The sequence below is a fragment of the Tinamus guttatus genome, unplaced genomic scaffold (assembly GCF_059628265.1).
Source record: "Tinamus guttatus ecotype Peru unplaced genomic scaffold, ASM5962826v1 Tinamus_guttatus_pri_ptg000783l, whole genome shotgun sequence".
NCBI classification, from domain to species: domain Eukaryota; kingdom Metazoa; phylum Chordata; class Aves; order Tinamiformes; family Tinamidae; genus Tinamus; species Tinamus guttatus.
In genome coordinates, this window is record NW_028289317.1 from 39,345 (window position 1) to 109,437 (window position 70,093).

Sequence of the window (70,093 nt, forward strand, 5' to 3'; positions counted from 1 at the left end):
TATGGCCCCTGCTGCCGGCTGCACGGGCACAGCTGGGGCTGTGCCCGGCCCCTTGGCGCTGCTCCGCGCTGCCTTTGGGGAGCAGCCGCGCGGGAGCCTGGCCCAGGTGTGCGGGTGCTCTGGCGGGCCGCGGCGCCAGGGCAGAGCTGCACAGGGCGCAGGAGCGCCCAAGGCCTGGGAACCTGCTGCCTCAGCCCCTCTGCCGGCCTCTGGGCTGCGCTGGCCACGCCAAGCCTCTGCCAGGGCACCAAAGAGCCCGCGCAGCCGCCAAAGAGCCTCTGCTCCACGGGAGCCCCCGAGCCGCTCCTCGGCCCTGCTGATGCCTCCTTTTCCCTTGCAGACCAAGCTCCCCTTCACCCAGGCTGCTACCAGGAAACGCTGGGCATGAGGACTCCAGCCCTGGACTCTTTTCTGGATTTTTTTCTATGTAGCGTCACAGTAGTTTTTGGTTGTTGTTGATATTGTTTATATTGTTTTTGATATTGTTGTTGTTACTGTTATTGATATTGTTGTCGTTATTATTGTTTTTGTTATTCTTTCTTGCTCTTGTTTAAATATATATTCCTGTATCATTGCTCATATGTTGCCAGTTTTTTCCAAGTGAGCTCAGGCACAAAAAACCATCCCCACCGCAGGTGTGTGTGTGGAGCCCTGTGTGCACCAGGGGCATGGGAGCAACAGCAAAAAATTCCTTCCTGGAATTCCATTCGCATGTGGCCCTGGGGAAGAAGCCCCAGCCCCACTGTGGGGCAGTTCTCAACTCTCCGGGTGGCGCACACAACGTGTCCCCGCAGGGCCCAAGCCACAGGCAAAGGGAAGCTGTCGCGCCCCAGGGACACGGGGCCTGGAGATGCAGGGCCGAACTCCACAAGCCCCTGGGGGACACAGGGCCCTGCAGGGCTGGGACACGCTCAGGGACCGCGTGACGGGGGGCAGTGTCCCTGGAGGCAGCTGGTGCAGAAAGGGGCTGCTGCCAGGAAGGGCCCCGTGCTGGGGACTACGATGGAGGCTGCTCTGTCCCTCTGCCGTCTGCAGGGCCATCTGCCAGCTGCTCATGGTGACAACTCGGTGCCACAAGAGAAGAGGCCTTACGGCCTGACAAAACCCCACCACTGCCCTTCCAACATCACTGCCGTCCTGGGTGCCCACGGAGCCCTCCCAAGTCACACAGTCACACAGGGGTTGACGTTGGAAGGGACCTCTCGAGATCATCAGTCCAACCCCCTCCTGCACAAGCAGGGACTCCTACAGCGCGTTGCACAGGATCACACCCAGGAGGCTTTGGAAGAGCTCCAAAGAAGGAGCCTGCACAACCTCGCTGGACACCCGCTTCCAGTGCTCCGTCACCCTAACTGTCAAAAAGCCCTTCCTCATATGCACATTGAAAGTTTGTAGCAATTTGCATCCATTGTAACTGTGTTGCAATCTACACCCTTTAGCTCTTGGGCTATTGCTGGGCACCACCGAGAAGAGTTTGGCCCTGTCCTTTTTACATCCTCCCCTCAGCTGTTTGTACCTCTTGATAAGTTCCCCTCTCACTCTTGTTTTTTCCAGGATAAACAGGCCCAAATCGCTTACTCTTTCCTCATAAGATAGACGCTCCAGTTCCTTCATCATCTTTGTGGCACTAAGCTGGTCGCTCTCTGCAAGTTCCACATCCCTCTTGTCCTGGGCAGCCCACAATATTTCTGCACACAAGAGTCCAGGTGTGGCCTGAGCAGAGCTGAGGAGAGGGGCACGATCAGCCCCCTCCACCTGCTGCCAACACTCCTCCTCGTGAAGGCCAGCATCCCTCTGGCCATCCTTGACACAAGGGCGCATTGCTGCCTCCTGCTTGACCTGTTGTCAAGCAGACCTCCCAAACTCCCCTCCACAGAGCTGCTTAAGAGAGTTTGCTTGAGAAGTCATTTCTGGAGCCAGGATTTCACCAAAGCACATATAGAGATGGTAGTCCTTCATTCATGCTGCCCTTCATTCTTGTTGCTGCATGCTTCATTCATGCACTCAGGAAGCTGCATGCTTCATTCACACATTTCTTTGTTCATGCTGCACACGTGTACTGGGAAGGGGGATTTATATGTAAATGACTGACAGAACAAAGCCTTCACTCTCTATGAGGAGGGCAGCCTCACAACACCTGCTTGCTCTGCTTCATTCCCTCCCAACCATTACACCACACTTCTCACACCTTGCTACCAGCATGGTCACCCTGCTCAATCACCTCCCACAAAAGACAGGCCTCACAGCTAAAATCACTAGCCACTGCATGCTTAGCGAAGCCTCCAAACATTGCCCCTGCTTCCTTTCATCCCTTCCCAGCACGGGCACCACAGCTACATTTCCCTTTGCAGCCTTTCCCTACTAAAAAGCTGTCCCCAACACCCACACATTCCACATAAAATCTCTGTCAACAATACACTTTTGTCTTCAGGAGTAGAGTAATCCACCTGCTCTACTCAAATACCTCCCTCCAACAATACACATGGAATGGGCAAGCAAAAAGGCACACACAGACACTGATGCAGCAAGAACATATGCTGGAGTTTGCATGCACTTTTCAAGGACTGCTCAACTAAGGACCTGGAAAGTCTTGCAGAGGCACCCACTGGCAGTGCACAATGCCACTCACTCATGCTGCAGGGAGCAGAGAATCTTACGCAACTTGTCTGCAGATTCTGGAAGGATCACCTTATGAGGATGACCATATCATGGGCGTGTCTTCTTCCACCTAATAGTATAAATGACAGGGCCTAGCACTGATAAGTGGAACAGGGATCGGGAATGACACCTGACCAACACTTATGGCTGGACCGTGAGAATCCCTCCCTTACCCTTAACCCGGTACCCTGCACTAAAGGAAACTGCTTGCAAGGATGAGAATCCTCTGAACATTCAGGAAGAAATGTCCTAGCATTTACCACGTACAAGTAGTGCTTCCCTCATGTATGATGCTAGCAATTCTGTGTACGAGATTTGGGAAGGCCTCAGGGCATCCTGAAAATGTGTCAAATTAGATTCTTATACCAAGGACAATTAAAAATCAACCTGCTATTAATCCCTAAGTGTAGGACCTTCCTCCACCTGACCTGCACACGTGTCCCACGGGATGCCCAAAGGGGAATAAGCCCCAGCCGCACCGCGGGGCAGCTCTCAACTCTCCGGGTGCCGCACACAACGTGTCCCCGCAGGGCCCAAGCCACAGCCAAAGGGAAGCTGTCGCACCCCAGGGACACGGGGCCTGGAGATACAGGGCTAAACTCCACAAGCCCCTGGGGGACACAGGGCCCTGCAGGGCTGGACACACTCAGGGACCATGTCACGGGGGGCAGTGTCCCCGGAGGCAGCTGGTGCAGAAATGGGCTGCTGCCAGGAAGGGCCCCGTGCTGGGGACCACGATGGAGGCTGCTCTGTTCCTCAGCCCCTTGGGGAACAGGGACTATGGCAGGTCCTAGTGCTCTTGTGATTTCCAGATCATCACTGTAGGCACCATCTGCTTCTCCAGCACAGCAGAAGACCTTATGCCGAAGCTGTTCGATGTCCTGACTTCCAGGAGACACAGAGTTTGCTCAGGTTAAGTGCTTGGTAGGATTCTGTTGTTTCCTTTCCCCGCTGATGCAGTTAGAGGAGTAGTGAGGACACCTGCAGAACATCTCTCAAGGAGTCAGTGACCAGCAGAGCACACGGTGGCAAGTGTGGCATGTGAATCCACCCACTGAGGCAGGTTCCATCCGGGACATGCAGGCATTTCCTGTTCTGTCAGGAATATCAAGCTGCTTCTTGGGCAGTAGCTACTCAAGGGCTGCACAGCGGACATAAGGAGACAGTTTGAGTAGATTTAAGAGCTCCTCAAGGGACAGTGTGGGGCATCCTGCCTTGGCCTCCTAAAGGAAAGAGTCAAAATTCTTCAGGCTTTCTTGGTCAGTGCAAGGAGAAAAAAAAAAAAAAAAAAAAAAAAAAAAAACTGTAGAACTTGTCATGTTACAGAGAACTCCTAGAAAATAATATTTGCATTTCATGGACTATCAGGAGTTTTCTAAGGGGTAGCGCATACAACGTAGGAAGACGCAGCGAAGAAAAATAAGTAAATAAATAAATAAAAGAACAAAACATTTGCAAACTCCAAGGTCATAAGATAGTTTGCAATAACCATCTTACACTGGACAAATACCAACGCAGGAGCTCAGGTATCAGTTTCACTCTGAAACACTGAAGTTCCACATTGCCTGCATGAAGGATATATTCTAGCTTTAAACACTCCAGGATGGCTGATTGGAAAGGACCTTCAGAGACCTTGTTCATCCTCACGCTCTGACAGCAGATAGTTAGGGTCCGGCGGCTGGAAGATATTGCGCTGTACGGAAAGATAGGGCCCCTAATAGCCAATAGCGTTTAGTTTATGACATAAGCAGATGGATGTGACGTTGTAAACCTTAGCTACATACCGTGTATGTAGCTATGTACCGTGTAACTATCAATAAACGCCATTTGCCGTCCACCACATTGGTGTCAGCGAGCTGATGGCCCGAGCGGCCTGGGGGTGGTCGCCGTGCCGTCCCTGAACCAGGTCGCCGCGCCGCTTTGAACGGCAACAAGTGGTGCCGAAACCCGGGAATCATCGCCTGGACGGGTGAACGGCGGCCGGAGCGGCAGGACCAGCCCAGCGGGGAGGACGCTACCAGAGCAACAAGGAGGATGGAAGTCCTTGTGAAGGTCGTATCGCAATTACATAAATATTGGGGGATTGATTGTAAGCCAAAAGATTTTGCTCTCGCTGTTGCCAGGCTTTTAAAAATTAAGGTTATAGACCAGCCGGTGGATATTCTCCGCCGTGAAGTGGGGTACAAATGTACCAAGGCGTTAGCCGAGGAGATGATGTCTTCGGGTTGTGGGAAAAACCTTAAGGCTTGGGGGAAAGTTGTACAGGTGTTGCAGAAAGCTATGAAAGAGCAGGAGACCTGGGTGGCGGTAAAGCACTGTTTGTTGGCCACCCCGAAAATGGGAGTCGGGGCAGCCGCACAGACTTTGCACCCCCCAGATGATGGTGATTCTGCTGATCCTAAAGATCTGCAAGAGGGCGATACGTCCCCTCCATCCCCGAACCCTGTCCCGCTTACAGAGGAGCAAAAACAGCCGAAATCTGTTTGGGGCGAGCTAGCCGAGGAAGCCAGAAATATCGAAAAGAAGTCAGACCTTGGAGACACCTGGGTCAGGCCACCACCCTATGCCCCCCAAAATGGCGCTGAGCCCCAAGGGGAAGGTCAGGGTGAGGATGCTCCCAGCGGGAACAGATGGGAACCGTTAGATAAACAAGAGGGGGAGGAAAACAAGGAGGAGAAAGGTGGTTCGGGTGACTGGACAGGTGAGGGAGGCCCGAGTGAGGCGCTGAGAACCGATCAGAGCGGCCATTTCACAAAACGCCTCTGTGAGTAGGAGGCGGGGCGAGCCAAGGAGGGGGGAACAGCCCGCCCGCAACGGAAGTAGGCGGGACGGAAGTAGGCGGGGCCGGAGCCCAACGAAAAACTACGGGAGCCCGGAAGTGACCAGTCAGTCGAGTTCCGACTCCGGATCAGACACTAGTGAGGACGAGTGGGTCACAACTGATTCAAACTTAAGGAAGGAGGAAATGAAGGTAAACAGAACTAAGAGCCAAAATATTCCCATCCGAATTAAAGAAAAACCGCGAAGGGGAGAAACCCCTCTCACGGACTGGAGGGAAATAAAGATCGCATGTGCCGACTGGGCCCCATCGGCCGCGCTAGCGTTCCCGGTCCGGGTGACGGAGGGGGGACAGAGGGTCCACTCGCCGATAAAATCTAAGGACGTACAAGCGATTGTTAAAGCAATTGCAGATAAAGGGACTAATTCTGCCATGGTCTCGACCCTCATAGATGGTATCTTCGGGGGGGACGATATGCTCCCGTTTGATATAAAGCAAACTTGTAGGCTGATCTTTGATGGAGCAGGGATGATCGTTTTCAAACAAGAATGGGAAGACAACTGTACGAGGTATTTAGCCCAGGTAACTGGGGCAGATCATCCATTACACGGCTCCAACCTGCAGCGGTTAATGGGTGCAGATCCAACAATGATCACCCCCCAGGCACAGGCCCATGGCCTGCGGGCCCATGTAGTTATGACAACTACTCGTGCGGCCAGAGAAGCTATTCGCACAGCCTGTAGAGTTGTTGCCAGACCATCGCCATGGTCCTCAATAAAGCAAAGTGAAAGTGAGAGCTTTACACAATTTGTAGATCGTCTCCAGGCAGCGGTCGACTCTTCGTCCCTGCCCGCGGAGGCAAAAGGCCCGGTCGTAGCGGAATGTTTACGCCAACAATGCAATTCGGCAACCAAAGAAATCCTGCGATCATTGCCGGCGGGGTCAAGTATCGCAGACATGATTAAGCATGTTGCAAAGGAAGAGCATCTGACCCCAATTCAGGTGGCTGTTCACACCGCAATAGCCAACGTAATGGCAGGTTCTAAATGTGGCCAGGCCGGCCACGTTGCAGTAAACTGCCCTTGGCTGGGGGACTCGCTGGCAGCGCTCCCCCCATGCCAAGATCGACCCAAAGGTCACTGCCAGGAAAGATGGCAGAGTCAAGTGGTGTCCGCTTAAGTCTATTAAACCAGACCTTCAAAATAAAACTAATGAAAATTGTGAGTTTCTGTTCACAGGACCGGATCATCGGACGCCCTGGTGACAGGCGTCCCACCCGAGCCTGTGAGTTCCACGCCGACCGAATCCAGAAAACAACAAAACAGCCTTCGCAAGAGGGGGCCGCGATGCCTTTGCGTTATCTTAATTTTGGAGCTTGTCACTATAGGACAAATAGAGTCACATCAGCCCTTTAAATGGGTACTTGAACAGATCGAACAATCTCGAGTAATTAGTACAAAAGTAACTACAGGGTCACCAATTTTCAGTGCCACGCTTTGCCAACCAACACCCATTGAACCCTGTTCCAAACGCAGCTGGTACAAAAATTGGTTCACCGGTTCGCCGTGGTTAACCACCCTGATACCCACCTTGATAGGGCCGATCACAGTGATCATGATGACACTAATCTTTGGACCCTGTATATGGAATAAGCTCATCCTATTTGTCAAGAGTCGGCTAGAAAAGATTAACATCATGTTAGTAGAACACCGACAACTGCTTTAAGAATATATCCACTCAGTGTTATCCCCACGTTATCCCAAGGTACACCCTATTCCTACACCCCGGTATTACCTGTCATCCCCTACCTTCTACATGCCTTCTTCTTTGTGCCTTATGTTTTTATGTCAAGTTTATGATACATAATTTTAAGATTGTTATAAACTATAAGAATAGAATAATATAATAATAAGAATAAGTAAGAGTAATATAATAATAAGAGTAAGTAATAAGGTAATAATGACAGTAAGAGTAAGATAATAATAAGTGATCACAATAAGATAATAACAAGATAGTAATAAGAATAAGATAATAATGAGAATAAGTAATTAGAATAAGATAAGAATATGTAAGAATAAGATAGTCATATTTTAGCTAGTTTTGTTATGCATAGGGAGGGGGGAAATGTTGCAGATTACTACACTGTTACAGATAGTTAGGGTCCGGCGCCCGGAAGATATCGCGCTGTACGGAAAGGTAGAGCCCCTAATAGCCAATAGTGTTAGTTTATGATGTAAGCAGACGGATGTGACGTTGTAAACCTTAGCTATGTAACACCTTGCTACCCATCAATAAACGCCATTTGCCGTCCACCACATTGGTGTCAGCGAGCTGATGGCCCGAGCGGCCTGGGGGTGGTCGCCGTGCCGTTCCTGAACCAGGTCGCCACGCCGCTTGAGCGGCAACACCTTAGGCCAAGTCCTCCTTATGTACAGTCAAGCGTGCTTCAGAAATGGGAGAGGTACATCACCCCAAGGTCTCTGCGCTAGTCGCTGCACCCTTAACACCTTCTATCACTCCCTCTCCAGAAACCCTTCACACCCCTAGAGGATATGAAGAGGAAACGGGCTAAGGGTGACCTCAGGCTGCCAAATCACAGGCTGACCAGATACAGGGACTTCTTCACTAACTTGATGTTATGATGTTATGATGAAGCAGTCCTGTGCCACATGCTGATCACTGAGGGATGCCACTAATAGCCAGCTGCCGCTTGGCAGCACTGTACTGCTGATCACTGTTGTCAGTGAGCCTGATGCTCCAACCACCTCCCTTATGGTCCACACCAGTTTGACTAGGAGACTTCAAGAAACCTTTTCAATGCCCTTGCTAAAGTGAGGGTTCACAAAATCCCCTGCTTTGTCCTTTTGCACACAGGCATTCCTCTTGAGGCAGGAGGCAACCAGGTTGCTCTGGGAAGAGCTAACTTTACTCTTGTATCAGGTTGGTAGGTGGTTTCACCAGGAAAATCTCCTGGCTCCTGTCCCAGTGCTGCTCAGCTACAAAAATTATTATTACTTTGCCCTTAAACTCTCTTGAAATTCCTTTTGCTGCTGCTTGTCCTTGTTGTCTCTTGTCCTTTCCTGCCCTTGGCCCCAATCAGACTTTCACCAAGGACAGTGACACCTTCACCTCTAAGCGCAGCCTTGCTGGGGTCTCCAGGCACCACGCGGGCAGGCCTGCTCCGTGGTAGGAGAGGGGTTTGCAGAGAGTGGGGCTGCCTTGGGGACCCTCAGCAACAGGCAGCAGAGCAGGGGCACATTGCAGGCACCTGGTGGTGACAAGAAGGCAAGAGCATCCCTCCTCCCTGGAGGCAGACGCCTTCTGAGGGCAAGGGCACACTGGAGATGTGGGGGACCCTGCACCCTTCCACAAGGCTTCACACACGGTCTGTTTTTCTCCTGCTTTGGAGGTTTTCCCCACAGATTAATTTTTACCAGTATTCTTACACTTCGCCAATTCTTCCCACATTTTTCCCACATTTTCCTCTACTTTGATAATTTTCCCATGCTTTCACTTTTTTCCTTCTCTTTCACAAACATTCCCTCCCATGTTTGTGACCATTTTCCCACACTTGTGAAGATTTTCCTACCCTTTTGTCTTTTCCCCAACCTCTCCTTCTATTCCCATGCTTTCTCAATATTACCGAGCTCTGTGTTCTTTTTGCACTTTCCTTTTTTTTCCCATCACTTCACTCTTTTTCCACTTTTGTAACCATTCCCACACTTTTGACTATATTCCTACACTATCGTTCCTTACCCATGTTTTTCCCTATTTTCCAAGATCTGGGCACTTCTCCAATGCTTTTGCACTTTTTCCCACCATTTCAATCTTTTTCCAATGCTTATATTTGCCTTCTATTATTTTCCAACTCTTGCGCTCATTTGCTGCACTTTTCCCTATGCTTCTAGTAATTTTCCCATGCCTTCCCTTCTTCCCCTTCCTTTAAGTGTTCTCCTACACTTGCTGTATTCTTCCCACTCATTTCCACTTGTACAACCTCGTTAAAAACCCTGTACATATCAATAAAACTTATAATGATTTCCTACATATTAAGACGATAGCTAATGTCTCTTAGCTAGGCAGGGCAACTAGATGGGGACAAGAACGATTTCTTTACATATTGATTGCAATTAATAAATGGTATTAACTCCCTTCTCCACTCTTGCCACTCAATGCTGCACCCACAGGGCAGCAATTTCGGGGGTGGTAAATGCGTGTGGGCAGAAACAAGCCCATGTGGGGAACCTAAGCACAAGAGTCCCAAGTGTTTTGTCTTTTCCTGGAGGCTGGTTGGAGGTTGGCGTCACATGGAGCTGAGGGGATGTAAAACGTGGCTGTTCCCATGTGCTGACATGATGGTCAAGCAGGTGGCCACGCTGGTGAGGAGAGCCTCAAAGTGGGAGCAAATCGGGGAGGAGGAGGACTCCAAAAAGAGAGAGGAAGTGATGGCCTGGGATGGCAAGGAATAGCCACGGGGTGATGTGGGAAAGAGAAGCTCAGGGAGGGAGCAGTGGGATGCAGGGAGCTCTGCCTTGGGGTGAACCAAGAGGCAATCGAGAGCACAGGGGCGAGGACGGGGGTGGCCTCGTGGTGGGTGTCTGCTATGGAGCGCCTGACGAGGGGCAGCCTCTGCAAGGCCCGGGGAGCGCAGAGCTGTGGAGAGGACAACTCGTCCTGCGCCCCAGGGACCTGCTCAGGAGAGGGGAGAGGAGGAAACGACGCGGTGCCTGGTGTCCCCATGGCGACTCCCAGGGCTTTGTGATGGGGGTGGCATCACACCCACAGGCCACTGTGATGGGGCAGTCCTCAAGGTGACCGTGTCCCTGCTGGGGTCTTCACTCTGAGGAGAGCGGCGCAACCAGCAGGGAGCAACTCCCCTTGGTGCCCGTGCGAGAGGTCCTCAGAGAGGTTCCTAGAGATGGAGAAGGAGCAGCAGGTGAACGCCTGCACCTCATCCATGGAAGGGAACTCTAGTGCGCAAGAGTGCACGAGTGAGGTGAGTGGTGGGGCTGGAGGGAGAGCTGGGAGGCAGGGACAGGACCCGCATGGAGAGCACAGGGGTGGTGGGGAAGGAGCCCTGAGTCAAGATAGCCGGGCAGGAGCTCCTCCAGCGAGGGGATGTGCATTCCTGGGCACGGAAAAAGCACCCTGACCTGCACTCTCCACCTGTACTTGATGCTGGTGATGTTGCCCCTCAAACACTGTGTTCAATTCTGGGCCCATCACTAGAAAAAGTAAAAATAAAAGCCATGGAGGCACTGGAGTGTGCCCAGAGAGGGGCACCAAAGCTGGTGAAGGCTTTGAAGCACAGACCCTATGAGGAGTGGCCGAGGGAGCTGGGGTTATTTAGTGTGGAAAAGAGGAGCCTCAGGGGAGGCCTTATTGCTCTGCACAACAACCTGAGAGGTGGTTGTAGTGAGGCAGGGTTGATCTATTCTCCTAAATAACAACCAATAAGACAAGAGGAAATGGCTTCAGGTTGCACCAGGAGAGGTTCGGGTTAAATATTAGGAAAACTTTCCAGGTGGAAAGAGTGATGAAGCATTGGAAGAGGCTGCCCAGGGAAGTGGTAGAATCACTGTCCCTGGCAGCCTTCAAGAAATGTGCAGATAAGGCACTTTAGAGCAATGGTTTAGCAGGCATGGGGTTGAGGGGTTTACAGTGGGACTGAATGGTTCTGGAGATCTTTCCCAAACATAGTGATTCTATGATTCTTTGATCTGGACGCTCCAAGGCCCGCATGAACCCAATGAGCCTTGTACTGAGGGCAGAAAACAGGTCCAGGCCACGCACAGCCGCATTGTGCTCCGCCAGGAGGTTCCCTTCGACACGAGGCTGGGGTTTCCCGTCATTTGGAGCTGCTTGTACCAACACAAGTGTCCCCATCACGGGCCTCCTTCTCCCCACAGGTGGGCCAGCAGGAGCTGCCCGCAGCAGTGCAGCGCAGCGGGAGCCCGGCTTCGTCCCACCAAAGGGACCGGCTGTCACCGCTGCCCGGCCCTCAGGGCTCACACACCTGTGAACACGGCATCGCACAGGTACAGAGCTGAGCGGCGGTGGAGGCCGAGCCTCTGCCTGACTCCCCATGGGGCCGAGAAGCAGGCGGGACGTGCTGGGAGACACCAGGAGGTCTCTGTGCCCCGCAGGCCGAGCGCTGCTCTGCACGGCAGCCTGCACGCACCCGCCTCGGGCTCTCCGAGGAGCTGCCTTTGCCCAAGGCTTGCCCATAGGCACGAGCCCTCTCCCCAGGCAGCCTTTGGGAGCAGGGCAGCAGCCACCTGCATGGCAGAGCCATCGTCAAGGGGGTCAGAGGCTGCAGGAGGTTTCCCGATGGGAAGGATGGAGGGAGGGACCAAGGATGGCAGTAAGGACTGCCTTTGTGGTGGCCTTCATTGCAGGTTGTGGAGGAGAAGGCCAGCGATGTTCCCTCCACGGTGCAAGAGCCGCAGCCCTCCACCAGCCTTGCAAGGCCTCAGGAAACGCCATCGCCCTCTCCACGGGAGCCAGCACAGCCTGGTGCTGACGGTGCTCGGATGGAGCTCGCTGTACCTGTGCCCCCACATGCACTGGCACGCGTCATCCATCAAGACGCCCAGGCAAGATCATGGCAGCTCCAGAGCATAGAGTGGCGCCCCAGCACATCATCCTCTGCACCTCAGACAGGGCCCGATCCCTACAGTCATCGGGGACAATTCCAGTGCAGCATTCCTAGCTGGCCGAGCTGGCCTAGCGGACTAAGCTGCCCAAGTGGGCCAGTGAGAGTACGGACATCACGGACACGGCAGCAGCCCTTGGAGATCACGTGCCACCTCCAAGGAAGGCCAGTGCACGTGCATGAGGACAACACTGCGCGCTACCTGGCTGTGCTCAGCATCAGAACAGAGTCGCTGGAGGAGCTGGAGAGGAGCTGCCTGCAGCGCACTGGACAGAGCTTGGCCCAGCTCCGAGAAGGAGCTTTTCCAATGAGGGAGCAGAACCTGAGAGAGAGGCAGGACGAGCAGGAGGAGGGCCGTGGCAACCGTTTCTCCCTGACGCTGGCAGGATCACTCAATGCCAAACCCAAGGAGGTGAGTGCCAGGGAGTGCTGGGCCATGGGGGAGCCCTCCCAGTGCTGTGGCCAGCAGCGGTGCCGCGTCGTGCGGGACAGCCGGCTTGTCAAAGCACTGGCGGAGCCTCACGATGCCTTTCCTCCCTTCACAAACCTCCCTCTCTCCTTCTAGCTCCTCGCCAGAAACTCCTTCTATGACCTCTGGAGACCAGAGATCACGCGAGTGGAGCTCCTCAAAGGAGCAAGCTGCAAGTGGGAGGTGCTGGAGCGGCTCTATGCTCATGCCCCAAACCGGGAGGCGCCGGGAGGCCTGGGAGCACTGCAGGAGGAGAGAGTAGAGGACACTGATGAGGAGGAGGAGGATGGGGAAGAGGAGGTGGAGGAAATGAACTCTTTGACCTGGGTCAGAGCCAGCCTCTGCAGCCCGGCTGTGGACCAGGAGACGGAGCACGAGAAGGTGCCCTGCTCGCCCCATGTCAGCACCACAGAGGCTGTGAGCGAGGCACCTGGCCACGTGGAGAGCCTTGAGCCAGCAATGCCCAGGGGCGGTGAGCCAGGAGCACCTGCTTTGGCCAACAGCTTTCTGCACGCAGAGGACAGCGTGCCTGTCCCACCAGCAGCAAGTGCAGGAGCAGAGCCAGAGGCCTCCCCGGCATCCAGCAACTTCATCCAGCATGCAGGGGAAAATGCTCCTCCGTCTCCATCGCTTCCTCCAGAACCTGCACCAGAGGCCTCTCCTTCGGCTGAAAACCCTTGCGATGAGATGAGCAGCAGCCCGTCTCCCAAGGAAACCCTGCTGCAGGAAACAACAGCAGCAGCTTCTCCCCCAGCTGCAGGCCCTGCTCCCCAGGTGAGCAAGCAGCATCTCCCCTGTCCTCACCATCCCCGGGAGCTGCCGTGGGAGCTGTGTGGGGGGTGCCCAGAGTTACCCCATTTCCTTGGAGCCCCCCTGCCCATGGCATCCCACTGTCACCCCCAGGCATTTATCCTCTGCCATGTCTCCATGGGGAGGTGCCGGCTCCTCTCCGTTTCCAAGTGCCAATGACACAGGGATGAAGTCTGCTCCAGCCCACGTCGCATTCAGCCCTGGGGTATGGATGCCGAGCGAGGAGGGAAGAGGCAGCCCCAGTAGAAGCCCCCTCCACACCAGGGCACTAGCCCCCTTGTGCCACGCACACCCCCGTCTGCCTTCCTTTCCCCCTGCCCAGCCCTCTGCTATGGCCCCACAACGAGCCTTGTCCCATTGCCGTGCCAGCCGCAGGTCCCTTCCCTTGGGACATGCAGCCACGGGCAGCCTCCTCTGATCCAAACCCTTTGCCATTGTGCAGCCGGGGGCACTGGGACCCTCAGCAGGGCCAGCTGATGGCTGACGGGTGCGTGTTCTTGCTCTGCCCATGCAGGTGGCCTTGGAGCCCCAAGAGGAGGAGGAGAAGCCCTCCTCCTGCAGCCCCACACCCGACGTTGAGGCAGGTACGTACCCGCGTGGAGAGCCCTGCTGGGGACAGTGGGCCTGTCCTGGCACAGGGGGTGGCACCGAGGCCGGCAGCAGGAAGCGGTCGGGAGTTGCTGTGCCGAGGACAGAACCCCTCGGGAAGCCCTTGGTGGCAGGGACAGGCAGGTGCAGCCCTGCACCCGTGCAGCCCATTGCCCACAGCTCTGCTTCCCACCACAGGCATCACCGCCCTCCCGGACGTTGCAGCTCCCCGGCGATGGTGCTCACGGCTCAGGACGGCGCTTCGGGCTCTGCGCAGAGCGTTCTGCTGCTGCTGCATCGCGGGGCAGCGAGAGGAGCGGCGCAGGTGAAAGAGCCCAGCAGGATCTCGAGAGCGGGGCTGGCGCAGAGCGACAGACACTGTGTCCTGGCGGGCACAGAGATGCTGCTGCATCGTGTCCCAGAGCACCTGTGTGCCCATGTGAGCCCTAGTTGTCAACAGCCATTGCTTCTTTCAAATAAAACCCTCAGAAACTTTTTCTCCCCATGTCACTTTGTGTCAGGCCAATCTCCACATTTAGACTGGAGCAGGCAATGCCAATGCATCCAGTAGTGTCTGGAGAGCCATTCGTTCACCAGACAGAGTCGCAAAGCAGCCATGGAGGGAAGGGGCTCCTGGAGGTCTCCGCTCAACCTCCTGCTGCAAGTGGAGGCAACAGAGGGGGTTTCCCAGGGCTGGACAGGGCTGAGCTCCCATGCTCTCTGGGGATGGATTCCCCAAGGCTCTGGGACCTTCCTTCAGTGTCAACCAACCCTAGGCCCCTCACACTGTTCCTGGGCACCCCTGGGAAGGCTCTGGCTCCATCCTTTCCCCATGCTCCTCTTAGGCAGCTACAGGCAGCACGGAGTTCCTCCTGCCTCTTCTCCCAGATGAACAGACCCAGCACCCCAGGCCTCAACTCCCGTGTTCTCTTCCACAACTCGCAGCCATCGCAGGGGTCTCCATTGGGCTCACCCAGGAGCTCCTGGCCTGGCAGCAGCGCTGGGAGCAGCCGCCTTCGTGGCCCTGGGGGTTCTGCACGCTCCCACTGTGGGAGCTCGTGGTGCCATTCAGGAGCTCGCGGGGCTTCAGTGCCCTGGGCGATGGCTCCAGGCTGCTGTTCCTGAGGCCCCGGGGCAGCTTCTCCTGCTTCCCCTCCAGGATGGCTGGCTGCAGCTGCCTCCAGCCCTGGGCCTGGCCGTGCTGAGTGCCAGCCCGGGGCAGGCGCTGCCAGCAGTGGCTGTGTGACCCGTGGGGGCTGCAGCTCCGTCCCTGCACTCCCACAGGTCCCGCAAGCCCCGTGGAGAGAGCCCTGGCCCTGGGAAGGGGATGGCTGTGCCGGCCAGCTCTGGGCAGAGGCAAAGTGCCCAGGCTGGGCCTGGAGACTGGCCCCTCTGCCACCTTGCTCTGGCAGAGACTGAGGGCCCCTTGTTGAGAGCTGCTGGGAACTGGGCCCATGGGCAGGGGTGAGTGCAGGCTTCAGAGGAGACTGGTCCGGGCCACCAAGGCCGAGCAGGGCCAGCAGGGACTGGACAGATTCCCTGGTCACCTTTATCAGCACAGAGGTGACACATCAGGACTCAGCCAGGATTTGTTGCCATGGACCCTCCTGGTCCCACCTCTCCTGCATGTAAGAATTCACTTCTGGCCCTTTGGATCATTGTTATTCTCCTCCAGTCCCACTCAGAAAGGGTCCACATCAGTTGGGGGTTATGTTTTAATTCAAGAGAATAGAACTTCCTGTGTCCAGGCATCATGAACGGTCACTGTTTGTTCTTCTTGCCCGTCTTACCAGTGCTGAGGAGGGAGAAAGGAAGAGGCTGCGTTATGCATAGGGGCAAAGGCAGAGAAATACCGCACACTAGCTCAGGACATGTATGCTTGGATGTGCTGCTGATGGCGTCTCCTCGCTCACTGTCATGTAACACAGCCCCCGGTGTCCAAACAAGGTCCCCATGTAGTACATCAGCCTGGGGCTGGGCCTGCTGGAGCCAAGACTGGAGGTGATCCTGGCTCTGGGATCCACCTTTGGGGAGTAGTTGGAAAAGGTGCAGGCAAATCCTGGAGGGGCCCCTTTATGCTCAGTTCAGGACTTGTAGGTCCCAAATCTGCAGCCTGTGCTGTGCAGTCAAGAGCTACCCCTTGGGTGGAAGGGAAGTCTCATCCAAGGTCAGAGTGAGTTTCATGGTAAAATGAGGCTGCAGCAGCAACAACATCTCTTCCTCTGTTGGAGACCCCTCCTGCTGTTGTCCTCCCCCTCGTTTGAACCTTCCAACAGAGCACTTGGCATTTGCTTGGGGCTGGAGAGAGATACTTAATGTCCAGGTGGAACCCAGATCAATCCCATGTTGTGAGAACTCTCAGGGCGCTCTGTCCAAGCTTGTGCCTCTGGGATTCAGAGTCTGACCCCTCCATGGGTCTCTGCTACTCAGCGATCCCAGGCTTTTCCTGGAGATGGCACATACATACCCTTTCCATTCAGTCCCCTGTTGCCGGGCCTGAGTTTTTGCCTCCTCCGTTATACCAGACAAGGAGTAGGTAATGGACACACCCTTATTTCTTCCTAAGTAGCATACAGACACTTGCTGAAGAACTGGTAATTCTTTGGTCTGTTTCTCAATTTTTTTCTGGACCTGCAAGAAAATGATCAACAGGTCTGTGCCCTACTTCCAAGTCCCCTCAGCTGCTCTCAGCATGCAGAAGCAACAGATGCATTAAAAAAAGCAGAGCACAGAATCACAGAATGTTTAAGGTTGGAAGAGACCCCCTAGAGATCATCTACTCAAACCCCTCTGCTCAAGCAGAGACACCTACAGCATGTGGTACAGGGTGGCATCCAGGCGTATTTTGAAGCTCCCTACAGAAAGAGACTCCACACCCTCTCTGGACAAACCACAAGCCGTCTCTTTGAAAGCAAGCTCATGAGAGCTCAAACGAACACACTGGAGGGGTCTTGCACAGCTACTGCTCATCGGCTGATGCTTTTGCATAATTCAGTTTGGCACAAGAAACGCCTCAGGAGTACCTACCTCTTCTGCCTCCTGCGGGCCTTCATTCCTTGGCCCTGAAGCTGATGGTCGGGTTTTAACCACTGATCTCTTCCCACCTTGTGCTGCCACCGGTGTGCTGGGCGTTGGGATACGTGGGAGCACACTGCAAATACACAACACAAGGAGTCACATGAGCACAGGGGGAGCTGGATCTCCAGTCCTTGCTCACATCTTGGGCACCTGCTTCTGCAGCAGAAGGCAGCTCTGCAGGAGAAGCTCCAGACTTGCCTGGATGAGGTTGTGTCCTGCCAAGTGCTTTAGCCACCGCTAAGGCAAAGAAAGAGCTCCTCTGTGTTTAATCCTGCCTCACTACAGACTCGCCGGCCTCTCTAAAATAGTCCCCATGGTGGGGCAAGCCCCAGGCACACACCTCTCCTCCTTCAGAGGCCTTGCAAGAACACAGAATTTTCCTCAGCACCACAGAAGGACCTTAGGCCACCAGTCCTATGGACAGTCTCCTACATCCATTGCCCCAAACTACTCACCTTCCAGGATGCTTCTTTCTTTCTGTTTTCTCCTCCTTTCCTTCTCCCACATTCCCAGGCAATATTTTGAGGGATGGTTGTGGCTCCCGTAAGAGGCAGTGCTTGGCAGGAAGCTCTTCTGCAAGCAGAAGACAAGAAAACACTTCAGAGCAGAATCACAGTCACCACTGGGACAGGAGCGACATACAAATCTACTCCATACTCAGATGGAACTGTGAGACCTCAACTGGAGACCTTTAAAGCCAGGTCTACTGGTCAGTCTGTGACCTGTCCTCACGCTGACTCCTGTCCAACTCTTTCTTTTTCTCTGCGCAACATCTTTTCCTGACATGGGGCTCCTACTCTATCATGCTCTACATGTTGCTCCTGCTCTTCCATGTCCATGCTATTAAAAGTGGGGTTCAGAAGCATATGTCAGTATCCTAAGGGAGTCTCTTTGGGGCAATAATCTCTCCACAAGAGAGGATCAGATCCTGGGATCCTTCTACATATCTCACAGGCCTGTGATGCCTCTGGAGACACTGTCAACTCAAAGGCAGTGCTTAGGGAATGTATAGGAGAAACTCACAAGGAAAGGGCAGAGCTGCTTGCTTTGAAAATTTAGTGAAGCCTCGGCACCCGTTACCTCCCTCCTGACCATCCCGAGCAGGTTAATTGGGTTGCATGAGATTGGTCAGAAGATAGGGCACTCTTCCCATTACCATTGGGCTCCAGGCAAAATGGATGATTCCCAGAAATTGTCCTCAACTTTGTCTCTCTCCCTCCTGACCTCCTCAAATGGAAGAACAGTTTGACTGCTGGTACATTGGTACATGGACTCCAGTGGGAAAGCTTAACTCAGAGGGACCAACTGCATGTGGGAGTGCTGGGCTGCCCTGAGCTCTTCCTCCCTCGGGAGGCACTTGATATTTGCCTTCAGGGCTGAGAGGCAGCACATCTAGTGCCTCATGGCATCAGACGCACCACACCGGAGCCTTGGCTCCAACACAGGACATCAAGGACGATAGAAGAAAACAACCTCCTCCCCCCACCAGGATTCAACTGCTCCATTACCTTTCTCAACAGCCTTTTTGTTCTCCTCTTTGAAAACAGGCTTTCCTTCATCCACATTGAGAGCTCTTAGCCTCCGATGCCTAAGAACTGAACCTCTCCCATTGGGAGGTCTCCCAGGTGGAGGTCTCACCACTGGTTGACTGGGAGAAGTATCCTGCTCCTGCCTGCAAACAGTAAAAGGACAATGTTCTGAAGGAAGGACTCCACATTTCCTTTGCAGCATTTGCTAACTATGGGGACACATCTTAGAGCCACTCTGAAGCCCATCCTTTCCAAGAACAAAATATGCATAATAGCCCCAATCCTGCAGGTCTGTCTTAGGAAGTGAAGTGTCCCAGCACAGAGCTCCAACACATAAACACCCTCCCCAGGCTGCTCCAGGGCTCCCAATCCCTATCCCTGAAGAAAGCTTTTTTAAAGCTTTCCTAGTCATATGACCCAGACTGCCTCTGGAGATCAGCTCCCAGCTGCTCTCCACACTGCTGTCCAGGCAGCACAGACTGGCCTCCTTTCCTTTCCTCCTGCTTTCCACCACCATTTCAAATCCCAGTCTTGCCCTGCACATGCCTGGCAGTCCCTCCTACGCATGCCTCACTGCACATGGAAAGGACAGCCTCCAGCCTTCATTTTGATGAGGGAACAAAGCCTCCACAAGCTGGGAGCCAGCACAGAGCTCCACAGCAGAGCCTGAACAAAACCAAAAAAGCCTGGAATTCACTGGTTTCCAACCACTCGAAAGAGTTATTCCCAAACCACTTCCAGAGTGCCTTCACAAGCCCTGGCAATGCAACACTACCAAACACGTGCTGAGAGTATGCTCACATGGTCAGCCAGCAAGCAAACTTACTCACTTTGGAAAGCGCATGACAGAGCCGGCTCTTTGAGTTCCTGAGCGTGATGCATCTTTCCTCGCTGACAGCTGAAAAGGAGAGGGACACATGTGAGATACTGCCAAGAAAATGGTCTTGTTGCTCACAAGCGCAGCCAAGGCTTCCACTGTTCAGAGAAGCCACTGCCTTTCAGGAGCTCTGAAACAGTCTTTGTTGTTCTGCACTGCAGCCCCTCCATTTGACAGAAGAGGAGCTGCAGGAGAACGCAGGAGAATGGTTAATATCACTGCCAGGCTTTTGGATCAAGGATCAAGAGCCTTCCTGGGCTGGAGACCAGTTCTTGCCTAGTGGAAAAGTGCTTGCAGGAGAGCACAAATGAAGGCATTCCCCCAAAATGCAGGGAATGGGCAAGGCAGTCCTACTAGAGAGGGATGGGAAGGACAGGGACAGCAGGTCTGTTATTCCCTGAAGCAAACACCATGCTTCTCAGTCTGCTCTGACTGCTGTCTTGAGCCTGCCTATCAGCACAATTGTGCCCTTCAGTGAATCCTAGCAAGGCTGAACCACCCTTTTCTGTTCTGATCAATCATCTAAATAATCACAGAGATGAACAGATCATCTCCGTCTTCAACCCCAGGAAGAACCAGCAATGATATTTCCCTCAGAAACAGTCCTCAAGAGGGAATTTTGAGGTGTACATGGAGAACACAGCAGCAACAGATGCATTACAAAAGCAGAGCACAAGCCATGTCTTTGAAAGCCAGCTCATGGCAGAGGCAATGAGAGCTCATATGAACACATTGGAGGGGTCTTGTACAGCTACAATCCATCAGCTGATGCTTTTGCATAATTCAGGCTGGCAGAAAAAGTGCCTCATACATCAGGAGCACCAACCTCTTCTGGCTCCTGAGAGCCTTTATTCCCTGGCTCCGCAGCTGGTGGTTGAGTTTCAACTGTTGATTTCTTCCCACCTTGTAGTGCCACCTTTGGTGCCGCCGGTGTGCAGGGCCTTGGTATACGTGGGAGCACACTGCAAATACACAATGTGAGGAGTCACATGAGTACAGGAGGAGCTAGAAATCCAGCCCTTGTTCACATCTTGGGCACTCCTTCTGCAGCAGAAGGCAGCTCTGCAGGAGAAGCACCAGGCTGGCCTGGATGAGGTTGCGTCAAGAGGGACAGCAATCCCCCCTCACCAAAACATCCAGGGGTGCACCACATGCCCGGAGGAAAGCTCCAGGTGCCCACTTTGAGATTTCTTCTCCATGCAGCACGGAGCGAAGCAGAGTCAATTACAAGGACACTCTCCAAGACACACCATTAGCCCCTGTCCTGCCAAGTGCTTTAGCCACTGCTAAGGCAAAGAAAGAGCTCCTCTGTGTTTAATCCTGTCTCACTACAGACTCACCGGCCTCTCTAAAATAATCCCCATGGTGGGGCAAGCCCCAGACACACAACTCTCCTCCTTCAGAGGCCTTGCAAGAACACAGAATTTTCTTCAGCCCCACAGAAGGACCTTAGGCCACCAGTCCTATGGACAGTCTCCTACATCCATTGCCCCAAACTACTCACCTTCCAGGACGCTTCTTTCTTTCTGTTTTCTCCTCCTTTCCTTCTCCCACATTCCCAGGCAATATTTTGAGGGGTGGTTGGGACTCTGGTAAGAGGCAGTGCTTGGCAGGAAGCTCTTCTGCAAGCAGAAGACAAGAAAACACTTCAGAGCAGAATCACAGTTGCCACTGGGACCGGAGTGATGCACAGATCTACTCCATACTCAGATGGAACTGCAAGGCCTCAACTGGAGACTTTTTCAGCCAGGTCGCCTAGGCAGTCTGTGACCTGTTTTCCTGTCCAGCTCTTTGCTTTTCACAGAATCACAGCATCACAGAATGCTTGAGGTAGGAAGAGACCTCTAGAGATCATCCAGTCCAAGCCTGCTGCTTAAGCAGGGACACCTGGAGCATGTGCCACAGGATTGCACCCAGGCAGGTTTTGAAGATCTCCAGAGTAGGAGACTCTACAACCTCTCTGAGAAGCCTATTCCAGTGCTTTTTCCCCCATCAGTGAAGAAGTACTTCCTCATCTGGACGGGAAACTTCTGCTGTTTCAAGTTGTTACTATTATCCCTTATCCTATCACTGGCTACCACTGGGAAGAGTTCAGTCCTATCCTCTTTACAATCTCCTCTCCGGTGTTTGTACCTGTTGTCGATAAGATCCCATCTCCATCTTCTCTATGCTAAACAGGCCTAGTTGGCTTAGTCTTTCGTCCTAAGATCCAGTCCCTTAATCATGTTTGTAGCTCTATGCTGGACCCTCTGTAGAAGTTCCACATCCCTGTTCTCTGTCCTACACCATTTCTTGATATGAGGCTTTGCTCCTGCTCTTTCATGTGCAGGCTATGAAAAGGAGGATCTATAGTGCTGTGTTGGTGTCCTAGCAGAGTCTTTTTGGGACAGTAATTTCTCCACAAGAGGGGAAAAGGTCACGGGAGCCTTTTACAATTCTCACAGGCCTGAGTTGCTTCTGGTGACACAGTCAACCCGAAAGCAGTGCTTAGGGAATGTGTAGCTGAAACTCATAAGAAAAGGGCAGAGCTGCTTCCTTTCAAAATCCAGTAAAGTCTTGGCTCCCATTACTATCCTCCTGACCATCCTGAGCAGGTTTCTTTGGTTCCACAAGATAGGTTAGGAGATAGGGCACTCTTCCCATTACCGTTCTGCTCCAGGCAGAATGGATGATTCCCGGAAATTGTCCTCAACTCTTTCTTTCTTTCTTCCTCCTGACCTTCTCAAATGGAAGAGCAGTTTGACTGCTGGTACACTCGTGCATGGAGTTCAGTGGGAAAGCTTAACTCAGAGGGACCAATTGCATGTAGGAGTGCTGGGCTATCCTGATCTCTTCCTCCCTCAGAAGTCACTTGACATTTGCCATCAGGGCTAAAGGGAACACATCTAGTGCCTCATGGCATCTGACACATTGCACTGGAACCTTGGCTCCAACACCAAGGAGAAGAGAAGGAGAAAGCACAACCTCTTACCAGAATTCAACTGCTCCATTACCTTTCTCAACAGCCTTTCCCTTCTCCTCTTCCAAAATGTCATTTCCTTCTTCCCGGCCGAGAACTCTCACCCTTCCATGTCTCAGGACGGGACCTCTCCCAGGGGGAGGTCTCCCGGGTGGAGGTCTCACCAGCGGCTGGCTGGGAAAAGTCTCCAGCTCCTCCCTGCAAACAGCAAAAGGACAGTGTTCTGAAGCAAAGACTCCACATTTCCTTTGCAGCATATGATGACTATGGGGACAGAGACACATGTGAGAGCCACTCTCAAGTCCATCCTTTCCCAGAGCAGAATATGCAGAACTGGCCAAATCCTGTAGGACTCTCTGCAGACCATCACTCACTTTGGAAAGACCATCACAGATCCTGAATGGGTCAGTGAAACGGCTCTAGTATTCCCTGAGATGACTGTATCCTTCATCTCTGGCATCTGCAAAGGAGAGGGACACATGTGAGATGCTGCCAAGAAAATGGTCTTGTTGCTCACAAGGGTAGCCAATGTGCTTCCACTGGTGACAGCAGACCCTGCATTCAACAGAATCGTAGTGCAGGATACTGGAGTGGGACCCACTACAAAACAAACAAACAGACGAACAACAATAATAATAATAAAAAAAAAAACACAAAAAAGGGCAGAAGAAACTTGCTGGCCTAGAGAATGGCCTGATAGGGCACCAAGGACTAGGGCAGAAAAAAAGACAAAATTAGGAGCTGTTCTGGGCTACAGGCTGCTTACAGTGGGGTAAGCCCTGCCAGCTCCTCTGGCCCTAGCACCACTGAAGAGGATGTGCTGAGGCAACCTCAGGAATGCTGGCAGCTCATCCACAAGCTGCAGTTGCCTGGTGTCACAGCAGGACAGGGAATTACAGCAAACCACTCCATCCAACAGCATCAAGGGCAATCAAAGGTACCATGACCCCCTGCCACACAGGAGGGATGAAAAACACGGACGACTTCTATCCTCAGAGAGAGAGCGCTGAGACCACCAGAGAGCTGGCGGAGATGTTTGATATCCCCAGCAGTGCAGGGAAGGGCAGGAGGGGTCACTGTGCAGGAACCGGCCATTCCTTTAGTTCAGGAGTGACCTCATGCCCAGACACGTTGTGGCAGCCCAGGAGAAATCCCTTCACTTGGGCTTGGTTAGGGCTTCAGAAGAGCAAGGGGTAGCACTGCAGAAATGCAGAACTTACCCCAAGAAGAGCTGTTATCACCAGGTCTGACTCATTCATCCTTTCCAGAAGGCTTCGGTAAAATTTCATTCTCACAACGTTGTCTTCAATGACTAGGATGCCAATGTCCCTCAGAACAAGGGCAACATTAGTCCCACTCTGAAGACAACAGGAGAGCTGGTTCATGGTCTCTCGTATGCAATTCTGCACTACTTTAGAAGGAAAGCTGGTGTAATACTCTATGCGATCATACTGCAGGCGCACATATCCCTTAAAACCTAGGCAGCAACAAAAGAGCAACAGAATCACTAGCAGAACTCTTCAGCAGGTGAAAAAAAAAAAAAAAAGAGAGAGTGTCTGCAGATGGAAGGTCTTCCAGCAAGACAGTGCTACAGGGCTGTCTTCTTTAACCCTCTGGAAAGCCATAAAGGAGGCCGATGCATCCCTCCTGTGGGAGAAATTCCTAGCACTCCACGGCCTCATGGACCAGGAATTCAGCAATGCTTCCTTCCTGCACAAACTGAAGAAAGGCTTCTGGCTAACTCGCATGACCGTGAGGCAGGACGGCAGCACAGAAAGAGGAGAAAGTGAGCCAGTTCCTAGGAGAAGGCACCTTGATGGTCATTGTGCCCTCAGGGCATGACAGGTTTGAAGAGACTCTAGCGGTGCCAGGTCACAGTGGCTGCAAGGAAGAAGGAAAACACATGCACTACACAACAGCCCTTCAACTTACAGGCTGAATCTCATTCATCTTCCCTAATAAAGAACATTAAGTAATTGCCATTTTAACCTTACTTCTCCTGCCCACCCCCAGGCTCTTGGAATTGCTCAGTACACAACCCTGCTTTGGATGCCCGAGGCCCATTCCCAAGGGATGCCAGACTGAAGTTACAGCACCATAGCCCCAACAGGATGGAGTAACTGGAAAGGAAAGGCCCACTGGAAACACAGCCCAGAGCTCCTGCTGCCCACGGCCATCACCCCTGTCACACACTGCAGCTGCACTGCTGCCAGCACTGCCCAGCAATCACGGCACAGCTGGCCTCAGAGGGGTTTTCCTGCACAATAGTGTTCCCATCACTGTTTCACTCTGCCAGAGAACACGAGTGTCTTCAATCCACTTTGAAGCAGAAGCAGCTTGGAAGAGCCAGCAGCAATGCTGCTCTTTGCCCTTGCCAGGTCTGCTGATACAGCAAAAGGGAATGGGAGTTTTAACTACATCTGGTTAGAAGACGCAGCTCCAAAAAACTTGACTGGAGACAGATGTAAAAGCAACTCCAAGAGGGAAAGAGAAAGGACCCTTCAGTTCTGCATTATGATGTCAAAACAATGCATTTAAAAAAATAAAAATAAGCAAGACCTAAAGCTCTTCTCAGCACCCAGTGAAGGAATTACAGATTTCAAACAGCCCCTGCCGAACAGCAGTTATCCACATCCCAGAGATGTCAGAAGGCAAAGGAAAAGTTTCAATCTGTCTTCTTACCAGCATCCTTCTCTTGGTCGAGACCATGACGCTCTGCAAGTTCCTTAGCGATGCAAAACACGGGTCTGTATGCTGTCTCACGAACAGTCTTGCCACCTTTTCCTCTAAAAGAGACTTTTTCTCTAACGACCCTGAAGACTCCAAGAGGACAAATTTTCACATCCTGTGAACAGAACAGAAGAATTCTAAGAAGAATTCCACAGTACAAGAGGGATGTGGAGCTGCTGGAGAGAGTCCAGTGCAGGGCTACGAGGATGATCAGGGGCCTGGAACATCTGCCCTATGAGGAGAGGCTGAGGGAGCTGGGCCTGTTCAGCCTGGAGAAGAGAAGGCTGAGAGGGGACCTGAGCAGTGTCTAGAAGTACCTCAAGGGAGGGAGTGAGGAGGATGGTGCTGGCCTGCTGGCTTCTTTTCAGTGGTGGCCACCAACAGAACTAGAGGAAATGGCCAGAAAGTGAAACACCAAAAGTTCCACAGGAACTTCAGGAAAAATTTCTTGACAGTGAGGGTGACAGAGCACTGGAACAAGGCTGCCCAGAGAGGTTGTGGAGTCTCCTTCTCTGGAGATCTTCAAAACCCGCTTGGACGCAGTCCTGTGCCATGTGCTCTAGGTGACCCTGCGTATGCAGGGGGATTGGACTGGATGATCCCTAGTGGTCCCTTCCAACCTGAAGGATTCTATGGTTCTATGACAAGCAGGTGAGGGGAACAAACAGATCCAGGTCTTGTCAGAGTACATCCATGGTGTGATGGGTGATGGGCCCCGCTCCCTCCTGGCATACAAAGGGACATGATGGAACCCTCTGGAAAGTTTTGGAGAGGCTCTTTGGAAGAACATTCCAGAAGGTTTCCTCCCCCTGCTCTCAAAAGTACATGTAAATCATCTCTCACATCCAGGAGATCCCTAGGAAAGGTTTCTAGAAAGGAAACCACTCCCACTCCCTCCTCCTCAAAATAGAAATTAATAGTGCCAAAGTTAATAATCTCTTTGTTATTTCACTCTGCCAGTAGGGTGTAGAGAAGGCACAGAAAGCCTCCAACCACTCCTCAGAATGAAATTGGACTGGAGATTTTTCGTCTCCCTTTAGGGAGACATTATCCATTGCATTGCTGCTGTTTGCAGCATCCTTCACCAAGGGATTTCCTTTTGGTTTCAATGAGGGGCTGAACGATTGCATCTAGTGGCACAGAGATGCCAGGACTGATGAAACCACCAGGGCTGGAGGGGAGGGACAGGAGGGCAGACCCACCATGTTCTGCACCAGCATCTCTACGACATATTCAGCAGCACCGTCCCAGATGAGCACAGCCACTGGAAAAGCAAGGGAAAGGGCTGCCTGTGAGGTTCCACATTGGGCAGCTCACAGCCATCCAGCACACGCCTCACCAAGGAGATGTCAGGAGCAGGCACCAACAAACAGCACCCCCTCCCCAAAATGACCCCCCTGCTGCGAGGGGCCGCACCGCTGAGGTGGGCACTGCCGTCAGGCTGGAACCTGTGCCCTGAGCCCGGCAGCGCTCGGCACCTGGCACAGGCGTGGGGACGCGGCGATGCTGCCCGGGACAGCCACGCTGTCTCCAGCTCACAGCCTGCACTGCCAGCCTGGAGGCACGGGCAGCGCAGAGGGAAGGAGCAGAGGCAGCGCCGGGGGTGCCGCACAGAGATCCCTGCGGAGCTGCAGAGCAGCGCGAGGATTCTTCTGCAGCGCATGCGGGACCGGCAGCCTCTGCAGAGCCCAGCAGGAGCTGCGGGAGCCCTCGGCCTTCCTCAAACAGCTGGCGCAAGCAGCTCTCACGGGGTGAGCCTCTCCCTAGGGAGGTGGTGGTGGATTTTCACCCAGCGAGGGGATGGAGATGTGGCCATGGCTGTCTGGGGCCTCAGGGCGTTCCCGAGGGACTCCGCTGCATGGGCAGTTTCCCCAAACGGGATCCCTGCACAGACACGGCCACCAGAGCTGCTCCAGCTCCTTCCCCTGCCAGGAGCTTGGGTGGATGATCCCCACTGCGAGGCCAGCAGGGACCCTCGGGAAAGGGACATCTGCCCAGGGGCCCTGGGGCAGCAGGGGCAGCATCAGGGCTGGATCCAGGAGTCCTGGCGGTCACACTGGCACCACAGCTAGAGGGAACCATCAGCCTGGGCTCTGCCTGCTGCCCCCAGCCCCTCCAATCCCCCCACCCCAGGGTTTCCACAGCCATGTTCACAGTTCATCTTCTCTGTGACAGCTCCTGGAAAAGATCTCCTGAAGGCCTCACCTTCTGGGGGTACTTTTGTCACCGCCTCGCCACGTTGTGTCCCGTGGCCACCCTTCCAGAGCGCCATCCTTCTCCTCGCTCTGGGTCACCCTGCAGAGGGAGGTGATGAGGACAGAGCTCCTCTCCTCCTCTTCCTCCGCACACGTCGCTCAGCACTAGGCTGCCCACGCTGCCCCTCGCCGGCTCCCGCTCGGAACCAGCAGCTCTTTGGAGCAAAGCAGAGCCAAGAGCAGCCCCAGTGCCTGCGCTCTCCCAGCTCCGCCGCGACGTGTGGGGAGAGGCCGGGCCGCGCGGGACAGGGCAGCTGTGGCTGTGACACGGGACGTCCCCTGTGACCGCAGCCCGTGTCACAGAGGGGACCGGGCGCTCACCCCCAGGGCCTGGCCAGGGCTGGCCCTGCAGCGGGCAGGGGCTGCGAGGGGCGCTGGGGCTGCCCCTGCCCCACGCAGGCTCTGTCGCAGGGATATCCCCCCGACGGGGCCCGGCCGGGCTGCACACTGAGCCTGTGCTCATCCGGCCACGGCCCCGCGTGGGGAACCTGCCTGCCAGGGAGGGCAGCGGCACCGCAGCGCGCTCGCCCCATGGCCACACAGCGCGGGCGGCTGCTGCCGCCGGGGCAGGGAGCACTGCCCTCTGAGACCACAAAACCTCCAGCAGCTCCTTGGCAGCCACCCAAATGTTCTCCTGGGTGCTCCAACCAGCTGGTCCTTCCCTTGCCAGCTCCTGCAGACCTGCAGGCCCCAGATAGATCACTGAACACAGGAGCCTCACTGGTCTCATCACACCACAAACACCACAACCAGCAGAACAAGTGGAGCACGGGGGGCCCCGAAGCCACGTGTGTGGTGACCCTCGCACAGGGAGGGAGCAGCTGCAAGGACTTAGCAGATCAACACAAGCTCTCAAACTTTTAAAAAGATCCGCAAGACCCATCTGTGTGAAACAAGAGACACTCAAAGGCGATCTGCAGACCTCTGCTTTGAACACACTCACATCTAGGGTGGGGATGCCTAAGGTGACGAGGAAATGAAAGAGGGAAAAGCAGCTCATACCCACGCTTGAATAACCTACTGCTGAAGCAGGGCTCAGGAATGAGGTTTTCAAAACTTCCCAGCTGCATACTTGCCCACTAATTAACTAGTAAGGATCTAAGTATTACATCAGCTAAGGCAAAGAGGAATTCTTGTGAAAAGGTCAACTTCGGGAACAGAGAGTAAACACGATTTTGTTGTTGTTTCATTTGTTTGCTTTCCTCTCTTCTCTTTTCATTTCCAAGGGAACAGCAGACACTGCGAGGATCCTCTGACTAAAAAAAAAAAAAAAAATCATTTTCCTCTCTGAAGCTCTAAAACCCAGCTGGTACCATCACTATGTGAGTATCTGAGCAAGAAAGAAATGGGGGTGGTGTTGATTTTTGAAATCTGGGGATCCCAGAGCATCCCTCTGCCAAGAGCCCAGGCAGAAGTGCTGGAAGCTGGCCCAGAGGAGAACAAGAGAGGGTTTCCCAGATGGTCATTCCTCCTGATGACTGTAGATATCCAGCATGACTCCTCACACTGTTCCTCCACCATGAAGATCACAGAGCTGGTATTTCTAAAGTTCAATCACAGGGGAGAAATACATTGGCTATAAAGAGTTCACACTTGTAGAATTCCCTCCAGAAATGCCATGCCCACAACACCATTTGTAAAAGTTGGTAAGGAGTGCTTTCTCTTCCTCTGCGCTTTCCTTCTACGCTCATGGAATTAAAAAACAAAAAAAAAAAAAGGAGATAGCGGATAAAGGAAAAAGGGGATAAAAGGAGATTATTCCCCTTGTCAACAGTTCATACCAATCAAGATATGCATGGAGTAGTATATAATTTTATTGATGGACAAGAACAAAAAAAATAAGCATAGTAGAACTATCACTCTAGTTCTAGTGATAGTATTTGAGATAATTTGAAGTAATTCCCACTCACGAAGAACCCCTTCAGCAAAGAACAAGATTGTAGAAAAAGCCAGTTTTCCAAGTATACATTTATTTTTTTCACAGAAACGTATCCTAGAGTGACCAAACAGGACTGCCACAGACAAAGCAGGGTTTCTAACTGTGAACATGCTTGTCTTTTTGTCTTTATCACAGCATTGAAACTGGCAAGTGGTTTATGGATTTGAATCCAATGAATCTGATCCATTTTAAAGTTTGAGCTTAATTTTTGTTCTTAGAATCTTCTGTTATTCAGGGTGAGGAGATGTTTGGAGCTTTCCTCAGTAACCCTTCGAAGAGATCCCTAGAATTTGCAGCTGAATTTCCAGAAACAATATATGAAAACTGCCTTGAGTCAGCATGCACTGGCAGTATGTCATAGAATCATTATGGTTGCAAAAGACCTTTGAGATCAAGTCCCACCATAAACCCATCACCACCATGCCTACTAAACCATGTTCCTAAGTGCCTCTTTTATATGACCCAGACCAAAGAAGTGTGTGTTCAAAATTTTATTAATATGTCTCCAGATGTCACTTATAATAGCTCCCTGTAAGCATGAGGCACAAGTCGCATTACTTCCTTTCACCCCCACAATCCAATGAGAACATAAATCTCCTGAGCTACCTGTATTTAGTTGCTACATATATGATGTGCATGGGGACATAATCAGAACTGCTGTCATGGAAGGCATCAAGAGTGGGGAAAAAGCCAAACACACAGCTTTGCACAGCCAATGGCTTCCTTCAGGGCAATCTTAACAGTCCTCTTTCTGAGACTGTAGGTGAAGGACTTTAAGAATAGATACAAGACTGTGTTCAGCAAAGCTACAGTTCTGCTGATTTCCAGGGAAACCTGGTCTTAGGGCCAAGCATAGAGAACAAGGCAGCTTCCCTATGTGATGGCTAAGCTGGTGAGATCGGAAGAACATGTAGCAAAAGCTTTCTACCTCCCAGATACTGAGGGCACGTGCAGAATACAGTGGAAGAAGTGGTGGTGTCCTACATGCACATGTAGGACACCATGGTTCAATATAAGGAACTCAGCACAACAAACAATATCAAAGCAGAGTCTGCTTTCCAAAGCAGGCTGGTATCAGAGCAGGACAGTTTGAATAAGGGGTAGTTGTCCCACAAAACATGGATCTTGTTGGGGCCACAGAAAGTCAGTTTTGAGAGCAGGACCGAGTGGTAACTCAACAGAGTGAAGCCTGTGACCTACAGAGCAATAATCAGGTGGGTGAAGAACTGCTGCTTCATGATGGCAGCACAATGCAAAGGCTTGTGGACGGCAAGGTAGCAGTAAAAGGACATGATAATAATGGTGCAAAATCTGTACAGCCCAGGGCAAAATAGAAATAGCACTGGGCAAAAGAGATGCTTCAGGAAATTGTTCTCCTCCCAGAACTCAGAATCACCAACAGTGTGAGGGTTTTAAAGGATATAAACCAGATTTCAAGGAAGGCCAGATTGCTGATGAAAACATACATGGGATTTTGCAGGCAGTGATTCACATACACGATAAGAAAATGATCTTGATTCTCCAGTTCTGCCAGGGCAGAATTTTGCCCTTGATGCTTTGGCTGTTCTCCGTCTCTTCATGTAGCTGGAACTAGCCCACAGAATGATTTACTTCCCAGGGACTGAGGTGGCGCGGATCAGCCCAATACTCCCCAGATGCTCTTTTCTGGCCTACTGGAAGATGGTTGGAAGATGCCCCATGTGAGGAGGCCTGGGCGTCGGGCAGTGGCCATAGGGCTGTGCCAGCTCCTGCTGCATTGTTGGTCCTAAGGATGTGGGGACACGTGACAGGAGCCAGGGCAATGTGGGGGTGGTGGCAGGTCAGTAGGGGCAGGGGTGAACAGCAGTGGGGCTGCAGTGAGGGGTCATGGCTGGTGAGGCTGCAGTGCAGGGGCTGCTGTGTTCACCTCCCATGCAGAAGCCCCACAGTGACCTCATGCAAACACAGGCCATTCCCCTGGTGCCCATGCCACCCTCCCAGCAGGACAAGGCTCTACAAGGAGAACACTGCCTCTCCTGGTGCTCAGGGCAGCTCCCCGAGGCTGGCACAGCTTGGCCTGAGGGACCTTCTGGTCTTCACGATCTAGCCTGGCATGTCTGCAGCAGGGACAAGAGCTTGTGGGGCAGGAGTGGGAGAGCTACCCTGGCAGTTTCCCTTTTGCAGTGGAGCAGTGAGGAGCCCTGTGGCCCCCATCCCTGGTGCCCTGCACACCATGGTCCTGATATGCAGGCACTGCGTGGGGCAGGGAGCACTCCAGGATGGGGAAAGGTCTCCCCAGCATGGACCCAGCAACAACCCTTGGTGTCTCAGCCCACCGCAGCCCTCCTGCTTGGGCAGCCACCCTCAGCAAACTGCCCCTGCTGAGTCCTGCAAATGTACAATGTTGGACTAGTGCTGGAAATGGCCAAAGTGACAGACCAATCTGTGACAAATGCCCTGTGGCCCCTTCACAGCCAGGCCATGCAACCAAGGACACCCAGCTCAGCAAACGTCCTTTTCCTCTCCGGACCCTCTCCAGCCCAGCCCAGCCCCTCTCCAGCTCTCCCCACCTGCCCTGCCCTCTCCCAGCCCACCCAGCAGAGCAGGCCAGGCTGGGGGTGGCCCCACAGCAGTGCCCCCCGCAGGGCACTCACCCCACAGCCCAAGCCCCACTGTGGGCACAGCAGCTCCAGGGGACAGGGCTGTGTGTGTCAGGTGCCCCATCAGTCCATTCCAAGCTGCAACTGGCCCCCATATGGACACAGAGGACAGGGACACTCTGTGCCTCTTGTTCCTGTATCCCAGAGCTTCCCTACCCCAGGCTGCCTGCAGCCCCCATGCCAGCCCCTCTCTCCAGCACAGCACAAGGCTCCCTGCCCTGGGGCTCTGCTGGCACCTCCTGCTGCCAGGGACACAGCAGCCATCCCTTAGCTGACATGCAGAGAAATATATTTCTTTTCCCCATTTATTCCTCCTTCTAAGAGCACAATTGCTCCTTTTCCCCTTCCCCAGGGATATCCCTGCTCCCTGGAAAACCCTTCCCCAGGTTAATTCCTTAGTTATGGTCTGCCTGGAAGGTCCTGGAGCCTTCCCGGTGCTCCCTGCAGGACCCCGAGATGCTGGTGCTGCTCTGCAGAGTGAGTGGGCTGTGGTGCTCTGGGGTCACAGGGTGACTCTGCAGTTGTTGTGCTCATGGTTGGATACAGACCCAGCTGGACAGGCATCATTGTACCTGAGAACACCGTATCAAGGGGCCTCTATCTGTGAATGATGCTCTGAGCAATCACAGGCCATATAAAATGGCTCAGGCTGTGTTTATGTGTCCCTAGATCCAGAACATGACTTCAGGTATAAGCTGTTGTGAGCGGCTCTTGAAGTTCCTTTCCCTGTGCCTGCAAGGTCCCCTATATGGTCATAGGCCACCATACGGGGGACAGGCCCAGTCATATACTACTTGGCCATTCATCACTATCAGGAGCACCGAGCACTCACAAGTGAGAACTGAATCCAGTCCTTATTCCCTAACATATCCCCCCAGGAGCTCATTGCCTTGGGCCCATGAAGAGCCCCAGAAAAGCAACAAGCATATTTCAGGCTGAAAATTCAGCAAATTCTCAGCAGATTCTTGGCACCAGCTTTGGAAGAAGAGCCCAATCTACAAGATGCACTGAAAACATACCCTTTAATTAGGGGAACGACAGCTCTGACACAATGGTAGACACATTTAAAAAAGACCTCTGGATCAGAAAGACACGGTTAACACCTCTGGAGAAGTAGGATGAATTCAGAAACTTGCGCAGAAACCTCATTATTAAAGCAAGAATGCCAAAATCACAGGAGTTGTCTGAGAGAAATTAGATATCACTTGAGTAGAAGGATGGGATTTCAGCTTATTGCTGCTGAAATATTACCAACTGAATCATTTTTTTAGTGCATCCCTGAGTTCCTTGTTCCTCATGCTGTAGATGAGAGGGTTCAGTGCTGGAGGCACCACTGAGTACAGAATAGTTACAACCAGATCCAGAGCTGGCGTGGAAATGGAGGGAGGCTTCAGGTAGGCAAACATGCCTGTGCTGACAACCACACAGACCACGGCCAGGTGCGGGAGGCACATGGAAAAGGCTTTGTGCCGGCCCTGCTCAGAGGGGATCCTCAGCACAGCTCTGAAGATCTGCACATAGGACACCACGATGAAACTGAAACACCCAAAAGCTAAACAAAGACTAACGACAATGACTCCAACTTCTCTGAGATAGGAGTCTGAGCAGGAGAGCTTGAGGATCTGGGGGAGCTCACAGAAGAACTGCTCCACCACATTGCCTTGGCAGAGTGGTATGGAAAATATGTTCCCAGTGTGCAGGAGAGCATTGAGAAAATTAGATGCCCAGGCAACTGCTGCCATTTTGACACAGGCTCTGCTGTCCATGAGGATACCATAGTGCAGGGGTCTGCAGATGGCAATGTAGCGGTCATAGGCCATGACTGTGAGGAGACAATACTCTGCTGAAATGAAAAAGGCAAACATAAAGACCTGTGCAGCACATCCCTAGTAGGAAATGGCCCTGGTGTCCCACAGAGAATTGGCCATAGATTTGGGGAGAGTGGTGGAGATCGAGCCAACATCGAGGAGGGAGAGGTTGAGGAGGAAGAAGTACATGGGTGTGTGGAGGTGGTGGTCGCAGGCTACGGCTGTGATGATGAGGCCGTTGGCCAGGAGGGCAGCCAGGTAGATGGCCAGGAAGAGCGAGAAGTGCAAGAGCTGCAGCTCCCACCTGTCTGCAAATGGCAGGAGGAGGAACTCGTTGAGGGAGCTGCTGTTGTTTCAGAGCACTGTCCAATGAGGAAAAAGCATCAACACATTAGAATAGGCTTCTCTGAGCAAAACTCCTTCTACTCCTCTTAGTAAAGCCACATTTTCCTCTCTCCTTTACCTTGTTCAGCTTCCTTGTCTGAACTCTGGTTTGTGCTGGCTGAGTGTGCTCTTCATTTGTGCTTGTGTCAGTCAGTCCTGCTCTTGTGGGTGGTGTAAATGGAGGTGTCCAACTGCCTCATGTATTTGGTGAGGAGACCAGGGGATGAGCACCATGAACTGAGTGAAGGGGATTTGATCCAGTGACTCAATAGCAATATTCTCTAATTACTCTTGTGCAAATGGCATCACTCATGACAGCTCTTCTTGAAGGAAAAAATTTTGGGGAAGGATTCATCTCCAGCTTACCCTTTTGAACAGAAGTGCCTGAAATGGACCCTGTCCTCTAAGCATCTTAATATCTTCACCCTTGCTTGACACAATGCTGTGGGAGAGGGAAGTTTCTGCCTTAACTGCAGCTGACTCCCTGTCCTTAGCTCGAGGGAGCAAGGACCAGACCAGAACGAGAGGTGAAGAAATGTAGAGCAACACTATGAACCTTATGCCAAGGGACAGGAAGGAGTAACAGACAGAGGAGCACTGGGGAAAGGCTTCCCCTCCCCAAGCTGTGCAAGCCACCTCCCAGACAGCAACATTTCCAGACAGTCCCTCTCAGTCCCCTTCTCCTGCAGTGGGAAAGGACCAGGCTGCAGGAGAGACACAGCCCCTCTTCTACCAAGGAGGGTACTCATGGCTGGGACCCCATGGCCTTGAGGGGTGGGAGAGGGGACACAGGGCTTTGCTTAGAGGAAGACATCTGTGTTGCAGGGACTGACTGGTGGGGAGTGATCCAAATCCCCCCTTCCCACAGTGATTATGTTTCTAGTTCCCTCCCATTTGCTGATTTTATCTCCACTGCTGGAGCTTTTCCTGATGGCAGCAGTTGCTCTTGCCCATGTCTTCTCCCTGTCAGTGCCGCACAACCCATCCCACCCCCTGGACACTTACTCTGCCCTACAGCAGTATCTCAGCAGCAGGGCGCTGTCCAGGGACATCTCTCTGCAGGTAGTAAGGAGAAGGTCAGACAAGCCCTGGTGAGGCCAGAGAAGGTGATGCTGGTGCTGTCTTCAATCAGGGGAGGGTTTTCTGAGGTTCCTCACAAATCTCTCCATTTAAAGGACTAGAGTGTCAGGTTCCTGCTCTAACCTGGCATTTCCTTTCCATACACCCCCGGGTTTTCGGAAAGCAGACACAAGAAATCTCCTGATCTTAGACATTAACACTGCTTTCACTGTCCTCTTGAAAAGGCTCTTTCAGAAAATGAACCTGTCCTTATGGGAGTCTCTCCTTACACCCAGAGCTTCTCCCTGCAGCACCATGGGGATATCCCAGGCAAGGTTAGTCTGCAGTCCCAGGCAGGTGGCAGTGCCCAGGGGACACAGCACCCTGCGGCACAGGGACACTGCTCTGAATTGCAGCCCATGCAGACCTGGGTGCACTCATTGGCTTCACACCCCTGCCCTATCCCAGGGAGAAAGCAGCCATGATGCCCAATACCTTTGATGGTCTGGCTGGGAATCCCTGCTCCAAAGCACACCCAGCTCCAAGCAAGAGAAGCTGGGAGAGCCACCCCAGCTGGGGAAGGTGCTACATTCAAAAGATCATTCCAGTAATCACAGCAGTGTTGTCCTGCAGACAGACACTTTCCATATCTTGGGCTGGTAAGATTTCTCCCTGCAGTGAGTTCTCAATCACCCTACCATTCCCAACTCTCCCTCACCTGTCGCTCACTTACGCGCGACTCATCGCAGCCTGGTGCCTGTGGGCAGTGCCCTGAGTCTTGCTGCTCCTTTATGAGGAGCTGCTCCTGGGCAGAGCTGTCTCTCTGCAGCACCTGCCAGGTTGCCATGGGCTCCCGCAGTCCCAGGAGCCAGGCCCAGCTCAGGAGCAGGGACCAAGCTTAAGATGGAATAATTTCTGTCTCCTCTGCAGCCTTCAGGCATTTCTGGGGCTTCAGGGCTGTGACTGGGGAAGCAGGCTGGGTGTCTGTAGGATGCATGGACACAGCTGCAGGTATGAACCAGCATGGGACAGGCTCTGGTGGAGACAGACAAAGGCTCTGCCTGGGCTCACAGACACCAGAGGACGCCTTCATCCTCTTGGCTATGGCTGTTGTCTCTGCCACCGAGGCCTGTCAGGAGACACTGGAGCCTCAGTGTCCCTCTTGCTGATACCCTGAAAGGCGTCATATCATTGTCCTGCACTGAGCACTGCACACCCCCCCACACACACTGTCCTCAGGAGGACCTGTAAAACATGTGGGGGAAAGGATCTCCCTTCCCAGAAGCGCAGGGGCTGACCTTGGAGATTTTGACTGATAAAACACACCAAGGGTTAATGTGGCATCAGAGCCTCCTGCATGATTCTCTGCCTACCTGTTATCAGTGATGACAATTTTCTGTTCTAATCAGTCCCTGGGTAGTCTTTACTGCTAACAACTATCAGTGGGACCCATTAAAACTCAACAAAATGTTGTGGGTTGATCTTGACTTTAAATTCTCCTCTCAGTAACTGAGGTTCATGGATTCAGCATGAAATATACCATGGGGCTCATAAAAATGCAAAAAGCTCTCACAAACCATGTCTCTCCCTGCAATTTTTGTCTAGGCTTGCATGACTAATTGGAGAGGTTTGGGGACTGTAGCTGAAAGTTGGAGACATCAGTAATATACAAGCATTTCTGATTTTACAGGTTTTTATTGTTACTATTAACATCCAGCTTTCAGAGTAATCGACAGCAATATTCTGGAATTGGAATCAATCCAGAATGACTCCCAATGAAGTGTGGACATCTAGAAGAACCCGTGTCCCAGAGCTCAAGCACTGTATGGACACTCTTCCTTCCCTCCCCAACCTGCCATTTCTCACATCAGCCACCTGGGACTTCCATCACTCTTGTTAGAAGCTTCTCTGTTCTACTGAAATCAGCAACTGAAAGTTAGAGCTCATCTGCTGCAGCTGCCAACTGCTTTCCTTAGAGAGTTTCTTAGAGAACTAGCTGCAAACAAACACAGGGTTTTTCTTAATTGCAAAGAAACAGAAATAAAGCTTGAAATAATTTCACAAATAATAATTGTGCTCTTTGAGTGTAGGCTAAGCCCAACATGTCAACAATGAGGTTCCCTTGCTACAAGGGACACCCTTCCTCAAAGACAGAGCAACCTTTAAACTCCTTGAAGTGCAAACCAGCAGCTGGGTCCTGAAGTGAGCAAAGAGTAACAGGGGGAGTCACAATACTGCGGTTCTACAATGGCCAACTTGTGGCCTGTAAAGATGGTGTTAGAAATTGTCAGTTTAAGCAGGACATGTGGGAATGGGAGAGCCACACAGCTCCTGGGGGCCCTGGGTCATGATGTGGGCCATGCTGCTTTTGGAGATCCCAGACCTGCCTCAGCTTCTCTACAAAAGCAGGGAAAAGGCCCTGATGCAAGACCTTAGAGAACAGAGATTTTCCTGGCTGCTCAGGGCAACACAAAGAAGGACTTGGGGATGTCAAAGGAAACCCAACCCACCAACACCAAAAGCACTGGACCTTCCTCAACCCTTCGTTTGGGAGCAGGATGGGACAGGGAAAACAGCCACGTCCCAGACGTCCTCCATTAGGCCTCCAGCTCTGCAGCTTCTCATGGCTTCAGGGAAGCTCCCTAAACCAACACTTCCCATGACCCTAGTGCATTGAGCAGACTGAGCAGACACAGAGGAGACAGAAGAGAGAAAGGGGAGAGACCCCTGGGTTCAGAATGGGCCTTCCTGTGCCAAAGACAGGATGCTAGAGGCTGAATAGGCAACTGAAAGAAAGGAGGAAAGGTGTGCTTTGCTTTTCAGGGTCTGGAATGCCACATATCTGAAAGCTTCAAGAGGGATGCCATCCCCCTTCTGCAAGATTTGCTCCAGGACTGTGAAAAAACGACAGGAAGAGGAATGTTGGTTGTTGGAATCTTCAGCAGTAGGGGAGTGGGGAGATGGTCATCTCACTGACTTGTGAACAAGCCAAAATGCAGCTCCTGAGGCACGGCAGTGCCTTACAGGCTCCATACGGGAGTCTGGACAGAGGGATGCAGTGTGTGGGCCTGTCCTGAGACACCCAGGGTCAAAAGTGTGGGAGATGCAGGGTGCCAGGGCTCTACAGATCCCAAAGACAGGCAGGTGCCAAAAACTATACCCACGGGAGAAACACTACTTGGAGGTGTAATGGCAAACCCCAAAGCATAAGTAAGGTGCAAAAGAGAAATAGCTTTCCTCAGGGTCAGATGAAAGAAAGCTGCGCAAAATTCACAGGATTTGGAGAAACTTCTTCAGATTTTCTACCTGGCCTGACCCATGGTTTTGGAGCCTGTCAGGAACCAATGTCCCATCTCAAGCCCTCTGGAGGGAAGACGTGTTAAGAATATATTTACTCTTTTCTGACATATCATCTCTATCTTATCACAGATCAAGAAACCTTCCTGAGGGCTTTTAAAAGCACAGAGCCTGTAGATCCTTTTTCGGAAGAGTAGATTCCTTGAGGTTGCAGCAGGGGATCCAGTGCCGTGCTGAAGGCAGGTCCCAGCAGGCAGGTCCTTGGGGCCTTTTCCAGTGAACTTTGGGTTATCTCCGAGGATGGAGACCTGAGAATCTCTCTGGATCCTGTGCCAGAGTTTGGCCATGCTCATAGACAAAAAGATTGGTTCTTAACATCTAAGAGCATTTCCCATTGTCCATTTCTTTTTCTCTCACTATTGCCTCACCTGCCATTTGTGTGACCCTCCAAGAATATCCAACTGCTCTGTGCCCTCCACAAGGCAGTTGTGCACAGCATGAAGATCCCCCTTGGACTTCTCTGGTCTACGCTGAACAAACCCTGCTCTCCCAGCATCTCCTTTTCTGCCCCACACTCCAGCCCCTGACCATCTTCTTGTCCCTGTGCTGGACTCCCTCTCACTCGTTAGTGCCTGCGCAGAACTGGAGAGGCTGAATGGGATCTGGTTTACAGACATGGTCTCGTAATCCCGCTCCATCCCAGGAGCTTCTCTGTGTGCTCAGACATGCATGTGCATGTACATGCATGTGCTCGGACATGTGTGTGCTTGGACGTGCGTGTGAACCCATGAGTGCATGGGTCTGTGTGTGCGCATGTGCTGGGCACGCTCCTGTCTCCCCATGGCAGGGGCCCACGTGGCCCCACGAGCCCCTCGCCCCACAGGTGCCCCTCGCCCTGTGGCCCCCGGCACCCAGTTTCCCTGGGGCGCTGACACTGGGACCTGCCACCCTGGGGGTCCCAGCACAAGGAGCCCTCTCTGGGAGGCCACCAGCACCAGGAGCCCTCACTGCTGGGCCCCAACCAGCAGGACCTGTCACCTTCGGGCCTTCAACCTCAGGACCCCTCATTCAGGGACACTTCCCATCAGGGCACCTCGAACTCAAGCTCCCAACCCCAGGCCCCTTCATCCCTTCATCAGTGGCGCAGAGCCTAGTTGGAGACCTGCAACTATTGGTATCAGGAGTCAGTCAAAATCTGTTCAGTTTATTAATCAGTGGCCTGAAGGGACAGAGTGCACCCTCAGCAAGTTTTCTGAGGATAGAAAAGTGCGAGGAATGGCTGATAGTCCAGAGGTCTGTGCAGGCTTTAAGAGGGACCTGGACAGCCTGGAGATTGGCGGGTAGAGGAACCTCATGAAGTTCAACATGGGCAAATGCAGGGTCTTGCAGCTAGGGAGGAATAACCGCATGCACCAGGACAGGCTGGGGATTGACCTGTTGGAGAGCAGCTGCACAAAAAGGGACCTGGGAATCGTGGTTGGCACTAAATTGACCATGAGCCATCAGTGTGCCCTTGTAGCTGCTGATACTGGTGGCTGAGGTCTGATGGTATTCAGAGTGCCCCACAATATTGCAAGCGCAGGAGATGCCTTTGGGTGGCCACTGGCTCCAGGCTGTGGTGTTTCACTGCGGGTGCAGGAATCGTCCTCCACTGCCCCTTCCCTGGGCCTCCTGGGTCCCCACTGCCTCCCTGGGGATTGCAGAGCCCTCCTTTCCCCATGTTCACCTGGGTTTAGTGCTCTACCTTCTGGTCCCTGCACTGTGAGTCATCCCTGTTTCGTTAAAGCTGCACTCAATGCCCACTCCCAGGCAATCCCTGTGCCTGGAGATCCCTGGGGGTTCCCTCATCAGCACAGTCACGTGTGGGGCAGCCTGGCACAGGCAATGCAGAGACCATTGCCTATCTGCAGTGGTCAGTGAGAGATGGACCCTAGATTGAGGCTAACAGATCACCCTGGAATGCTGAGGTCATCCGCTGGATCTCATGGAGTTCACAAGCAGAAGAGCAGGCCCATTTGTGGTTGCACACCCTAGGGCATAATTTTGATTCCAGTTTCTAAAGAGAGGCCAGATTCAGGACCATCATAGGGCAGATCCCCTTTTATTATGGAAATATTATTCTGGAATCCAGCTGTGTCTTAAGGGAGCCCAAGGACTGGTCCTGCCTGTTCTTCCAGGGTACGAGGAAAAACAAGCCTCTCTCTGCCAGGTTATGAGAGTTCCTGGGCCATATCTGCAGGATAAAGGGTGGAAGGACAGCATGGAAATGAGGAGGACAACTCTAAATACAGAAAGTCTTGCTGCCCTCCTTGAATTTGTCTTCAGGAAAGATGAACTGCCACGGGAAGGCTGCCTCTAGACTTTCCTTCAATTCACTCATGTTTAGTTTTGTATGTTGGAGCTTTGCATGGAACCATGGAAACCTGTGGTGACATCTGGTTGCCATTTCTGTCATATTAGAGAGATTTGAGATCACACTCTAACCATAGCCAAGAGAGCTGAGATCTCCTAAACAACACTGGACCCCTGGTCTCACCCAAGCTGTACCCCAGAGGTCCCTTGGTGTCAGTGCTGGAAAAGACCCTGCAGAGGGAAACTCTCCTCCCTGCACTGGGCACATCCAAAGGAGCTCAAAGAAGCAGCTCAGAGAATCCCCCCTCTCTGCTAGTGAAGGGGGAACCCTGGCTTCCTGCTGAATCACGATCTATGTTTAAGTGCTGAATGAGAGATTTCTGTGCAGATGTGACAAAAACTAGGTGTCTTTATTTTATTATTTATTATTTTAAGATTGGTGTAAAAGAGAGAAGTAAAAAAGAAAGAAATGGATAAAATACGGCCTTGATGCCAGATATCCTGGTGAGTGAATGAAACATTTGTTACCACTGACCTTGTACCCACTGGATGAGTTTCCTCAGTGCCTCCTTGACCTCCTTGTTCCTCATGCTGTAGATGAGGGGATTCAGGGCTGGAGGCACCACAGAGTACAGAATGGACACAACCATATCTAAAAGTGGGTAGGAAATGGAGGGGGGCTTCAGGTAGGCAAACAATACAGTACTGACAACCAAGGACACCACAGCCAGGTGCGGGAGGCACATGGAAAAGGCTTTGTGCTGGCCCTGCTCAGAGGGGATCCTCAGCACAGCTCTGAAGATCTGCACATAGGACACCACAATGAAAATGAAACACCTGAAGAATAAACAGACACTAACAACAAGAAATCCAACTTCCCTGAGGTAGGATTGTGAGCAGGAGAGCTTGAGGATCTGGGGGATCTCACAGAAGAACTGCTCCACCACATTGCCTTGGCACAGTGGCAGGGAAAATGTGTTCCCAGTGTGCAGGAGAGCATAGAGAAAGCCACAGCCCCAGGCAGCTGCTGCCATTTTGACACAAGCTCTGCTGTCCAGGAGGGTCCCGTAGTGCAGGGGTCTGCAGATGGCAACGTAGCGGTCATAGGCCATGACTGTGAGGAGAGAATACTCTCCTCCCAACAAGAACACGAAGAAAAATATCTGGGCAGCACATTCCGAGTAGATAATGGCCCTGGTGTTCCACAGGGAATTGGCCATGGATTTGGGAACAGTTGTGGAGATGGAGCCAAGGTCGAGGAGGGAGAGGTTGAGGAGGAAGAAGTACATGGGGGTGTGGAGGTGGTGGTCGCAGGCTACGGCTGTGATGATGAGGCCGTTGGCCAGGACGGCAGCCAGGTAGATGGCCAGGAAGAGCGAGAAGTGCAAGAGCTGCAGCTCCCGCATGTCTGTGAAAGGCAGGAGCAGGAACTCATTGAATGAGCTGCTGTTGGTCATTAGCTCCTTCAGGCCACTGCAGGACTGTCTGAGTAAAAAGAGTTGTTGAGAAATTAGAACAGATTTCCATGTGCAATTTTTTCTCATAAACCCTCCTCTAACACACTTTATTAAGTCCCATCTCAGTCAAACCATCATTGAGGTCCATGTCTTGAGCTGTGCTTGATGCTGGGTGAGTTTGCCATGAGGAGACAGAAATCCTCAGCACTGCTACTGCACTCTGAGTAAATGGTGGTGGTTATAGAGGGGCAAACTGGATCACTGTAGCATTAATGCAGAATGAGAAGAGCTGACCCGTTCCCAGCTGCCCTGTGTTCGCACCTCTGATATAGAGGACCATTTCACTCATTTTATCATAGAAAGAAATCACTCCACGGAGTGCAGAGGAATCTAGGTTCAAATCCAGGTTCATCGCCCAACCCAGTGCCCTCTCTGAGAGTCCCTGAGGGAGATCTCAGCCCTCCTCTTCAAGCCAGAAGCACATTGGACTTATTCCAGCTGTTCCCATGCACCTGCCCAGCAGCAGTGCTGTGGCCTCAGTACCTAGAGAGCTTCTCCATGGAGCCCCTCCATAAGACTCACCCGTAATGGGGAAGCTGTGCCCTCTGGAAGGGCAGCTTGCAGCCCAACAAAAATAAAGAGAAAAGGTCTAATGTCTTAAAAATTGGGTGTCCTAAAGAGACCCAAAGAGAGAGTTGGCTCATTCCCAAACCCTCACAGTACCTGGCTCCAAGCACCACAGGGCGAGGGGCATTGGGCACCTCCCACTCAAGGACACATCTGCATGGCAGGACCCACAGGGTCAGTGTCTGGACTGCAGCAGAAACCCCCTGCCCAGAGAGTCCAAGGGAAGCACATGGTGAAACACAGAGCAACACCCTGATTTGTGCCAAGAGAGGAAGGGCCAGACAGGCCTGGGAGAAGGGAGCTCTCAGAGGTGTCTCCTCCACATCCATCTGCCAAGGAAATATGGTCTGGATGCTGCAGCTTGCAGAGCAGAGGGTTGTGCTGGTGGGGAGAGCGGAGGAGGTCCTGGAAATGGCAGTTTCCTCAAACCCTCTGGCCATGACCTTGCTGCCTGGGGAGCCATCCCCTGTGGGAGCTGTTCCTCCATCTGAGTGTCTGCCCTCACATGGCCAGAGACTCTACCAGACCCCATCCCAACCGCTGGGTCCTCCGTTCTGCCCTGCAGACACCTTCTGGAGGCAGGATCCTGCCCAGGGCACCTCCGTGTTTGCGGGTGAGACAAACCTTGCTGAGCCTGGAAAGGGGATGCTGGCTCTGTCTGTAGGCTGAGGGGTGGGTGAAGGCATTTGCTCAGGTCGTCCCACTACTGCTCTTATCTCAGTGTCACCGTTTATAAGCCTCCAACCTCTGTATAAACCTGACAAATCCATGCCTGTTTCACCCCCACCCAAAGAGAAAAAAAGTGAGAGGACAGAGTCATGACAACTCCCTCTCTATCAGGGGTTCCCTGCCTTGGTGTTCTTGATGAAAAGTCAACTCTGATATGTCCCCAAGGCATAAAATACAGCATCCTCTTGATGGGAGGCTCAAGCGACCCTGCTGGGGGTTTCTCTTCTAACCCAGAGCTTCTCCCCACAGCACCATGGGGAGCTCCCCAAGCCGGCTGAGCACTGACACTTACAGGTGGCAGAGTCACTGCCCCGGGCACACAGCACCATGGAGCACAAGGACACTGCTGTGCACACCCCAGCTTCGCACCCTGCAGCCATCCCCAGTAGAAGAGAGCAGCATATCCTGTCCCTGTGTTGGAGTAGCAGGAACGCTGCTCTGAAGCATCTCCCCATTCTCTGCACAGGAGAAAAAAAGAGAACCCATGCCGATCTGTAATGGCATGGATTGGGGTCAGAAGACTGCTCCAGGAACCTCAGTAGCATTGCCCTGCAGCCAGAGACTCACCATGTCAAGGGAGTGATGATTTCTCTGCCAGTTCTCCTCTGTCCTCCCGCTCCACACTGCCGTTCCCCTCTCGCTGCCTTCTCTCCTCTGCTGTCCGCAGCAGCAGGCAGTGCCCGCAGCCCTGCTGCTCTTGGCACAGGAGCTGCTCCTGCACTCGGCTGTCTCTGGGCAGTGCTGCCAGGCTGCCACGAGCTGCCTCCGTCCCAGGAGCCTGGCCCCGCTCAGGAGCAGAGGAACAGCTGAACTCACCAATTTCTCTGTCCCTTGTGCTCCCTCCTCCAGGGAAAAGTGCACTTCAATAAAATAAAATAATCATCTGTTGTCCTTTGCTAACAAGTGGAGAGAGAGAGATTCTAATATTGCAATTTATTTCATCAGAGAGTGAAGATCTATCAAAATTGGAAACCTCTCACTCTGGAAGGCTCATTTCACATCCCTTAACTAGACAGGAGACCGAGGTGTGAACAAGCGGGGAGTTCATTGACATGGGGTTCAGGTGCTGATTCAGAAATATCACTCTGGGCTGTACCTGCTTAGATCTGAGTCTGAAGTCGTATTCAGATCCCTCCTGTAAACTCCACAAAAACACAAGTGGTGGGATTCCCCTTGCCAAAACTGAAGTGAGCAGAGCACAGCGATCTGCCCACGAGCTCCTTGTCAAAGCTCTGCTATAATAACTGGAGATGCAGGGTGAGAGTCAGTAGCTCCCACAGAAACATCTGGTGACAGTGGAAGAGACTGAGGAGGTCCAAGGCATGTGCCAGTGTCTTCTTGCTCCAATGGAGCTACTGGGAGACCTGCATCATCCTAGAGCATGAGTGGGGGTCCAGGTGGGGAATTGCCTTGCTCATCTGAAATGACCCCAGATGACAACTACGACAACAGCCACCCTGCCTATGAAGTTGAGGTATGGGAAGATTCGAGGATTAACCAGCAGCTCTTGTAATTCAATGCAGAGCCTTGATTTGATGTCACAGAAAAGTGCTGGCAGGGCCTTGTCAGATGCCAGGGGTGTCCAGCACAACCGCATGTGTCTAGCAGATAAAGCCAGGGACCTACAGGAAAACCACGTCCCCTTGGAGTGATTGCTGGATAAGTGCCCCAGGACATCCTGCGTTTCCATCCTGTACCCAAACAAAGACATTCCAGCACTGGCTGTAGGGAAAGCCCATCCCGTCTACATCCAGGGTGCTGCATAAATGGGAGGCACCCTGGCCCTGCCATGTCTCTGCTCCAGGCCCTGCACCCTCAAACCCTTCTAGCTCTCCTCCCCTGAGCTCCTCTTCATCCCCCCACATGATATGAACAGGTAATGGGCTAATGAGGACCTCTGGGTGGCTGCATCAAAGGCTGTCAAGGCCCATGGACATCTTCAGTGGCACCTTGTTCTTCCCGAATCAGCGTCAGGCACAGGAGAGAGTGCCCGTTGGTCTGCTTTGTGTGAGAGGAAATGCCCATGGCCAGGAATACATGTCCCCTCGCTGGAGAACCTCCAGCCTGGCTATCTTGGCCCAGGTCTCCTTCCCCACCATCCCTGTGCCCTCCCGGCAGGTCCCATCCCTGCCGCCCACCTCTCCCTCCAGCCCCACGGCTCACCCCCCTTGTGCGCTCCTGCGCTCCAGGGATCCCGTCCATGGATGAGGAACAGCCGTTCACCTGCTGCTCCTTCTCCATCTCCAGGACTCGCTCTGGGGACAGCTCTGCATGGCCAGCTCGTTTCCAGCCTGTCCTCTACACAGACAGACACGTCCTCACAGTCCATGTCACAGCCCCGTCCTCTGATCAGCTGCTCACACTGAGGGGACCTCACAGGCCCTTGGCTGGGGCTGGTTCTGCTGCTGGCCAATCCCTCACGGGGCAGCAGTGACCTCACAATGTGCTCTGGAACCTTCAACTGGCTCTGACCTATCAGCAGCAGGAACAGAGGTGACGTCACAAGAAACCTCAGCAACCCAGAGCCTCCTGATGGCATCAAGTCTACAGAGAAGGATGTGACCTCACAGTCACCCTCAGAGCCATATCCCTGCTTTTGAGCTATCAAGGACTGGCCCAGCAGTGACCTCACTACCACTATCCAGGCCATATCCCTGCTTCTGGCCTAACAGGAACAGGCACAGCAGTGACCTCACTAACAAACATACAGGCCATTTACCTGCTGCTGGTCTATCAGGTCCTGAAGCAGAAAGGCCAACACAACCAACATCCAACCCATGGGCCTTTTCTGGCTTGTCACCACCGGACACTGAGGGGTTGCAGATAGTTAGGGTCCGGCGGCCGGAAGATATCGTGCTGTACGGAAAGATAGCCAATAGCGTTTAGTTTATGATGTAAGCAGACGGATGTGACGTTGTAAACCTAGCTATATAACACCTTGTTACCCATCAATAAACACCATTTGCCGTCCACCACATTGGTGTCAGCGAGCTGATGGCCCGAGCGGCCTGGGGGTGGTCGCCGTGCCGTCCCTGAACCAGGTCACCGCGCCGTTTGAACAGCAACAAGTGGTGCCGAAACCCGGAATCATCGCCTGGACGGGTGAACGGCGGCCGGAGCGAGTGGACCAGCCCAGCGGGGAGGACGCTACCAGAGCAACAAGGAGGATGGAAGCCCTTGTGAAGGTCGTATCGCAATTACATAAATATTGGGGGATTGATTGTAAGCCAAAAGATTTTACTCTCGCAGTTGTGAGGCTTTTAAAAAATAAGGTTATAGACCAGCCAGTGGATATTCTGAAGTCCCTGAAGTGTGTCCCTAAACTGTGGGACAAATGTACTAAGGCGTTAGCTGAGGAGACGATGTCTTCGGGTTGTGGGAAAAACCTTAAGGCTTGGGGAAAAGTTGTACAGGTGTTGCAGAAGGCTATAAAGGAGCAGGAGACCTGGGTGGCGGTAAGGGACTGTTTGTTCGCCACCCCGAAAACGGGAGTCGGGGCAACCGCACAGACTTTGCATCCCCCAGATGATGGCGATTCTGCTGAGCCTAAAGATCTGCAAGAGGGCGATACGTCCCCTCCATCCCCGAACCCCGTCCTGCTTACAGAGGAGCAAAAACAGCCGAAATCTGTTTGGGGCGAGCTAGCCGAGGAAGCTAGGAACATTGAAAAGAAGTCAGACCTTGGGGACGTCTGGGCCAGGCCACCACCCTATGCCCCCCAAAATGGGGCTGAGCCACAAGGAGAAGGGCGGGGCGAGGGTGCCCCCGGCAGGAACAGACGGGAACCGTTAGATAAACAAGAGAGGAGGACAACAAGGAGGAGAAAGGTGGTTCGGGTGACCGGCCAGGTGAGGGAGGCCCGAGTGAGGCGCTGAGAACCGATCAGAGCGGCCATTTCACAAAACGCCTCTGTGAGTGGGAGGCGGGGCGAGCCAAGGAGGGGGGAACAGCCCGCCCGCAACGGAAGTGGGCGGGACGGAAGTAGGCGGGGCCGGAGCCCAACGAGAAAGTACCGGAGCCCGGAAGTGACCAGTCAGTCGAGTTCCGACTCCGGATCAGACACTAGTGAGGACGAGTGGGTCACAACTGATTCAAACTTAAGGGAGGAGGAAATGAAGGTAAACAGAACTAAGAGCCAAAATATTCCCATCCGAATTGAAGAAAAACCGCGAAGGGGAGGAACCCCTGTCACGGACTGGAGGGAAATAAAGATCGCATGTGCCGAGTGGGCCCCATCAGCCGCGCTAGCGTTCCCAGTCCGGGTGACGGAGGGGGGACAGAGGGTCCACTCGCCGATAAAATCTAAGGACGTACAAGCAATTGTTAAAGCAATTGCAGATAAAGGGACTAATTCTGCCATGGTCTCAACCCTCATAGATGGTATCTTCGGGGGGGACGATATGCTCCCATTCGATATAAAACAAACTTGTAGGCTAATCTTTGATGGAGCAAGGATGATCGTTTTCAAACAAGAATGGGAAGACAACTGTACGAAGTGTTTAGCCCAAGTAACTGGGGCAGATCATCCATTACACGGCTCCAACCTGCAGCGGTTAATGGGTGCAGATCCAACAATGATCACCCCCCAGGCGCAGGCCCATGGCCTGCGGGCCCATGAGGTTATGACAACTACTCGTGCGGCCAGAGAAGCCATTCGCACAGCCTGTAGAGTTGTTGCCAGACCATCACCATGGTCCACAATAAAGCAAAGTGAAAGTGAGAGCTTTACACAATTTGTAGATCGTCTCCAAGCAGCGGTCGACTCTTCGTCCCTGCCCACGGAGGCAAAAGGCCCGGTCGTAGCGGAATGTTTACGCCAACAATGCAATTCCGCAACCAAAGAAATCCTGCGATCATTGCCGGCGGGGTCAAGTATCGCAGACATGATTAAGCATGTTGCAAAGGAAGAGCATCTGACCCCAATTCAGGTGGCTGTTCACACCGCAATAGCCAACGTGATGGCAGGTTCTAAATGTGGCCAGGCCGGCCACGTTGCAGTAAACTGCCCTTGGCTGGGGGACTCGCTGGCAGCGCTCCCCCCACGCCAAGATCGACCCAAAGGTCACTGTCAGGAAAGATGGCAGAGTCAAGTGGTGCCCGCTTAAGTCTATTAAACCAGACCTTCAAAATAAAACTAATGAAAATTGTGAGTTTCTGTTCACAGGACCGGATCATCGGACGCCCTGGTGACAGGCGTCCGGCCCGAGCCTGTGAGTTCCACGCTGACAAAATCCAGAAAACAACAAAACAGCCTCCGCAAGAGGGGGCCGCGATGCCTTTGCGTGATCTAAATTTTGGAGCTTGTCACTATAGGACAAATAGAGTCACATCAGCTCTTTAAATGGGTACTTGAATAGCTCGAACAATCTCGAGTAATTAGTACAAAAATAACTACAGGGTCACCAATTTTCAGTGCCACGCTTTGCCAACCAACACCCATTGAACCCTGTTCCAAACGCAGCTGGTACAAAAATTGTTTCACCAGTTCGCCGTGGTTAACCACCCTGATATCCACCTTGATAGGGCCGATCACAATGATCATGATGACACTGATCTTTGGACCCTGTATATTGAATAAGCTCATGCCGTTTGTCAAGAGTCGGCTAGAAAAGGTTAACATCGTGTTAGTGGAACGCCGACAACTGCTTTAAGAATATATCCACTCAGTATTATCCCCACGTTATCCCAAGGTACACCCTATTCCTACACCCCGGTATTACCTGTCATCCATCCCCTACCTTCTACGTGCCTTCTTCTTTGTGCCTTATGTTTTTATGTCAAGTTTATGATATATAATTTTAAGATTGTTATAAACTATAAGAATAGAATAAGATAGTAATAAGAATAAGATAATAATAAGAATAAGTAATTAGAATAAGATAAGAATAAGTAAGAATAAGATAGTTGTATTTTAGCTAGTTTTGTTATGCATAGGGAGGGGGGAAATGTTGCAGATAGTTAGGGTCCGGCGGCCGGCAGATATCGTGCTGTACGGAAAGGTAGGGCCCCTAATAGCCAATAGTTTTTAGTTTATGATGTAAGCAGACGGATGTGACGTTGTAACCCTTAGCTATGTAACACCTTGTTACCCATCAATAAAGGCCATTTGCCCTCCACCACACTGGTGTCAGCGAGCTGATGGCCCGAGCGGCCTGGGGGTGGTCGCCGTGCCGTTCCTGAACCAGGTCGCCACGCCGTTTGAACGGCAACACTCCTGGGAGCTGCTCTGCAGGAAGGCTCTGCAGCCTGCGCTCCAAAGGCCCAGGAGCGCCTCTGTCTTGGAGCCCGCGCGCAGCAGGCAGCAACTCAGGGGAAATTTGACTTAGCTGCTGAACTTGCCCTGTGAGGTCAAGATCCCTTTGGAGCCAAGCTGCAGCCTTGTCTTCTACATGTCTAAGCTGGGGGAAGAGGTAAAAGCAGTCAAAAAGGGCTAGAAAAGTCCCCTCTTCTACTTCCTTTCCTTGCCCTGACACAGCAAGCATCCTGCAAGAGGGACATTCCCAGAGCAAAGCAGTGGCACATCCTGCTGTCAGCGGGAGCTGCAGTCCTCAGTGGGACAGGGGCTGGTGCATGCGCTGTGAGGAGGCAGGAGGTGGCAGGAGCAGGAGCCAGGTGGTGTCCAGGAGGTGGGAGAGCAGGATCCAGCACAGCTCTGTGCCCAGGCAGGAGCTTGCAGAGCCAAGGGCAGCCTGGCGTGTGGCCCTGGAGAAGTGTGCAGCGGGGCCCTGCATGCAGCAGGCAGCAAGGCGGCCAGGGGACGGGCTCCTTCCAGCAGGGCCAGCGATGCTCATGCAGCCCCAAAAGACTCTCTGCAGGGAACAAAAACTTATTGTGAGCTCTGTCTTTGCAAAGCTGTAAATGCCAGGAGTTCTCTGCTGGGGAAACGGGTCAAGGATCCTTCTAGACACAGCCATGAGACAGGAGCTGTAGAGTTGAGGATTCTCCTGCAGTGAAGAGTCTCCCAAAAAGAATAAGCTTTCCTTTGGGTACGATTCCCCCTTCGGAGCAAAGCTCCAAAGTGTCCTGGTCTCTTCCCTCATCCACCCTACCCTCGTCTGGTCATGCACAACGTATTTTAAAGCTTCAACAAACATCTGTTCTCTTTGCTCTTGCACATCTACCCTGTCATGTACTTGGCAATGAGGACAACTGTATGCAGGACCCCCATTTGTGGGAGTACTCCAACCACAAATACAACCTGCACAGACTGAGGAGAGGAGGCTACATGAGCAAGGATGGCCAAGTGAGTTGTCCATGCAGGTGAGCAGAGGAGTTTCCGTGGGAGGGGGAGGCTGGGAGAGCGCTGGCTGCAGCCGCCCCGTGCGCGTGCAGGGCGCAGGGCTGCTGTGCTGCTGTCCCTGCAGGGGCAGGAGGAGCCCAGCGCTCGCTGCGGGCATTGCGAGCTGCTCTTGCGAGGCTGTGCGGCGCTGCCGCAGCAGCGGGTGCGTGGCCAGGCGGCGCAGCGAGGAGCACGGCTCCGCGCTGGCTGCTGGGAGCCAAGGCCCCCGGCGCTGGGCAGGGCCGCGCGCGCAGGGGAGCAGCTCCCGCGGGGCCAGCGCTCCTCCTGGCAAGGCAGCCTGCGCGGGAGCGCCACGAGCGCCGCCTCCTTGCTGCCCTCATCTCGCCATGGGGCGTCTGCAACCTGCGCCACTGCAGCCAGCACAGGCAGCACCTGGCCGCGCTCAGGAGAGAGCTCGACAAGACACGTGGGCCACAACAAGGAGCTAAAGCTCAGGGTTCACAGGGACACTTGGTGCTGCAGAGGGCTGGGGCTTCCCTTGTTTTCTCCCAGCAAGGCAGGTGCTGGAGGAGCGGGGAAGACTGCCCTGGCCTGACAGCCCTTGTGGTCTGGAAACAAGTGTGTGAGTCCGTGCTGAGCTGATGAAGGGTTCAGAATGGGAATGGGGGGAAAGTCGTCCCCAGGCACCCTCTGGGAGTTCTGAGGGAAGCCCTTCTCTCCTGGTGAACCCCTTCTCCTTCCTGGGCAGTGGCCTCTCGGAAAGCGTGACAATGCAGGGAGCTCCAGGAACAAGATCTTTTTGTTTCTAGCTGCAAACTGAGCTTTCTGCACTTTCAGGCATGGAGAATGGGCCAACAAGTCCACCATAACAGGCAGAAGTGTGATGGGAGCAGAGCAGACAACACACAAGGCAGGCAAGAGCAGGGCTAAGGGGTGGCTCCAATCACTTCACCTCCTCCATCTCCTCTCTCCAGTTCGTTCACCATTCATTCCTCACGTCCTCCTGGTTTCTGTTGCAGAAGTGCTCCAAGGAGGAATGGCACGCTAAAACCCGCACCCCGTGGAGCTGGACTAGCCCGAGAAAACTGCAGGAGCTGGCGGAGAGCAGCTTGACGGAGTGCTGGAGAGGGTGAAAGAGCTGGAGCCGTCGCTCCATGTGTTCAGGAGGGCTCCCCTGGCGCCACGCGGAGGATTGCCTGGTAGTGAAGGAAAGGCAGAGCATTCGGAGATTCCTCCTCCACCTGTGCGGGAAGAAATGTTTGGTGGCAGAGGTTGCGCTGCTTGCTTTTGGAGGGTTTTCCTCTGCGCAAGGGCAACATCCGATGGCACATGGGAGATCTCCTGCTCCATTTCCCCTAGACTTTCCTGTACTTACACAAGGCTTAGGAATTCATCTCCGTTAGCAGCTGATCATTGTAGCCCAGTGCTGGGCAGAGCTGCAGCAGCTGCAGGTCCCTGCTGCTGCTGAGGGCACATTTGTGCCTGCTCTGCCCTCTGCAGCCCTAGGAAGCCGTGGCAGGGGCAGCAGTGCAGGAGCTGCACCAAGGCTGCTCTCAGCCACAGCACTGCGCCTGCAAGGTGCGCGGCAGGACAAGAGAAGGAGCCCAGCAGCACCAGGGGCTCCCAGGCCACCACCAACTCACAAGGGCTCTGCTGAGGACATGCACACCCGGCCCTGGGCAAAACTGCCCTTTGCACTCTTTGCGCTACAAAACTTCCTTGAGTCCATCGGGCTGTCAGTGCAGGAGTGGAGCAGGAAAGAAAGATCAAGGCATTCAAGGCTGCTTGCAGAGGTGTAAGCAGAGCCCCAAGTGCAGCCCGGCCTCTGGGCAGGCAGCCGTCAGCAGCACCATGGGGCTGCGTGAGGAGACCTCCTTGGCACCCAGCAAGCCCAAGGCCACACACTGCTCTCTGCTGCCAGGCTCATCAGTGCCAGGGGGAGTCCAGCACACACAGACCCTTCCTCACGGTGGCCCCCCTGGCCCCTGCTGCTGCCCTCCTCCCCCCACGGAGCAGTGGAACATCCCAGAGGGGCAGTTATCACCACGGGAACACGGATGCTTCCCAGGGCTGCGCCTCACAGTGGCCCCAGTGCTGGCCACGCAGCAGCAAGGCCAGGTGAGCAGCAGGGCCGCGCAGCACCAGGGGCCACCCGTGGTGCCCACAAGATGCAGGGGAGCTGTGGGGCTCCAGGGTAGCCTGGGCACTGCCTTCCGGGGGAGGACAGAAAGCCACGGCGCGACACTTGGTGCTTATGGCTGCAAATGTAAACAATTCCATTCCGTTGCAGACTCAGGAGAGTGAAAGAAAATGGCTAACACTGAAGTTGAGGACATGCAGTGGGAAAGCTCTGTGCAGGTACTGTGCATGCAGGCAAAGGCTGTGCGGGGACGGCTGGCGCTTGGCTCTGCGAGAGCAGCCGCAGGGCTGGTGGCAGAGGTGGCAGGGAGCTCTGGCAGGCCTGGGTGCTGGGGCAGAGCTGCGCCAGGGCCAGGAGCGGCCAAGGCCTCGGGGGCTGCTGCCTGAGCCTGGCGCCCTGGCTCTGTGCACCGCCTGCCCCGCGCATGCAGGGTACACGAGGTCCCACGCACAGAGCCAGCGCTGCCACCATGACCGTCCCCACAAGCTCTCCTGCTCTCTTCCAGACTGCAAGCACACAAGGACTGGCCGGCTGCAAGGATGAGGAGCCAATGGAGTGGGAATACTCCAGCTCTGCCCTTCAGGTATTGAACCCTGCAGCCGGCTGCAACGGAAGATTTGAGGTTGAGCCTGGACTCTTCCTACTTTCCTGCTTCTCACTGCATAAGGAGACATCCTGGGTCCAGACACTTCCAGCTCTCAGTCCTGCCCTGCAAACGCCTCCTTCTCTCTTGCAGGCGCCTCATATGGACAGAGGGCCAGCAGTGAATTATCCTGAGCCCATGGAGTGGCTCAGCTATGGTAGCAGCCAGGTACAGCCCCCGCAGCCACTGGATGCCCTTTCCTTCCTCTTCCCCATGCAACATCGCCACCAAGGTCTCCTGCTCTCTTCCAGATGATGGGGAGCAGCGGCCTGGTCGGTTGCAGCACAGAGGAGCCCATGGATTGGGAGAGCTCCGGCTGCAGCCCCCAGGTATGGTCCCTGCTGCCGGCTGCACGGGCAGAGCTGGGGCTGTGCCCGGCCCCTTGGCGCTGCTCCGCGCTGCCTTTGGGGAGCAGCCGCGCGGGAGCCTGGCCCAGGTGTGCGGGCGCTCTGGCGGGCCGCGGCGCCGGGGCAGAGCTGCACAGGGCGCAGGAGCGCCCAAGGCCTGGGCACCTGCTGCCTCAGCCCCTCTGCCGGCCTCTGGGCTGCGCTGGCCACGCCAAGCCTCTGCCAGGGCACCAATGACAGCAGCGCTGCTGCCAAAGAGCCCGCGCAGCCGCCAAAGAGCCTCTGCTCCACGGGAGCCCCCGAGCCGCTCCTCGGCCCTGCTGACACCTACTTTTCCCTTGCAGACCAAGCTCCCCTTCACTCTGGCTGCTGCCAGGAAGCGCTGGGCATGAGGACTCCGGCCATAACCTTTTATTTGGATTTTTCTGAAGAGCCTTTTATACCAGTATTTGTTCTTGTTCATATTGTTGATGTTGTTGTTAGTTTTATTGATATTGGGTTTTTTGTTGTTACTGTTTATTATATTGTTATTTTTATTGTTATTGTTTAAATATATACTCCTGTATCATTGTTTTACTGTTGCGTCTTTCTTTCCAATCGAGCTCTGGCACAAAAATCATCCCCACTGCAGGTCTGTGTGTGTAGCCCCACGATTTCAGACCCTAGGGACAAGAGAGGGCCAGTATAAAGTCCATCTAGCACTTGCCTTCACACGTGGCCCTGGGGATGCTACACTCCCTTTCCCATCTTCTTTTACTTCTTTTTCTTTTTCCTATCTCTTATCCTTGTATTTTCCATCTCCTTTGTTATTCCTTTTTGTTCTTTCTCTTCTTTGTTTATTCTGTTTGCTTCTATTTTTTTCCTGTTTCTCTTTCATTTCTTTCTCTCTCTTTTTTTTTCCTTTCTGTGTCTTTTTCTTTCTCTTTTTCTTTTCCTGTGTCTGTTTCTGTTCGTGCTTCATCATTCTCATCTTCTGGCAGCCTGAGCAGGCAGTGCCCACAGCTCTGCTCCTCCTGGCACTGGTTCTGTTCCTGGACAAACCTCTCTCTCAGCAGCATCAACAGGTTGCCATGAGCTCACTCTATCCCAGGAGCCTGAGCCAGCTCAGGAGCAGAGGCCCAGCTGTACTCATATATTTCTCCATCCCTCGTGCTCCTTCCTCCTGGGGAATGTTTACTGGAATGGACTGAAATAATCAGCAGTGATCCCTGTCTAAGCACTGGTGGAAGATTGATGCCAGCATTGCAGTTGTTCTCATCAGAGGATGGTTATTTGCAAGAGGTGGGAATGTCCCACTCTGGAAGACCCTATTGGCATCTCTTAGCTGGGCAGGACCCCTAGATGGGGACGAGAAGAGAGCTCATTTTCCCAGAGTTCAGGTATTGACTCAGATGAGCCAGGTTGGGCTTCTCAGGCTGGCCTAGGAGGCCCTGGGCTGGAGGGGAATTCAGATCTTTCCCATGTGCTCTACCAAAGCACCCAGGAGGTGGGATTCTCCCTGTGCAGGCAGAAGGGAGCACAGCAAGGCTGTGTGCAAGCAAGATCCTGCTCTATGCTCCCTTTTAAATATCTGGGGATGGAGGGGGAAAGCCAGCTGCTCACACACAAGCACATGGTGACACTGAAAGCGAGCGAGGTGCTTGAAGGCATGCACCTACTTCTGTCAAGAGCGTGAACTGGGGACCAGGTAGGGAGTTGGTGACCTGAAAGGACACCGGATGCCCACTGCCACCAGAGCTCCTCGACTAGGCAGCTGAGGCACATGCAGACACTGCAAGCACTTGATGTCAATCAGTGCAGGCACCTGACTCAGTGACACCAAAACAGGCCCACAGGGACAGGTGGGCTGCCTGGGGTGTCCAGCACAACCCCATGTCTCTAGCAGATACAGCAGGGCACCTATAGGAAAACCAGGACCCTTTGGAGTGGTTTCCTGACAGCGTCCAAACAACTGGATGCCACCACTGCCTTAGGCCAAGTCCTCCTTATCTCCAGTCAAGTGTGCTTCAGAAATGGGAGAGGCACATCACCCCAAGGTCTCTGCGCTAGTCGCTGCACCCTTAACACCTTCTATCACTCCCTCCACTGAAACTCTTCACACCCCTAGAGGAAATGAAGAGGAAATGGGTTACGGGTGACCTCAGGCTGCCAAATCACAGGCTGCCCACGTCCAGGGACTTCTTCAGGAACTTGATGTTATGATGTTATGATGAAGCAGTCCTGTCCCACATGCTGATCACTGAGGGATGCCACTAATAGCCAGCTGCTGCTTGGCAGCACTGCACTGCTGATCACTGTTCTCAGTGAGCCTGATACTCCATCCACCTGCTTTATGGTCCACTCTGCAGATCAGTTCACAATTTGACTAGAAGGAGACTATAAGAAACCTTTCCAATGCCCTTGCTAGAGCGAGAGTTCACAAAATCCCCTGCTTTGTCCTTTTGCACACAGGCTTTCCTCTTGAGGTGGAAGGCAACCAGGTTGCTCTGGGAAGGGCTAACTTTGCTCTTGTATCAGGTTGGTAGGTGGTTTCACCAGGGAAAACTCCTGGCTCCTGTCCCAGTGCTGCTCAGCTACAAAAATTATTATTAGTTTGTCCTTAAACTCTCTTGAAATTCCCTTTGCTACTGCTTCTCCTTGTCTCTTGTCCTTTCCTGCCCTTAGCCCCAATCAGACTTTCACCAAGGACAGTGACACCTTCACCTCTAAGTGCAGCCTTGCTGGGGTCTCCAGGCACCGCGCAGGCAGGCCTGCTCCATGGTAGGAGAGGGGTCTGCAGAGAGTGGGGCTGCCTTGGGGACCCTCAGCAACAGGCAGCAGAGCAGGGGCACATTGCAGGCACCCGGCGGTGACAAGAAGGCAAGAGCGTCCCTCCTCCCTGGGGGCAGACGTCTTCTGAGGGCAAGGGCACGCTGGAGATGTGGGGGACCCTGGACACTTCCACAAGGCTTCACACACGGTCTGTTTTTCTCCTGCTCTGGTTGTTTTCCCCACAGACTCATTTTCACTAGTATTCTTGCACTTTGCCACTTCTTCCCACATTTTTCTCACATTTTCCACTACTTTGATAATTTTCCCACACTTTGACTTTTTTTCCTTCTGTTTCACAATTATTCCCTCCCATGCTTGTGGCCATTTTCCCACACTTGTGAAGATTTTCCTACCCTTCCATCTTTTACCCAACCTCTCCTTCTTTTCCCATGGTTTCTCGATATTACCGAGCTCTCAGTATTCTTCTTGCGCTTTCCTTTTTTCCCATCACTTCACACTCTTTCCACTTTTGTAACCATTCCCACACTTTTGACCATAGTCCTACACTATCGTTCCTTACCCATGTTTTTCCCTGTTTTCCATGATCTGGACACTTCTCAAAATATTTTTGCACCTCTTCCCGCCATTTCAATTTCTTTTCCAAAGCTTACATTTGCCATCTATTATTTTCCAACTCTTGCGCTCATTTGCCACACTTTCGCACTTTTCCCTATGCTTTTAGTAATTTTTCCATGCTTTCCCTTCTTTCCCTTCCTTTAACTGTTCTCCTACACTTGCCATATTCTTCCCACGCATTTCCCCTTCTAGAACCTTGTTAAAAACCCTGTACATACCAATAAAACCGAAAATGATTTCTTACATATTAAGATGATAGCTAATGTCTCTTAGCCAGGCAGGGCAACTAGATGGGGACAAGAACAATTTCTTTACATTTTGATTGCAATTAATAAATGGTATTAACTCCCTTCTCCACTCTTGCCACTCAGTGCTGCACCCACAGGGCAGGAATTTCGGGGGTGGTAAATGAGTGTGGGCAGAAACAAGCCCATGTTGGGAACCTAAGCACAAGAGTCCCAAGTGTTTTGTCTTTTCCTGGTGGCCGGTTGGGATTGGTGTCACATGGAGCTGGGGGGGTGCAAAACGCGGCTGTTCCCATGTGCTGACCTGATGGTCGAGCAGGTGGCCACGCTGGTGAGGAGAGCCTCAAAGTGGGAGCAACTCGGGGAGGAGGAGGACTCCAAAAAGGGTGAGGAAGTGATGGCCTGGGAGGGCAAGGAATAGCCACGGGGTGATGTGGGAAAGAGAAGCTCAGGGAGGGAGCAGCGGGATGCAGGGAGCCCTGCCTTGGGGTGAACCAAGAGGCAATCGAGAGCACAGGGACGAGGACGGGGGTGGCCTCGTGGTGGGTGTCTGCTATGGAGCGCCTGACAAGGGGCAGCCTCTGCAAGGCCTGGGGAGCGCAGAGCTGTGGAGAGGACAACTCATCCTGCGCCCCAGGAACCTGCTCAGGAGTGGGGAGAGGAGGAAACGACGCGGTGCCTGGTGTCCCCATGGCGACTCCCAGGGCTTTGTGATGGGGGTGGCATCACACCCACAGGCCACTGTGATGGGGCAGTCCCCAAGGTGACCGTGTCCCTGCTGGGGTCTTCACTCTGAGGAGAGCGGCGCAACCAGCAGGGAGCAACTCCCCTTGGTGCTCGTGCGAGAGGTCCTCAGAGCGGTTCCTAGACATGGAGAAGGAACAGCAGGGTAATTCCTGCTCCTCATCCACGGAAAGGAATTCCAGTGCACAAGACTGCACGAGTGAGGTGAGTGGTGAGGCTGGAGGGAGAGGTGGGAGGCAGGGCCAGGACCCACATGGAGAGCACGAGGATGGCGAGGAAGGAGCCCTGGGTCACGATAGTGGGGCAGGAGCTCCTCCAGTGAGGGGACTTGTATTCCTGGGCGTGGGAAAAGCAGTCTGACCTACACCCTCCCACTGTACTCAGTGCCAGTGAGGACGCACCTTGAATACTGTATTCAGATTTGGGCATGGGAAAAACGTTGAGGTGCTGGAATATTTCCAAAGGGCAACAAAGTTGGTGAAGGGTCTGGAGCACAGACCTTATGAGGAGTGGCTGAGGGAGCTGGGGTTATTTAGTATGGAGAAGAGAGGCTCAGGGGTGACCTTATTGCTCTCTACAACTACCTGAAAGGAGGGTGCAGTGAGGGGAGGCTGATCTCTAACATACTGATAGGAAAAGAAGAAATGGCTTCAGGTTGCACCAGGAGAGGAACTGGTTAGATACTGGGAAAACTTTCCACATGGGAAGAATTGTAAAGCATTGGAAGAGGCTGCCCAGGGAAGTGGTGGAGTCACTGTTCCTGGCAGTGTTCAAGAAACGTGTAGATGAGGCATGTAGGGATATGTATAGCAGGCGTGGTGCTGAAGGGCTTACAGTTGGCCTTGATGGTTTTGAAAATCTTTCCCAAACATAATGATTCCATGATCTGGATGCCCCAAGGCCCACATGAACCCCATGAGCTCTGCGCTGAGGGCAGAGAGCAGGTACGGGCCAAGCTCAGCCGGATTTTGCTCAGCCAAGAGGTTCCCTTCGACACGACGCTGGGGTTTCCTGTGCTTAGGAGCTGCTCGTACCAACACAAGTGTCCCCATCACAGGCCTCCTTCTCCCCACAGGTGGGCCAGCAGGAGCTGCCCACAGCAGTGCAGCGCAGACGGACCCCAGCTTCGTCCCACCGAAGGGACTGCCTGTCGCCGCTGCCCAGCCCTCAGGGCTCACGCTGCTCCCAACATGGCATCGCACAGGTACAGAGCTGAGCAGCGGTGACAGCCAAGCATCCATCTGGGAAGCATGGAGGGAGGGAAAAGGAAAAGTAACCTGGCCTGTGTGGTGGGCTTCGATTGCAGGCGGTGGAGGACAAGGCCAGTGATGTCTTCTGCACAGTGCAAGATCTGCATCCCTCCACCGGCCCTGTAAGGAAGAGTTCTTTAGGACCCAGCAGGACACGTCTTGGCAGGGTTCCTGGAAAAGCGGGGACATCAGACGTGCCCAGCTTCCCACCTCTCCCAGCCAAGGCAGCTTGGCAGACACAGGGAGGCTTGGAGGACTCTGCAGTGAAACCAGCAGGATCTGCAAGTCACACCAAGCTGCCTGCTCTGGAAACGTCCTGTGGGTCTTCACCCAAAGGCAGGGCCTTTGCCCTGGACAAGGAAGAGGTGGCCAGGAAAGTCCTGGACAGAATGAACAAGGCTTTGGAGAGGGTGGCTGCAAATTCCAGCAAAGCTGCTGCCAGGGAATGCTTCCCACCTGTTCCTGGTGCTGGGGTGGCTCTGGACTCAGGGAAGAGAAGGGAAGAGCAGAAGCTCAAGCCATCGCGTCTTGCCCTGCCTCCACTTCAAAGACCCCAGCAAGAAACTAGTGCTCTCATCCAGGTAAATCAAGAGCATGTGCAGTTCCTGCCTCAATCCAGGCCTGAGTCTTCAACATCATCAGTGGGAGAAGGCAGGATATTTCAAGGGGATGATGAGAGGATGAGTCTATCCCTGAAAAGCCAGCAGCTCTTGGGAAGCTCCTCCTTTTTCCTGAGAGCACAGAGCATTCCTCCTGAAGGGCAAGTGCCTGCGAAGGAGAATCCTCAAGAAGCAGCGGCCTCTTCTGCCCCGGATGATCCCGAGCAGGGTGCGATGGCAGCTGAAGGTGTTTCGGAGGAGGCTGGACTCAGCAGCTCCTCCATTGCAGTGCTGCCACCCAGCTCTGCACAAGACGTCACTGCTGGGTGCTGCAGTGAAATGGCCCCACTGGAATCCCCATCGCCCTCCTCGCCTGAGCCTGTCAGCCTCGTTCAGAGCATTGATGGAGAAACTGGCACAGAAGTGAGATCTGAGAGCCAGGGGCCTGTCCCACATGGCCCCACACCTCCTGCTGTGGGTCTGGAGGAGGCAGGCGTGGGGCTGGGGTCTGCCCCCTTGAGCCATCCTGATGATGCGAGCCCTGGAGCCAGCCAGCAGCCAGCACAGCCTGATGCCTTGGCACACACCGTCGATCAAGGCACACAGGCAAGCTCGTGGCTGCTCCAGACCATGGAGTGTGAGCAAAGCAGAGCCCCTGCAGCTGAGGAAGGGCCGTATCCCTGCACTCAAGGGGGAGAAAGGGAGGTCAGCAGGGCTGGGACACCAGCTTCCCCAGGCAAGGATGGTGGGACAGGGACACCACGACAAGCACCGGCAGGGCAGGACCCAAAACAACAGCCTGTGGGCATCACCTGCCATGTGCAAGGAAGGCCGCTGCGTGTGCACGAAGACAACACCGCACGGTACCTGGGGGTGCTCAGCGTCAAGACGGAGGCGCTGGAGGAGCTCGACAGGAGCTGCCTGGCCCGCACGGGGCAGAGCTTGGCACAGATCCGGGAAGTCACTTTCCTGAAGAAGGAGCAGAGCCTGCAGGAGAGCCAGGGCGAGGAAGAGGAGGGCCATGGGGAGCGTTTCTCCCTGTCAGCATCAGGATCCCTCAATGTGAGACCCAAGGAGGTGAGTGCAAGGGAGGGCTGGGCCAGGTGGGAGCCCTCCTGGTGCTGGGGCCGACCCCGGTGCCACGCTGTGACAGACGGGTTGTCCCAGCACTGGCAGAAAATCCCCCAAGAGACCTTTCCTTTTGGGAAAAGAAGCTCCCTTCACAAATTCTGCCTCTCTTCTCCTAGCTCCTTGCCAGAAACTCCTTCCACAACCTGTGGAAACCGGAGATCACGCAAGTGGAGCTCCTCAAGGATGCCAAGGGCAAGTGGGAGGTGCTGGAGCGCCTCTATGCTCATGCCCCCCAGCAGAACATTGAAACATGGAGGAGAGACCTGGAGGAAATAGCAGAGCAGAGTGATGATGAGGAGGATGGTGATGAAGAGCTTCTGCCAGAGGAGGAGTTGGAGGAAAGTAGCTCCTTGGCCTGGATAAGACCCAGCCTCCGCAGCCTGTTTGTGGAAAGGGAGATGGACCTGGAGAAAGTGCCCTGCTTGCGCGACATCAAACAAGGAGAGGCTACCAGTGAGGGACCTGGTGAGGTGGAGAGCCCCTCTGTTGAGCCAGCAATGCCCAAAGGAGCTGAGGAATCTCTGCTGCAGGAAGCAACAGCAGCAGCTTCTCTCCAGGCTGCAGGCCCTGCTCCCCAGGTAAGCATGGAGCATGTCACCTGTCCCCACGACCCAAGGGAGCTCCTATGTGAGCTGTGTGGGGGGAGGTGCAGAGGGCATGCCCAGAGCTGCCCCATCCCAAGGGATCCCCCTGTCCACGGTGCCCCACTGTCACCCCCAGCCATTTGCCCTGTGCAGTCTGCCATGGGGAGATGATGGGTCCTCTCCATTTCCAAGTGCCAAAGGTGCAGGGCTGACATCCCCTCCACCCCTGCACCACGTTCAGCCCTGGGGCCTGGATGCCCAGCGAGGAGGGAAGGGGCAGCCCCAGCAGCAGCCCCCTCCGCACACAGTGCACGAACCCCCTTGTGCCACACACGCCCCCATCTGCCTCTGTTCCCCTGTGCATCACGGCCCCTGCCCAGCCCTGCTGCTGTGGCCCCGCAACGAGCCGTGTCCCATTGCCGTGCCAGCCGCAGGTCCCTTCCCGTGGGACGCACAGCCCCGGGAAGCCTCCCCCAGCCCCGAACCCTTTGACCCTGTGTAACCAGGGGCACCGGTACCCTGATCAGCAGCAGCTGATGGCCGACGGGTGCGTGTTCTTGCTCTGTCCATGCAGGAGGCCTCGGAGCCCCAAGAGGAGAAGTCCTCATCCTCCTGCAGCCCCACGGCAGACACTGAGCCAGGTACGTACCCGAGTGGAGAGCCCTGCTGGGGACGGCGGGTCTCTCTGGAACAGCGAGCGGCACTGGGGCCGGCGCAGGAAGTGCTCGGGGGCTGCTGTGCTGAGGCCACAGCCCCTTGGGAAGCCCTTGGCGGCAGGGACAGGCAGGTGCAGCCCTGCGCCCGTGCAGCCCGTTGCCCACAGCTCTGCTTCCCACCGCAGGAACCGCTGCCCTTCCGGACATCACGGCTCCCCGGCGATGGCGCTCGCGGCTCAGGACGGCGCTTCGGGCTCTGAGCAGAGCGTTCTGCTGCCGCTGCATCGCGGGGCAGCGAGAGGAGCGGCGCAGGTGAAAGAGCCCGGCAGGATCCCTGGAGAAGGGCTGGTGCAGAGCGATGGACACTGTGTCCTGGGGGCTACAGAGAGGCTGCCCCATAGCAGCCATGTGCCCACACAAGCCCTAGGTGGCAACAGCCATTGTCAGCTCCAAATAAACCCCTCAGAAGGTTTTTCTCCCCTTGTCAGTTGTTGTCAGAAAATCTCCATGAAAAGACTAGTGGGGCTGTGGGGCCCTAAGGCCATGGGTGACTCCTGACTCCGCACTGGCCTTGGTGGCTGGGGTGGGAAGCAGATCTAGCCAAACAGGGCTGCTCACGACTGACACGGCTGGCACGTGTCCAGGCTTTTGAATGGTTCTCAGAGTGACCCCTGCGCTCTTGCAAGAGCAGGAGATGTTTTCAGGTGTGCGTTAGCGCCGGCCTGTGGTGTTTCACTGTGAGTGCATGAATCACTCTCCAGTCCTCCTTCCCTGCGCCTCCTGGGTCCCCCCTGCTTCTCCAGGGACTGCCGAGCCCTCCTTTCCCCAGGCATGCCTGCATTTGCTGCGTGGTCTTTGCGGGACTCTACCATGGGCTGCCTCATGTTTGGTGAGACTGCACTCACTGCCACCCCTAGGCATCCCCGGGGTTCCCCTGAGCTCTCCTGGAGCCTCAGGTTCCCTTCCACAAGGATGGGCATCTGTCATCAGCACTGTCACCTGTGCGACAGCCCCAGGCATTTAATTCAGAGACCATTCTGCACCTCCCATGGCAGTGCTCCCTGGACAGGAACCCCGAATACAGCCCTTGGTCCCTGAAAGACCACGCTGGGCCTCTGACCTCCTCCCCTGGAGCCCACAGAGCGCACAGGCAGAGCAGAGGCCCTTTCATGCTGCAATCCCTTGGGTGCATTGGTGTACTGTTGACCCCAGCTTCAGAAGAAAGACACAAACTTAGTGTTTTTCTGGAGGCTAAGTCTGGCATAAGGCTGCCCATTGCCTTGTCCTGTTTTACTTAGGAAACACATGGAAACAAAACCCCACCACCACTCTGTCCGTTCAAAAGTCCAAAGGTGTCTGTGTGTGTCCAGCTGCCACCCTCTCTCCATCCCTGTGGATTACGAGCTTAGACAGGAAGCTCCTATGCAGAGAGACATAAAATTTAGTCAAGGGGAAACCTCCTGTGAACTTGCGGAGCACAGAGGAGGGAACTGAACCCCGCTGCATCCCAGGAGCTTCTCCATGGGCATTTGGTGCATGGATTAACTCCCCGTGAAGAGCCCGAGGAGCAGGAGGAAACGAACCAACTTCCTGCTCCTGGGCAGGTGTCCTGTCCTCTTCCGTGGCGGGAGCAGAGGCTTCTGCAGGGGGACATTTCCAGCCCACAGAGGATCGTCCCCTGCTGGCACCAGCCGCAGCGCTGGGCTCCAATGTTACCGATGTTATCGAATATTCATTAATCCGCAGCCAATCAGGTGGCGGCGGGGCCCGGGGGCGGGGCAGGTACTGCTGCTGGCAGGTGGGCGGGGCAGCGGCAGAAGCAGCCAATGAGCGCGCGGCGGGAGGCTGGGGGCGTGGCGGCGCGTGCCGTGGGCGGGGCCAGCGCGTGACGCGGCCGTTGGGCAGCGGCGGCTGCAGGCGGCGGCGGCCCCGGGGCCGCAGCGAGGCGCGCGGCGGGCGGCGGCGGCTGCGGGCGGCGCGAGTCCCGCACGACCGATCCCTGCGCGATCCCCGTGCGGCCAGAGGCGCTCGGGAGTGCGGGAGGCGGCGGCTGGAGGCTGCCCGAGGCGCGAGGGGCCGGCCGGGGCCCCGCGGCCTTGCAGCCGGAGGCTGGGGCCATTGCTGTCTGTTGTGGACAGCGGCCGTTGGGCTGTGCGGGAGCGCGTGGCAGGTGGCGGAGGAGCGCGCGGCCCCGGCGGGCCGGTCCGGCAGGCGGCGGCCCCGCAGCTGCAGCCGCCCGGCCCAGCCCGGCCTGGCGCGGCCCCCCGGGAGCGGTGGCGCCTGGTGCCAGGGAGCTGCGCGCGGCCGCCATGGGGAAGCGGAGCTCGGCCGGCTGCGTGCCGAGGTGAGCGGCCCCGCGGGTGCCGGCCCCGCTGGGCCCCGCTGGGTGCTGCCGTCCCCCGTGGCACCCCCAGAGCCGCCCCCTTGGGGCCGGGTACCCCCCTGCTTTGAGTGCCAGACACCCCGGGTGTCTCTTCCCCCCAGTGCCGCTTCCTGTGGGGGCCGTGTCCCCCCCGCCCTTGAGTGCAGGGTCCCACCAGTCCCCATCTACCCCCACCCCTGGTCCCCGTCACTGTCCACCCTGCCCTGGGGTGCAGGGACCTGCCACTATTGTCCTCCCAGCGTCCCCTCCCCATGTGACACGGCCCCACAAACACACTCGCCTGTCTGCAGACACGGAGAGATGCCTGCGCACAAGTGCGTGTGTGTAAGCGAGCACGGGGACGCGCGTGTGCTCGGGTGTGCACGTGCTCGGACGTGCCCGCGCCTGTGTGTGCGTGTGCGCTGCGCCCGCTCCTGCCAACTCGTGGCAGGGACCCGCGTGGCCCCGGGGCTGCGCGTGAGCCCGGCCATCCGTGCGCGCGGTGCGTGCGAGCTGGCGAGTGTGTGCGCTGCACACGGGAGATGCACCCCAGGCGTGCGAGTCTTCACAGCCACCCGTGCCTCCTGTGACACGTGTGTGCTCATCAGCACACTCGCGTCCTGCGTGTGCAGGACACTTGTTCTCATGCATATGGTCACGTCACCCGTGTGTGAGACACGCTGGTGCTCGTGCACATGCCTGTGACACCTGCTTGCAGCACACACATGTGCTCGTGCGCGCCCTGCCCGAGGTCCCCATCTCTCCTGCTGGGATTATGGGAATGGGCCCAGGCTTCGGGGCCCCGCTCTGTCCGTTGACTGCCCCCCCCATCCTCCCCAGGTTCTTCAGAGCCTTCCTGAAGAGGCTGCGGATTGTGCGCAGAGTGGTCAAGAACCCTGACGCCACCACTGCCGAACCCCAGGTGAGACCCAAGGGGGTCCTGTTGGTGGGAGAGCCGGGACCGAAGGGTTCCTACCCCCGGGGGGGACACCAGGGTATCTGGGGGGCTCAAAGAGGTCTGTGGGGAAGGTGCCGAAGGGGCCCCTGGCACTTGAGGTCTGGGGGGTCCCATCGCTGTCGCAGGGCAGAGCTGGTGGGAGGGGGTACCAATGGGATGGATCATCGGGGCTTTTGGTGAGGGTCCCAGAGCACTGCGGGGTCCAAAGGGCACAAGGGTCCTGTCCCGGGGTGCAGGCAGGGGTTGGGAAATGGTTCCAGGGGCTTCCCAAGACGCCCTATGGTGCAAGAGGGGGATTCCGAGGGGCCTGGAGGGGCCCAGGGGTGCCCCAGGCTGCAGGCAGGAGGGTCCCAAGGGGATTCCAAGGGTGCAACGTGGGTGTCACAAGGAGTTGGGGGGATGGTGTCCCGTGGGTGCCCCAGGGTACCACATGGGGGTTTAAATGGGCCTGGGGAGATCCCAGGATGCAACAAGGGTGTCCCAAGTGGTCTGGGGTGGGAGTGGGGGGTTCAGTGGTTCCCTATGGTGCAATGGGGGGGTCCCAAAGGGTCCAAAGGGACCACGGGTCCTCCAGGGTGCACACAGGGGGTCCCAACAGGTCTTGAGTGGCACAGTGGTACCCCCGAGCATGGGCAGGATGGACCCAAGGGGTCTGGGAGCCCCAAGGATGCCCCAGAGTGCAACAGGGGAGCCACAAAGGGTCTGGTGGGGCCCATGGGTGCCTCAGGGTGTAGGCTGGGGTGTCCCAAGGGATCAGCAGTGTCCCGTGGGTACCCCAGTTTACGATATAGGGATTCCAAGGGATCTGGGGATCCCGTGAGTGTCCCAGGGTCCAACATGGGGGTTCCAAGGGGCCTGGCATAGCCATGGTGCAACATGGGGATCCCAATGGGTAATGGTGGCCTGGGATTCTGGCAGGGGGGTCTCAGTGTGTCTGGGAGGTTCCAAGGGTGCCCAGGGTGCTAGAGTGGGTCCCAATGGGTGTGTGTGGGGCAGGGGGGCAGGTCAAGGGTGCCCAGGATGCAGGCAGGGGGTTATGAGGCATCTGTAGCAGGCGGAGGGTTCCAAAGGTGCCCTGTGGTGCAAGAGGGGAATCCCAAGGGGTTTGTTGGGGTCCCATGAGTGCCGCAAGGTTCAGGCAGGGGGTTCTGATGGGTCTCTGGGCGTTCCATGGGTGCCCCACGGTGCAGAAGGGGAGTCCCAGAGGGTCTGGGTGAGCAAGGGAGTCCCAGGGTACCTGGTGGGGGGTCCCAATGGGTCTGGAGGGCAACAAGGGTGTCTCAGGGTGCAGGCCTGGGAGTGACAAGAGGGCTGCAGGGGGGCAAAGGTGCCTTGTGCTGTAACAGGGGGTCCCAAAGGATCTGGTGGAGTCCCCTATGTGCTCCAGGGTGCAGGCAGTAGGTTGCAAGGGACTGGGGATCCCCAGAGTGTCCTGTGGTGCCACAGGGGGTTGGAAAGGGTCTGGGGGTCCCATGGAGCTCCAGGGGCAGGTGGGAGTACCAAGAAGTCTGGGCAAGACCAAGGGTTCCCCAAGGTGCAATAGGGGGATCCCAGTGGGTCTGTGGGGTTCCCAGGCTGCCCCAGGGTGCAGGTGGGTCCCAAGGCAAATGGGGCTCCAGTGGTTGCCCTGGGGTGCAGACATGGGACTGGAGGGGATCCCATAAGTGCCCTGTGGTGCAGCTGGGTGTTCCAGTGAGTCTGGAGAGCTGCCAGGGGCTCCTGGGGCAGGAGGGAAACTCCATGGAGTGGCTGGGGCTCCAGGGGGAAGGGGGCCCTGCCCCCCTGCACTGCTGGGTGCCTCCTGGTGACACCGAGCCCGGCACAGGGCTCCCCGCGGGTGCTGCGCTCCAAGGAGCTGGAGGGGGCCGTGGGGCCCAGCGCCCCCCCCACGCCGGAGCTGCAGCTGCAGACGGGGCCCGCGGCCCCGCGAGCCCCCGCACAGGTGCCCCCGCGCGCGGCGCCCCTCGCCCTGCGGCCCCCGGCACCCAGTGCCCCTGGGGCGCTGCCACCGGGACCTGCCACCCTGGGGGTCCCAGCACAAGGAGCCCTCGCTGTGGGGCCACCTGCACCACGAGCCCTCCCTGCTGGGTTCCAACCAGCTGGACCCGTCACCTTCGGGCCCTCAACACCAGGGCCCCCCACTCAGGGACACGTCCCACCTGGGCACCTCAACCTCGGGCTCCCAACCCCAGGCCCCTTCATCCCCAAAACATCTGACCATGTGTGTATCGTTATAGAACCCCCACCCACAAGACCTCCCACCCCAGGCCAATGTCCCAGTGAACATTCACCCATGGGAACAAGTCCCCAGGATCCCTCAGCCGCCTGCTCTAAACATCAGGCTGCTTCAGGCCCACGGCTAGGCCCAGGGGACCCTTCATCCATGGGACGGCCCCCCCAGGACCACTTCATACATGGACCCCCATTCCCAGGAGCCCATCGACCCCCACCTATGCAACCCATCACCCGTGGGCCCTGGTACCCAACACCCTTCATTTCTGGACCCCCGCCTCCCGGCCCCTTCCCCCATGGGCTCCCAACTGTGAAACCCTTCACCCATGGGCCCTGCTTCCCTGGGCCCTCCTTCCGTAGTGCCCCCGGCCCTGGACCCTTCACCCATGGGCCCCTGCCCCCAGTAACCATCCCCCGTGGACCCCAGATCCCAGACCCCACAACTTGTATTCCCCAACCTGCAGGACCCAATTCTCACGGGCGCAAAATTCCTGTACCCATCACTAAGGGTCCCCCCCCATCAACACCCTTACCCCGTGGGCCCCCACCTCCCAAATACTTCCCCTGTGGTCCCTGTTTTCCTGAACCCTTCACCCGTGGGCCCCCACCTCCCGGCCCCTTCCCCCAACAACCCCCACCACCAGAAAACATTCCCCATGGGACCTGGTCCCCTGCACCCTTCTCCTATAGGGCCCCATCACCCGGCTCTTTCCCCCATGGGTTCCCACCTCTACATCCCTTTATCCATCCACCCCCACATATGGAACCCAACACCCGTGGTCCCTGGTTCCCTGACCCCTTCATTCATAGACCCCCAACTCTCGAACACGTCGTCCCTGGACCCTTCTTCCCGGCACCCGTCCTCGGAAGGGTCCCCTCCCCTGAACCCTTCACCCGAAGGCCCCAACCTGCAGGATGCTTTACCCGAAGACCCTGTTCCCCTCGACCCTTCATTCGTGCACCCCCACCTCCCGGCCCCTTTCCCCATAGGCTCCCAACTGTCAAACCCTTCTCCTGTGGGTCCTGCTTCCCTGGGTCCTCCTTCCCTAGTGCCCCCTGCCCTGGACCCTTCACCCGTGGGCCCCCACCCCCAGTAACGATCCCCCGTGGACCCCAGACCCCAGACCCCACAACTTGTATTCCCCCACCTGCAGGACCCAATTCTCACGGGCGCAAAACTCCTGTACCCATCACTAAGGGTCCCCCCCCATCAGCCCCCTTACCCCGTGGGCCCCCACCTCCCAAATACTTCCCCTGTGGGCCCCGTTTCCCTGAACCCATGACCCGTGGTCCCTGGTTCCCTGACCCCTTCATTCATAGACCCCCAACTCTCGAACATGTCGTCCCTGGACCCTTCTTCCCTGCACCCGTCCTCGGAAGGGTCCCCTCCCCTGAACCCTTCACCCGTGGGCCTCCACCTCCCGGCCCCTTCCCCCATCAACCCCCACCTCCTGAGCCCTTTCCCCATGGGCCCCGATCCCCTGCACGCTTCTCCCATAGGGCCCCATCACCTGGACCCTTCCCCCATGGGCTCCCACCTCCACGTCCCTTTATCCATCGACCCCCACCTATGGAGCCCGTCACCCCTGGGTCCCGGTTCCCAGAACCCTTCATTCGTAGACCCCCGCCTCCTGAAGCCTTCACCCCTGGGTCCCGGTTCCCAGAACCCTTCATTCGTAGAAACCCACCTCCTGAAGCCTTCACCCCTGGGCCCCGGTTCCCAGAACCCTTCATTTGTAGACCCCCGCCTCCTGAAGCCTTCACCCCTGGGCCCCGGTTCCCTGAGCCCTTCCAAAGGGCCCAAACCTCTGGACCCTTCCCCCATGGGCCCCAACCTCGTGGATACAGCACACGAAGACCCCAGGCCCCTCCACCTTTTATTCATAGGGCCCCAGGC

At 54.8% G+C, this 70,093-nt stretch overlaps 2 protein-coding genes and 1 pseudogene across 2 annotated transcripts; 1 reads left to right on the forward strand and 2 right to left on the reverse strand.

The window, feature by feature from the left end:
- Positions 1 to 29,998: 29,998 nt before the first annotated feature.
- Positions 29,999 to 35,209, reverse strand: LOC148591486 (olfactory receptor 6F1-like; annotated as a pseudogene).
- A 6,180-nt stretch (positions 35,210 to 41,389) lies between these two features.
- LOC148591487 (olfactory receptor 14A16-like) lies at positions 41,390 to 42,322 on the reverse strand. Its single transcript, XM_088537478.1, has one exon. It carries the CDS (start codon positions 42,320 to 42,322, stop codon positions 41,390 to 41,392), a length of 933 nt encoding a protein of 310 aa, XP_088393604.1.
- Positions 42,323 to 45,101: 2,779 nt separating this feature from the next.
- Positions 45,102 to 63,359, forward strand: LOC148591488 (uncharacterized). Its single transcript, XM_088537479.1, has 5 exons — positions 45,102 to 45,152; positions 59,731 to 60,420; positions 60,478 to 61,350; positions 61,521 to 61,869; positions 63,331 to 63,359. Exons 1-5 carry the CDS (start codon positions 45,102 to 45,104, stop codon positions 63,357 to 63,359), a joined length of 1,992 nt encoding a protein of 663 aa, XP_088393605.1.
- Positions 63,360 to 70,093: the final 6,734 nt, after the last annotated feature.

Bases quoted from the DNA above. Each gene is read 5' to 3' on its own strand.
- LOC148591487 (XM_088537478.1), bottom strand. From the start codon at position 42,322: ATGACCAACAGCAGCTCATTCAATGAGTTCCTGCTCCTGCCTTTCACA.
- LOC148591488 (XM_088537479.1), top strand. From the start codon at position 45,102: ATGACCCCAGATGACAACTACGACAACAGCCACCCTGCCTATGAAGTT. The intron at 61,351-61,520 runs GTGAGTGCAAGG...CTCTTCTCCTAG, and splicing joins TCAATGTGAGACCCAAGGAG to CTCCTTGCCAGAAACTCCTT. The intron at 61,870-63,330 runs GTGAGGTGGAGA...CGCTCTTGCAAG, and splicing joins GGCTACCAGTGAGGGACCTG to AGCAGGAGATGTTTTCAGGT.